Source organism: Pipistrellus kuhlii, unplaced genomic scaffold (genome assembly GCF_014108245.1).
Source record: "Pipistrellus kuhlii isolate mPipKuh1 unplaced genomic scaffold, mPipKuh1.p scaffold_m20_p_59, whole genome shotgun sequence".
Taxonomy (NCBI): Eukaryota; Metazoa; Chordata; class Mammalia; order Chiroptera; family Vespertilionidae; genus Pipistrellus; species Pipistrellus kuhlii.
This window is the reverse complement of record NW_023425561.1, coordinates 454617-506716: the sequence shown is the minus strand read 5'-3', so window position 1 is coordinate 506716 and position 52100 is coordinate 454617. Positions and strand designations below refer to the sequence as shown.

Sequence of the window (52100 nt, the reverse complement as noted above, 5' to 3'; positions counted from 1 at the left end):
CCTTCACTGAGCCTTAGGCTCCTCGCCTGAGAAATGGGTGTGGCTGGCCGTGGGCCTGCGGCCTTCCACAGCTCTGTGGAGGGCTTAGCGTTGGCCCTCGGGGCTTCCTGAAGGTGGGAGGAAGGGAGAGCTGGGCCCCTGGCCCCCTGCCAGCCCGGTCCCACACACTGCAGCAGCCCCAAGCTGAGGGGAAGGTTCCATTTGTGTGTGTGTGTGTGTGTGTGTGTGTGTGTTGTCTTTTTTAAATATATTGTTGTGGATTTCAGAGAGGAAGGGAGAAGGGGAGACAGAAACATCAATAATGACAGTCATCCATCAGTTGCCTCCTACATGCCCCCCCCCCCCCCCCCACTGGGGATCGAGGCCGCCCAAAACCCAGGCCTGTGCCCTTGACCGGACAGAATCCAACCTGGAACCCCTCCGCCAGCAGGCTGACACTCTGTCCACGGAGCCAATCTGGCTAGGGGTTCCATCTGAAGAATGTCAGCAGTTCTTTAAAAATATGAAAATGCTAGAATACTGGGGGCCTTTCTGGGGCGGGAGCCAGAGTCTCCCCGCCAGCTGCAGGCCTGTCCCCCACTTTATAAGGGCCCCCCCTGCCCTGGACTGGGTCCCCCCGGGGAGCAGGAGGAGCACAATACTTCAGTTCTTGCTCGGTCCTCCCCGAGGCCCCTCAGCCCCACCCCGGCCCGTTCCACAGGGTCCCCTCTGCTCTGGGCCTGGCAGACCCGCAGGACTCCCAGCTGTGACCGTGGGGGAGCTGTTCGGCCTGAGGGCAGGGTGACTCCGGGGCTGAGGGAAGATAAAACATGTATGGGAGGCTCTAGTGTGGGGCCCAGCCAGCGAGCTGAGTTTATTTACAAGCTTTGTGCCCGCGATTCAGCAGCGCCTTAGGACCACCGCCTACACCGACTGGGACGGACCCTGTAATCCCTGAGCCTGTTTACTCCGTGAGAGGTATTCTGCCTCGAAGGCAAATTCCTTCTGTCCAGGGCGGGGCCCACTCTCCGTGCAATGCACGGGCCATTTCCCTTTTCCTCGGCCAGGAGTCCCCTTCCGGCGGGGTTTCCCCGGGGAGGCCGGAGGCCGTGCTGGCTCCTGGTGCCAAGGGTGGCATTCCCCTGCCCCCTGCCTGGGCAGACGGGCCTGGACCGTTCCTGCGGTGGCTCAGATGCCTTTATCGGGGAGATATTGACACCCTGGCCTGGCTGACGTGGCTCAGCTGGTTGGGCGGCGTCCTGTGTACCAGGCTGCCGGCTTGATGCCCGATCAGGGCACATGCCTGGGTTATGGGTTCGATCCCCGGTGAGGAGTGTGCAGGAGTCTAGCCCAGTGGCTGTCAAACTGCAGCTCGCGAGCCACATGCGGCTCTTTGGCCCCTTGAGTGTGGCTCTTCCACAAAATACCACGGCCTGGGCGAGTCTATGTTTAAGAAGTGGCGTTAGAAGAAGCTTCAGTTTAAAAAATGTGGCTCTCAAAAGAAATTCCAATCATTGTCCTGCTGGCATCTGGCTCTGTGGACTAATGAGTTTGCCGACCACTGGTCTAGCCCATGGATGTTTTGCTATCACATCGATGTTCTCTCTCTCCCTAAAAATAAATTTAAAAAATCTTAATAAAAGCGATACTTAAAAACAACAGGCACGTCCTCCACCCAGCGCGGACGCTGAGCCTGCAGCGCCACCCAGGGGCGCCCAGAGTAACTGCACCACCGGCGGCAGACCATGCTCCCTGCTGCCCCTGGTGGTAGCCATGGGGAGTGCGCCCTCATCAGCAAATGGGTGGTTGCCTAGGAGCTGGCTCACAGGCCCTGGGGAAGCGCCTCCCCCGTTATGGTCTGGGATCCTCCAGGGCGGTCACCGGTCATCTCCTCCTCCGCTCACAGTTCCCCAAGCGGGCACCCCTGGGGCAGGGCCCGCCCTTCTGTGAGCGGAGCGCTCCCTTCTCTGAGGCAGCTGCGGAGCAAGAATTTGGGAGCATCGCCGAAACGGTTTGGCTCAGGGGATAGTCAGCCTGCGGACTGAAGGGTCCCGGGTTGGATTCCAGTCAAGAGCATGTACCTTGGTTGCGGGCACATCCCCAGTGGGGGGTGTGCAGGAGGCAGCTGATCGATGATTCTCTCTCATCGATGTTTCTAACTCTATCCCTCTCTTCCTCTCTGTAAAAAAATCAATAAAAATATATTAAAAAAAAAAAAAAGAATTTGGGAGCATGGGTGGGGTTTGTGAAAGAGGGGCGTCTAAGGAACCCGGGGTCCCTGCTTAGTGGGGCGCACAGAGCCTTGGGCCCCAAAGAAACGCAACACGACGGAGGGAAGCGGTGACTCAGAGCCCCCTGTGGGCTGCCCGGCCGGGGTGGCCGAGGGGTCACAGAACAGGGCCGGTCCCTGCGGGTGGTGTCCCGAGGGGCTGGGAGGGGTGGCAACCTCTGTGGGGACAGGTCCTGGCTTCCTTGGTCTTCTCACACCCCTCCCCGCACATGTCCCCGTGGGCCCGTCACTAACCCTCCAGGACATTTGCTCCCAAATGCCTTCAAAAGGGCCACATTCACACCCTGCCAGCGTGGCTCCGTGGCTGAGCGTCAACACATGAACCCGAAGGTCAGGGTTCAATGCTTGGTCAGGGCACATGCCAGGGTGTCGGGCTGGATCCCAGATTCCAGTAGGGGGCGTGCAGGAAGCAGCCGATGGATGTTTCTAGCTCCCTCTCCCTCCATCTGAAATCAACTTAAAAAATTAACGAATTAAAAATAATTTAAGGAAAGAATCATTCATGCTGACGAAGGACAAGTATGCTGGGGGCCCCTTGTTCTGCGTAGTTGCGGCCAGAACAAGGCCCCTTCCCCCAAAACATCCACCTCAACAAGAAGAGACCAAGTCCAGCCACAAGTGCACCGAGCTCCTGACCGGCCACCGCCCCTCCAGCCTCAATGTCCTCATAGATGGCTGTAGGGCCCCCCGGGACCCACAGCTTCTCACTTCCTGTCCGGAGGGGCGGGCCTGGGGGGTGGTGGTGGTGGTGGGTGTGCACCTGGGACAGCTGAGGGGTCTGGAGTGGCTCAAGGCTCTCACTGGAGTGTGGCCGGTCACTCCCGAGGGCAGCCCTCAGTCCTGCCCCTTCTGAAAGGCCTCCTCCGAGTGACCGCTGACACCACTGGCCGCCTCGGCCCCTCCTCTGTGCCTGGCACCCTGCCCATGCCTCCCCACCCCCCAAGTGACGCCCTATTATGAAGGCAGCCCCCTCAGTTCCCTGTGGGTGAGCGCTGGTCTCCTCCAGGCTCCAGGCCGTCTGGCCCGCCCCCGGGCCTCCTGGGAGAGCTGACATTTGGCGGGGTGAGGGGGGCGGGTGTGAGCTGGGAAACAGCCCTTCCCTGTGGGAAGTGAAGGTCAGCCAAACGCCGGAGGCCTCCGGAGGGTGAAGCTTCGGGTGTTGGGCTCCCTCAGGGCATTGCATGTTAAGGTGGCACAGCTGTGATGGGGGCTGGAGGGGGGTCAGAAACCCATAAGCCTCGGGGAAGTACGGGGGCAGCAGGTATGGGCATCCCAGCTCCTTAACCCAAAGGTGAGACTTCAGGGCGAGGCTGGGGGAGAAGTCACAGGTCCCCTGGGCCCTCACACTGCATCCACCAGGCCTGTACCCCTGACCCATGGCTGAGACAGCCCGGAGCCTGGAGCCCGGAGCCCGGAGCCCGGAGCCCGGAGCCCCCCACTGAGCCGGGGCGGTCTGTGCCCCCAGCTCAGGCTGCTCCTGCTCCTCCGTCCGACCTGAGCCTGCGCCACTGGGGGCCCACACATACCCTCCCCGGTCACCTGGCTGACCCCCCGGCTGTACTGAGGTCACAGGCCACATAGCGGGGGACGAGGGTCCACTGTGGAGATTGGGGGGGGGCAGGAAAGGCCAGGGGGCGCCCTAGGTGGACTACCCTGACCCTATGGCCCTTCCCTGACTCGCCCCCTGAGCCAGCCCAGAGGCAGGCGGCCATGGAGCAGGGTGGGGGACAGTGGGGGTCAGCAGGGGCCCAGCTGTACGTGTGCCCAGCGCAGTCCCTTGGGCTCTTCCCAGGCTTGGGCTGGCGTCCACCTGTGCGACTGCCCCCTGAACCCCAACCTGCCTGGGCTGGGGAACCAGGCAAGGCTGGGACCTCAGGGCCACCGACAGCAGCGTCTCCGGGGACTTATTTCCTCAGCCCGGAGATGCTCTCTGCCCCAGGGATGTGTGTGGACCAGGAAGCGGGCCAGGCGGAGGCGGCAGAAGCCAGCCCAAGAGGCTGTGGGCGCCCAGCGGGTCCGGGCGAGGGGGCAGGAATGACACCAGCCCCTCCTCTGCCTCCGAACCCCTTCGGGGCCCCGTGCTCCTGGTGGGAGCTGGTTTGCCAGGGGCCCAGGAGGACGGTGGCCCTTTTCTCTGGATCCTTTGCCCGAAGCTCACGTCAGGGAGGCAGTGGGTCGGGTTGGGGGCTGCAGGGAAGGGGACAGAAGGGCTGCCAGTGGCCTGGCTCCGGCTGCCGCCCTCCCCGACCCCCACCCCCAGCGGGCATGGACTGAGAGCAACAGGGAAGTGAGAATAAAATTACCTCTTTATTTCCAAAAAGTGTAGGGCGGGGGGGCAACAGGATAAAAACAAAGACCCGTTCCCCATGGGCCATCGGCTGCGGAGGGACAGCAGCTCTCTGGCCTGTTCTCGGCGGCAGGGCGCGGGCTGGGGCTGGCCACTCCCCCGCCGAGCTGTCCCTGCCCCGTCCCTGCCCCGCAGCTAAGAATCGGTTAGTGGGTTAGGTTTCCAGATGCGGTGGCTCTGGGTCCTCCCAGGATCGGGCTCCCCTCAGCTCCCCTCCCACCCCTCACTCCTGTCCCTCAGCTCCTGGCCTCCAGCCCCGAACTCCTCCCACTCCACCTCCACACGGCCCTCCTCAGGCCCTCACAACCCCTAGCTCCTCTGCACCACCTCCTACCACCTCCTGGCTCCCTCCTCCTCTGCCCACTGCCCCCCAACCCCCCCCCCCAACACACACACACACAGTGGTGGCCCCGAGTGCCTGGGAGTGAGCCCGGCTCAGCCCACTGGCCGAGGGCAGGTGGCCAGGGGCAGATTGTCACCACACCAGCCCCAGGGCCACCCCGGCTGTCTGACCGAATGCATCCCGCAGCAAAGGTGGAACCAGCAGAAGGTGTGAGCTAGGAAGACAGAGTCCTTGGAGAGGATTCAAAGGCTCCAGAATCTAAGGCGGCCCAACTAGGACAAACTTCGGGGGGGGGGGGCGGGGGGAGCTGAGCCTACAGGCCCCTGACCTCTGCGGCTGCCCCTCGGCCCAGGGCACAGGCTGAGGAGGCTGGGAGTGGGGGAGAGGGGGACAGATGGCAGTGCTCCAGCCTGGTCAGAGCCAGCCCCTCCCCACAAAAAGGCAGGCTGTGGGCCCGAGGGAGCCCAGCCACAGGGTGGGGGAGCCATCTCCCTGGACAGAAAGCAGCAGAGGAGGGAGGGAGGAGGGAGGGAGGGAGGGAGGGAGGGAGGGAGGGAGGGAGAGAGGGAGGGAGGGAGGGAGAGAGGGAGGGAAGGAGGGAGAGAGAGAGGGAGGAAGGAGGAGGGAGGAGAGAGGGAGGAAGGAGGGAGAGAGGGAGGGTCGGGCTGCAGGGCCCGAGCTGGTGGCCTCTGGGGCGGAGGGAGGAGGCAGGCTGGGGCCACCTCTCCCTGCTCCCCGGGCTGACGGAGGGCGGCCCCCGAGGGGGTTTTGAGGGTGCAGTGAGGGGATCGGGGAGAGGAAGCCAGCAAGAGCAGACACAGGGGCTGTGATGGCTGTGACGGCCTCAGGGACCCCCTCAGAACAAACCCCACCCCCTGCGGCCGCCCCACCTGCTCCCCGCCCATGGCGCTGTCATTTGTGGAGGTAGGCGTCCAGCCACAGGTCCCCAGACTTCTTCAGGGACCTGGGGAGAAAGGGGGGCAGTCAGGGGCCAGGAGACAGGCAGGCGGAGGGAGAGGGGAGAGGACGGGGAGCCCCGGGAGAGGACGGGAATCCTGGGAGGGAACGGGGAATCCTGGGGGAGGACGGGGAGCCCTGGGGGAGGAAGGGGAGCCCTGGGGGAGGATGGGGAGCCCTGGGGGAGGGGACGGGGAGCCCTGGGGGAGGATGGGGAGCCCTGGGGGAGGATGGGGAGCCCTGGGGGAGGACGGGGAGCCCTGGGGGAGGAAGGGGAGCCCTGGGGGAGGAAGGGGAGCCCTGGGGGAGGATGGGGAGCCCTGGGGGAGGGGACGGGGAGCCCTGGGGGAGGATGGGGATCCCTGGGGGAGGGGACGGGGAGCCCTGGGGGAGGAAGGGGAGACCTGGGGGAGGATGGGGAGCCCTGGGGGAGGATGGGAGCCTCGGGGGAGGATGGGGAGCCCCAGAAGCGGACAGAGTCTCCTGGGAAAGGATGGAGAGCCCTCGGGGAGGATGGAGCAGCCTCGCTGGGGAGCAGGTGCTTCCTCTCTGCTCTCAGCCAGGGGTGCAGTGCAGGGCACCCGGGGCCCCGAGGAAGACAAAGGGAAGGCCCCGCCAGCCGCTGGGCCCCCTCCTGTGTGGGTGCACAGTCCCTCCCCACCCCCCTGGGGTCCTCCCCGGTCCCCTCACCAGACGATGTCCTGCAGGGCCCTCAGCAGCGGCTTCTCCTGGTACTGGATGCCGTGCTTGGCGCACAGGGACCGCACCAGCGGCGCCACCTTGTGGAAGTTGTGCCGCGGCATGGTGGGGAAGAGGCTGGGGGAGGGGAGGGGGGAGGCTGCAGGCCCAGGAGGCCCGTCTGCAGCTCTCCCCGTGTGCCCTCCCTGGCAGCTGGCATGTGGAGGGGCTGTTTGTGGACGGCTGTGTTTGGGACTGGGGGCGGGGCGTGGATGTGATGCTGGGGACGGGACACCGTGCTTTTCTAAAAGCCGGGGCGGCTCCGTGGTGAGCACTGACCTATGAACCAGGGGTCACGGTTCCCTTCCCAGTCAGGGCACCTGCCCGGGGTGGGCTCCGTCCCCAGTAAGGGGCGTGCGGGAGGCAGCCGGTCAATGTTTCTTCCTCATCTGGATGTCTCTCTCTCTCCTTCCCTTCCTCTCTGAAATCAATAAAAACCTATTTTTAAAAAATTGAAATCTATAAAAATTCATTTTAAAAGTAAAAGAATAAAAAGGAAACGAGAGAACTGGAAAGGTGAGAGGAAGAGGAGGTGGCGGAGACGGGGATGAGGGCAGCAGGGATGGGGTCTGGGGGGAAGCCCGGTGGCATCTGTTCTGGGGAAGCTGGGCCTCAGTTTCCCTGTCAGTGAAGGGGGACAGATGCCCCGCCCGCCCGAGAGGCGCACGGAGCAGGAGGCGCAGGCGGAAGCTGTGACTGCGACGCTCCAGCCACACGGGCGGCCGCCCCATGACAGGGGGGCACAGGGCGCCCCTCCCGGCCTCAGGGGCTGGCGGGGGAACACGCTCGAGGGCTGGGAGGTGGGGCATCTCCCCAAGTGGAGGAGAGAGGGAGCCCCCAAACACTGCCCTCTACCCTCTCACTGCATGTCCCCCCGTCCCCCCGTGTCCCCCCGCCGCACTCACTGGTGCTCGATCTGGAAGTTGAGGTGCCCGCTGAACCAGTCGTTGAAGAAGGACTGCTCCACGTTGCAGGTGGCCGCCAGCTGGGGGCGGGGCAGGAGGGAGGGGCGGCCAGGGGTGAGGATCCAGCGGCCTCGTCTCTGTCCCACAAGGCCCAGCCTCGCCCAGGTCCCAGGCCGCGCCCCTCCGTGTCATACTGATCGGCCGAGCCCTCACCCCGCCAGTCCCCGCCGGCCCCTCCCAAGGGCCCGCCACCTCTCCCACGCCACCCCGGCCCAGCAGCGAGGGACAGTCAGACCCGGAGCGGGCACGGCTCTGGGTCCGAGGGGCAGCCCCTGCCGGGGGCGAAGGGCCTGTGACCCACCTGGCTGCTTAACCAGTCCCGGTACGGCTCCCGGTCAATCTCCATGACGATGTGGTTCATCTGTGTGACCCACACGAACCAGTGGCTCTCCAGGAACCTGGGGGGCGAGGGGAGGGTCGCTCAGCCTGGAGCCTGCCTGCTCTCCCCGCCCCAGGGGCCCGGGCGGGCACGGGGGTAAGGACGCGAGGCCCAGGGTCCCTCTCGTCACCGGCGCGGCCCAGGGAGGGAGGGCACCTGATGAAGTTGAGGAAGAGGATGGTGCCCAGGACGCCGTAGAAGGGGATGTAGGTGAGGAAGAAGCGGGCGTAGTAGCTGAAGGCCCAGGCCAGGTCCTGCGAGAGAAGCGCGATGAGACGCGGGGCCCTGCCTCTGGCACCGCGTTCCCACCTGGCGTGCACCCCGCTGCCGCCGGCACTGCAGCCCCACCCCTCCTCCTCCAGGAGCGCAACCCACCGCCCGCACCGCGGCCCCACCCGGCCCCACCCGGTGTGCACCCCTCCTCCTCCGGGCGCGCACCCCACCGCCAGCACCGCGGCCCCACCGGCGTGCACCCCTCCTCCGGGCGCGCACCCCACCGCCGGCACCGCGGCCCCACCCCTCCTCCTCCTCCGGGCGCGCACCCCGCCGCCGGCACCGCGGCCCCACCCCTCCTCCTCCTCCGGGCGCGCACCCCGCCGCCCGCACCGCGGCCCCACCCCTCCTCCTCCTCCGGGCGCGCACCCCGCCGCCCGCACCGCGGCCCCACCGGGCGTGCACTCCGCTGCCGGCAGAGTCGTCCGGGGAGCGCCCAAGGGCAGCTCGGCTCGGGGGCAGCAGGCAAGGCCGCCTCCTGTCCAGGAGGGAGCTGCACGCTCGCTCTCAGGGACAGAAACGGGAATGGGGACCGGGGACGAGTGAGGGGCCCCACAGGGCGGGGCCAGAGGCCAGCAGCCCTCCCGTGGGCCGGGGAGTCTGACGGTGCACCCCCATCGGCAGGCTACGAACAGCCCGGGTCCTGTCTGGACTCATGAGCACCAGGGACCCCCTCCCCCACGCTCACCCAGCACAGAGGGGGTGTGGGAAGGGCGGGAGGCGGGGGAAGAGGGGAGAGGGCACAGAGGACAGAGTCACACCCACCCCGCCTCGCAGGCGCGCGCTCGGCCTCCCGTGCGTCCACAGCGGAGCCTCGCGGGTGGCACAGGGTCCCTCCTAACCAAGCACCCCGTCTCTGCCTGCCCCCCCCCCCGCCCCGGGGAGCCCAGCTCCTCAGCCGCCTCAGGGCCTCTGAGGACTGTGTCCTCTCCAGGAATGTGGGTGCGGAGCCGGGTCCCCCATCTCTCTCCTCCCCGGAGGAGCCAGCTCCAGCTTCCTGAGGCCGTGGGCGCTCCCTCAGCTGTGTCCCCCCTCCCGCCTGCAGGACGGGGAGGACCTCCCCGGGGCTCCTCAGGGCGTGGAGCTGCACCTGAGCTCAGCCCGCCCCGTGGCCGCCCAGAGGTCTCCCTCCCGCACACCCGGTCACACCGCACGCTCAGAGCCACCGCGCCTCGCTCCCTGCCGGCCCACGGGCCAGGTCCAGCCTCCCGGGAGGACCCACCAGCCCTTCCCACACCTGGCCCGACCCTGCCTGGCCCGCAGCCCGGCCGCTGGCCCCCGTGCGCCTGCCAGGACGGGCCGTGTCCAGGCCGCGTCCACCGGCGGCGGCTGCTCCCCTATCTGCTCAGCAGCTCGCCCTGCAAGGCAGCTGTCCGCTCACTCCACAGCCTCCGGCCAGTGCCCTCTCCAAGTCAGAGGCTCAGTGGGCTGCCGGGGGCAAAGGTCATTCGGAGCCCGGGCCTCCAAGGACAGGCTCAGAGAGGAACCTTGAACACCCCATGGGAGGGGCTGGTGGTCCCGGGGGATCGAGACCCGGGTCCCGGGGCTTCCCTGGCGCTTAGAAGCCTCATCAGGAGGGGGCCTGAGCGTGGGCCCCGAGAGCCTCAGGCACCGAGTCTGGGAGCAGTAGGAGGCCCAGCCCTCTGGCCCGGCTGCACCCCATTTCCCGCTGCACCCCATTTCCCGGCAGAGCGAGGGCAGGCCCTGCAAAGGCGCGGGCCGATCGGGTTCCCGGCCCTGAGCCCGCTCAGGTGCACCGTCGGATCAGCTTTCCGGCCGCCCCTATCTAGTTGCTTTGTTCCTTAGGGAACAACCAGCTAAAAGGTGAAGTATTCCCAGCACCTGCACGAAGCAGGTTAAAACACCCGGCAGCACGGCCGGCCCACGCCACGGCTCACGTTGCTCTCGGCACACGGCCACGGGCCCGGGAGCCGGGGGCAGACCGAGGTCACGGAGCTCAGACCGGGGTCAAGTTCCCATCACTTCACGGTCCGGAAATTCCATCCCTCAGCCCCTCCCTTCCAGCCTCCTGGCGAACGGGGTTAAACGACACAACGTAGGTGCCAGGGCCAGACTACGGCGGCCGCCCTGACGAAACGCTCGCTTCGGGGATGGGGACCGAATGGGACGGGGACCGGATGGGACGGGGACGGGCTGTGGTGCGGAGCGGGGAGGGGAGCGGGGCAGGTCCCGCCAGCTCAGGCCTGGCTGACGCGTGCAGAGTCCCGCCGCCTCCCCAGCCACCACCCGTCTCCGGAGTCCAGCCCGTCCAGTCGGCTCTCTTAGGAGAACCGACAGCCACGGGCAGGCCAGTGCGGCTCAATGGTTGGACCCAGAGGTCACGGTTCAACTCCCGGTCAAGGGTACGGGCCCGGGCTGCAGGCTCGATCCCCGGTAGGGGGCGTGCAGGAGGCAGCAGACCCATGATTCTCTCTCACCACTGAGGTTTCTCTCACTCCCTCTCCCTTCCTCTATGACAACAATAAAAATATATCACACAAAAACCCAAAACACAGGAATCAACAGTCGCGGGCCGACCCATCCTTTCCCCGAGGACGCAGGAGGAAGTGCTCGGCGGCCATCGAATGCGATAGGGACACAGGCCCTGCTGCTTCCGAGGCTGGTGGCGGGCGTGGGGGGCCCTGGACGTGGCGTTGGGAGGCCTGGGTTCTGGAGCCCCCCACCCCGTGGTGTCACTGCAGGGAAGTCCCAAACTCTCAGCCTCACCCTCTTCATTCATGAAGCCGAGTTAGGAGACCAGCGGCACCGGCACCAATGACCCCGGAGAGAGGGCCCTGTCCCTGTCCCGACCCACTGGACCCCGCTGTGCCCAGGCTGCCCGCTCCGTCCGGGTCAGGCCGCCGTGGGCACAGTGCCCTCTCAGGTCCACACAGAGCCAGGCTGGTGAGAGGCCCGGTGCCCACGGGAGGTGCCCTTCTGAGGGGCACTGGGCACAGATGCAGACCACGCACAGGGCAGGCGAAGTGAGGAGGCGCGTGGAGAAGGGGCCCGCCCAGCCCCTTCCTCGCCGCCTCAGGGCCGCCCCGGCCACAGCCCCGGCGTGGACCACGGTTCTGCTGCTGACGGACCTGCCACGCAGCCCGTGACGCTTTCACACGCAGCCCGTGACGCTTTCACACGCAGCCCGTGACGCTTTCACACGCAGCCCGGCTCCCCGCACGCTGGCGCCTCTGCGAGAGCCAGCGCCCGCCCTGCCTGGCCGGCGTGTGACCCGCCTGGGCCTCAGGGACACACACACGAGGACACGGGAGGCCCCGCTGGCGCAGAGCCCGGGTGGCAGGCCGCCTGCGGTCGGGCTTCCTTGCTTTCCGGAACTTTCTGAGGGCTCCCGGGGCTCCCCCGTGCAGGGCCTGCTGGCAGCCCAGAGCCGGTCCTGTCCCGAGGAGTAAGGCAGCGCCCGAGGGGAAACACCTGGCCCCACAGAGGCAGGAGGGCACGGCAGGCCCCACCACCACCCAGACCCCCTCCGCGCCCCGGCCCACAACGTCCTGCGACTCACCACCCAGTCTTTGCGGACGATCATGGTCATGATGATCTGGTACTGGAAGTACATGGGGATGAGCAGCGGCGGCCCGACTGCGGGGGAGAGGCGCAGAGGTGCTCAGAGCGTCGTCTGTCCTGTCCCCGTCCCATCCGGTCCCCGTCCCATTCGGTCCCCATCCCGTCCTGTCCCCATCCCATTCGGTCCCCATCCCATTCGGTCCCCATCCCGTCCTGTCCCTGTCCCATCCGGTCCCCGTCCCATCCGGTCCCCGTCCCGTCCTGTCCCCGTCCCATTCGGTCCCCATCCCATCCTGTCCCCGTCCCATTCGGTCCCCGTCCCATCCGGTCCCCATCTCGTCCTGTCCCTGTCCCATCCGGTCCCCATCCCATTCGGTCCCCATCCCGTCCTGTCCCCGTCCCATCCGGTCCCCATCCCGTCCTGTCCCTGTCCCATCCGGTCCCCATCCCGTCCTGTCCCTGTCCCATCCGGTCCCCATCCCGTCCTGTCCCTGTCCCATCCGGTCCCCATCCCGTCCTGTCCCCGTCCCATCCGGTCCCCATCCCGTCCTGTTCCCGTCCCATCCGGTCCCCATCCCGTCCTGTCCCCGTCCCATTCGGTCCCCATCCCGTCCTGTCCCCGTCCCATTCGGTCCCCGTCCCGTCCTGTCCCCGTCCCATTCGGTCCCCATCCCATTCGGTCCCCATCCCGTTCTGTCCCCGTCCCATTCGGTCCCCATCCTGTTCTGTCCCCGTCCCGTTCTGTCCTGTCCCGTCCCCATCCTGGCTGGAAGAGCAGGAGGGACTGCGGCCAGCACACAGGCTGCAGCTCACGCTGAGACGGCCGGGAGCAGACAACACCTCCACACCCGACCCGGGATCAGGAGCCAGGCCCCTGCTGGCCTTGGGCCCGTCTGTCTGAGGGCCCAGGAGGGCCCTGCAGGGGAGGCTGCTGTGGGCTCTTTCCTAACAGGGTCAGTGTCACTTCCCGAGTCTGCAAAGGATGTCGGTGGGAGAACAGCGTGGGGGGTGAGGGGGGAGGCTGCGGCGCCCGCACTCACTCAGGAAGAAGTACTCGTGCTGGTGGTTGTAGGGCAGGTATTTCAGCTTCTTCTTGCCATACTGAGGAGAGAGGCAGAGGAGAGACCGTGAGTGCCGGCACCTGCACCCTGGGCCCTGCCTCCCTGCCCTTCCCCACCCGCTCTGCAGCCACCACTGTCCCTCCGGCTCAGGGCCTCTGTCCCTCGCCTGCCAATCTGCCCCTCCGGCTGCCGGGCTGACCCCAGGCTGACCGGCCAGCACGCCCTCAGCCGGCTCAGTGCTTCCCCTGCGCTCAGCTCCCGCTCCTGTTCCATGCCAGCCCGGGAGCCAGGAGCCAGGAACCGGCCCTTCCGAAGCCAAGGCTCAGGGTCAGGCCTCTGCCCACGGCCACAGCGGGTGGGCCAAGGGGATCTGCACTGACAGCGCTCAGGAGCTGTTGCTGGTGAATGCGCACCCCGACAGCGCACACAGGCCCAGCCCCAGAGGGAGTCCCGGCCTCCACCCCCGCTGGGCGTGAGGATGCTGCCGGGCCTCCTGGGAGCTGCCCGAGGCCAGTGAGCAGCTGGGTCTGTGGGGGAGCCGGGCCAGGGCGAGACCGTGCCGGGTCACTCAGCCCCAGCCCCATTTGGTATCCATATCACCGGTGGTTAAAGAACAAACCAATTGCCCAAACCAGTTTGGCTCAATGGATAGAGCGTCGGCTTGGGGACTGAAAGGTCCCAGGTTCGATTCCAGGTCAAAGGCATGTACCTTGGTTGCGGGCACATCCCCAGTAGGGGGTGTGCAAGAGGCAGCTGATCGATGTTTCTCACTCATCGATGTTTCTCTCTCTCTCTCCCTTCCTCTCTGAAGTCAATAAAAATATATTAAAAAAAGTAGAAGCCAATGATCCCTGGTCAGTGTGGCTCAGTTGGTTGAGGGTTGTCCCAGGCTCCACAGGGTTGCTAATTCAGCCCTAGGCAGTTTGGCTCTGTGGGTAGAGTGGCCTGTGGACCAGCGGGTCCCAGGTTTGATTCTGGTCAAGGGCATGTACCTTGGTTGCAGGCTCCTCCCCGGCCCCGGCCCTGATTGGGGTCGTGCAGGAGGCAACCAGTTGATGTGTTTCTCTCACATCGATGTCTCTCTCTGTCTCTCCCTCTCTCTTCCACGATCCCTAAAAATCAACGAGAAAATATCCTCAGGTGAGGATTTAAAAAAATAAATAAAAAAATCACTGGTTCAATTCCCCGTCAGGACACAGGCCTGGCTGCAGGCTGGACCCCTGGGAGGGGTGGTGCAGGAGGCAGCCCATCGATGTCTCGCTCTCTCGCCCATGCGCCAGGTGCTGGCGCCGGGACACTGCTCCTGGCAGCCCTCCCTGGGCCCGAGGGCCAGAGCCGCCTCTGCAATGCATCCATTCCCACTCCTTCGGGGAATCAGAGCCGGGGAGGAGGCGCCGGGTGCTGTCCAGGCTAATGCCCCTGGTTCCCGGGTGAGGACAGAGGACAGTGATTCTCAAAACCACAGGAGTCTGTGGGCTCCTGCTCGGAGGGCCCCGACGGGAACTGAGCCCGGCTGTCCCAGGCCCCGCCTCCCGGCGCCAGGGCCGTGTCCCAGCACCCGGGGTGCGTCCACCCTCGGCTCCGTGCGGCCTCCTGGGCTCCCGCAGGCCCCCTCACGCCCAGAGGCGTGTCCCTTTGCTCCAAGACTGTCATTACGGCCAGGGCTGAGGCTGGCCTTGCAGGGGCCCAGCCAGGGAGCTCTCAGAGGTGGGTGGAGGGGCCTGCACTTGGGGGAGAAGGGAACCCCGAGTGGCCCTTCAAGGAAGGGGAAAATGCAGCTGCCCAGGGGCCTGGGAGGCATCGGACCCACAGAACAGGCTCAGTCCCCAGCGGGGGGCGTGCAGGAGGCAGCTGATCAGGGATTCTCTCATCGTCATCGATCTCTCTCTCTCCCCCCCACCTCCCTTCCTCTCTGAAATCAATAAAAATACATTACACACACACACACACACACACACACACACACACACACACACGCTGGGGTGATCCAGCAAACACATTTCCCTTAATGTCCACTAGGTGGTGGCCGCGGGCAAGGCGCCAGGGGACCCAGAGCCCGGGTGTAGAGCAGACGCATGGGTTTGGTTGGTGGCTTTTCCTAGCTGTGACCTGGAGCGTGTTACTCTATCTCAGCCTTCGTTGTTCCATCTGTAAAATGACTCCAGACTCAGGGTTCAGCAAGGATGAAGTGATGACCTTCATGCCTCGCTCAGCTCAGGGCTGGGCTCTGGACTTGCTTGGTGGGCGCGCCACCCTCCCCACTGGGCCCCCCCAGCCCTCTCCTCCCGGACAGCCTCACCCCACAGGGAGAGGGCTTGGGGCAGTGTGGCCGTCGGAGGGGAGACACGGGGGACTGAGGGTGCTTTCACCCAGGGAGGTATGGGTGGCCCCCGTGTCCAGGAAGGACGTGGTGGCACACAGGGCTCTCTCCCGCGCATTCCCAGGCGTTGGCTGACTGGGACGCGGGCCAGGGCACGGGGAGGGGGGCACTGCCGGCGGGTGGCCTGGCTTCCCGGAGTTGGAGTTCCGCCGCCCTTTGCCCGCCACGGGCCCTCCCGCTCTCCGCGGACCACGAGGCCAGGCTTGGATGCCAGGGGCGCGGACCGGGGACTTCCAGCGTTGGAACAGAATGTCTGAGGAGGACAAGGCCCTCCTTGTCTGCCCCAGAGTGGGGGAGGGGAGCGGTCGCAAAGTCCAGCACCCGCCTCTGGGAACCTGCGGACTCCCACACAGAGAAGGAGCAACAACCTCTCCCCCCGCCCCCCACGGGCATGCACAGAGCAGCAAGACCCCAAAACCCAGCTCCGGCCTGCAGGAGGCCCGGTCACTCCCAGGGAGGCCTGGCCGCACAGGGGCTGCCTGGCCCAGGAAGCAGGGGTCAGTGGGGGGCGGGAGCGCCCAGGCAGGTGGAGGAGGATCTGAGCACGTGGCCCAGAACGAGGATGAGCAGCGTCAGGCTGCCCTGAGATCGTGCTGCTTCACTCTGTTCCGGACGCTCAGGAGCTCAAAAACCGACGCAAACACAGAAAGGACGGGGCTGTGTTTTCACTATTTTCTTTCTTTAAAAATGAAAATAAATGTTTTTATTGATCTCAGAAAGGAAGGGAGATGGAGATAGAAACATCAATGATGAGGGAGGATCATGGATCGGCTGCCTCCTGCACGCCCCCCACTGGGGATCAAGCCTGCAACCTGGGCATGTCCCCTTGACTGGAATCGAACCTGGGACCCTTCAGTCTGTAGGCTGACGCTCTATCCACTGAGAAAACCAGCAAGGGCTAAAAGTACAGATTCTGCCCTAACCGGTTTGGCTCAGTGGATACGGCTTTGGCCTGCGGACTCAAGGGTCCCGGGTTTGATTCCGGTCAAGGGCATGTACCTTGGTTGCAACCACATATGCAACAGGGGCTGTGCAGGAGGTAGCTGATCGATGTTTCTAACTCTCTCTCCCTCTCCCTTCCTCTTGGTAAAAAAAATCAATAAAATATATTAAAAAATAAGTAAAGTACAGATTCTTCCTAGAAGAGGGAAGGCGGCCCACTCCAGTGAGTTACTGGGTGCCCAGTCACCCAGAGGGGCCCGAGGGAGATCAGCCAGGCCCAGCCGGGCGCCGGGGCCCCCGTGATGCAGGGACGGGCCGAGCAGGACGCCCACTGCGGGAGCTGGGGAAAGGTGTGAAGGCAGGCCATCAACTCAGTCCAATACAGTGGGCAAAAGCGAAGCGTCCAGAAGCGAAGCTACAGCCCCTGGAAGCAGTTTGTCTGAAGAGCAGTGTATGCATCAAAGGAATGAAAGGACAGGGGGTGGGGGGTGGAGGATGGGGGATGGGGGACGACTTGCTACATAAACCAAGAAAGTTCCCGGAAGTCATAAAGACCAGAGGCAGGAAGGCACCCGCAGCTGGTTTACGGCGGAGATAAGGGCGGCCGGGGAGGGGTGGGCCTGGCACAGGACAGCCTATCAGGCCCGGAGTCCTGTCCAGCACAGCTCAGCCAGGAACCCAGACACAGCCGCCCTGCCCCCACAGTGAGAGGATAGCACGGAGCACGTGGCTGCTCAAATGCGCCCGGCACCTGGGTCCCAGACCCCAAACCTCCCCCGCCCTGCCCCCAGCGCCCTGCAGAGGTGTCTGCAAGGTCTCCCGCCAGCACTGCCGGGCACAGGGGTCTCCCTGCAGGCCCAGCGCTCAGGTCCAACAGGCGGCCCTCAGCAAGGGCGGCCCCTGCCCGCTGGCCCGGAGGCCCAGGCACCAGGCTGCGATCTAACCCTCCTCAGCCAGCGGGCGCTCCTGGAAGAAACGCCGGAGCGAGGACTTTGGCCCAGGGACCCCCCCCTCGAAGCACCGGGTTTGGGCTCATTTCCTCCAGTGACCAGGCCCCAGACCCCTCCCGGTGGCAGTGAGGATGCCCGCCGCGGGGCACAGCACGGAGGTCCAGGCCCTGCTGCGGAGGCCCACCGCCCCGGACCTCGCGGAGCCCCTGCTCGCGCCCGTCCCCGGAGTGCCCGGCTGCCCCAGAGCAGCAAGGATGGCCGTCTTGTTTGCCGTCAGCAGTGGGCTCCCCACGTCAAAGTGGGTGTCCAGTTCCTTTCTGGGGGGAAACGGAACCATCACACAGGCCGTCACAGAGGGGTTTTCTTAAAAAATGCATTAAAGGAGCACGTTGCTTAAATAAATTGGGGGTTTGCTAAAAGGAAATTATAACAGTGGGAAAAATCACAGAAGAGGGACGGAGCAGAGCCCGGGACAGCTCCCGGCAGGGCCGCTGGGCTGGGACTCCCGGAGGCCGGCTGGGCGAGGCGGGAGCTGCAGACAGAGCCTCTGGCTCGGTGTTTGCCTCTGAAAAGACGTCGTGCGCACTCACAGAGGACATACAAGCAGGCATGTTCGCTCACACACAGAACATACAAGCAGGTGTGCTCGCTCACAGAGGATATACAAGCAGGCGTGTTAACTCACACACAGAGGACATACAAGCAGGCGTGCTCGCTCATACACAGAACATACAAGCAGGCGTGCTCGCTCAGAGGACAGACAAACAGGCGTGCACTCACACACAGAGGACATACAAGCAGGCGTGCTCGCTCATACACAGAGGATATACAAGCAGGCGTGTTAACTCACACACAGAGGACATACAAGCAGGCGTGCTCGCTCATACACAGAACATACAAGCAGGCGTGCTCGCTCAGAGGACAAACAGGCATGCACTCACACACAGAGGACATACAAGCAGGCGTGCTCGCTCATACACAGAGGACATACAAGCAGGCGTGCTCGCTCAGAGGACAGACAAGCAGGCGTGCACTCACACACAGAGGACATACAAGCAGGCGTGCACACTCACACACAGAGGACATACAGCATGCAGTCACGAGCCACCAAGACGCATGGCGTTTGGGGAAGGGGCGGTGGAGACAATAGGAGATGCAAACTACACTGATCTTCAAATGAGGCCGTGAGGCAGGGCGGACGGAAAGGGCGAGCTGTCAGGTCTGGGCTTCTACTCCACTTCCCGTGTGGCCCTGAACCGCCCCTCCCTCGGGGGGGCGCAGGTGGACGGCCCCGCCCAGGCCCTCCAGCCTCCAGGCCTGGGACTCCACCCAGCTTTCCTGGAGCAGCCCCGGACCGAGCTCCAGCCCTGGATGTGTCTTCCTGCCCCCTGTTCACATGCCCCATCCACATGGTGCCTCCACACAATCTCTCTCTCTCTCTCTCTCTCTCTCTCTCTCTCTCTCTCTCGCGCGCGCGCGCGCGCGCGCGCACATACACACACACACACACACACACACTGCCTCTGGCTCCTCCCCCACCCCGTCCGCACCGCCGCCCGTTCACCAGCACCCTCCCTCCCCACGGCCGCCTCCTACCTCCACGGGCTGCCGCTCGCCCAGCACGAACACGTGCAGCATGTTCACGTCCGGGTCCTTGTGGAAGATGTTGGGCTTGGCGTGGTGCTGGAAGTGGCGATGGTTCCACCAGTTGGCGGAGGCACCCTGCGGGGGAGGCGGGGTGAGGGGTGGTCTGCTGAGGGGCTAGTGATAGGCGGGTGAGTAAAATGTGGCTGATTGTACACAGAATGCGCTCGGCCAGGCTTTCAAGGAACGAGTGACATGGAAACGTGTCATGCCAGTCCCACAGGACCACACGGGTGACCCCATGTCTACGAAAATAGAGACAGGAAGAGTGGCTGCCCAGGGCTGCCACGGGACGAGAGATGGGAGGTGCTGGCTCGGAGGCAGGGGTTTCTTTTGGGGGGATGAAGAGCCTCCAGGATTGGCTGTGATTATGGTTAAGTCAACGGCTCGTACACTTATATTTACATGTATTTTAATTGATCTCAGAAAGGGAGAGGGAGGGAGAGAGAGAAACATCAACGATGAGAGAGAATCATGGGTCGGCTGCCTCCTGCACGCCCTGGGGATGGAGCCCTCAACCTGGGCATATGCACTGACCAGAAATCGAACCCTGACCTTCTGGTTCAGAGGTTGATGCTCAACCACCGAGACGCACGCCTGGGCCCTTGGCTTGTACATTTTAAATGGCGAACGGGACTGTAGGTGAACTGTATCACCAGGAAGCATTTTAAACAAACAAGGGCCGAAGCAGTGGGATACGCTATGCCTGCGGGAGGTGGCCCGGGCCCAGGTGCTGCAGGGTGGACTGGCTCACACTAACACACACAGGCAGGAGCTCCCGGCTCTAATGCTTAAGCGTCCAGCAGATGAGAAGCATCCCACACACACTTCCTTCCCGGCCACGGACGCGTCTCCCCGCTCAAGCCCCTGACTCACTCCCGAGGGCGGCCCCGTGACGCACAGGCTGAGCTGTCACGTCAGACTCAGGGTGAGCTCAGTGCCCAGCACAGCATGGACCCAGGGTCCAGCCACCTGCAAAGGCCTGGTGCTACAACACACGTGTCGCCAGGGAGAGGCTGTGGACTCCGTGGGTGGGACCAGCCAGGACCAGTGGGCTGGGCGGGACCTCAGGCTGCTACACGAAGGCACCTCAGAGCCCCCAGATCCGAGCAGAGTCAGCGAGTGAGCGCTCAGAGCAGCGGTTCCCAACCTTCCTAACGCCGAGGCCCTTTAACACAGCTCCTCATGGTGTGGTGATCCCCAACCATAACGTTATTTTCGTTGCTTCTTCCTAACTGTGATTTTGCTACTGCTACGAATCATAATGTAAATATGTGTTTTCCGAAGGTCTTAGGTGATCCTGCTAGCGGTTCTCAGCCTGTGGGCTGCTGTAGAGCCTGAGACCATTGGAAAACACAGATATTGTATGGCTGGGGGCCACCACAACACGAGGGACTGTGTTAAAGGGTCGCTGCATTCGGAAGGTTGAGAACCGCTGGCTCCGAGGACACATTCGTCTTTCCAGACAAAAGGAACCAAATTCTTAGTGAGAACGAAAAGGAGAACCTCTGGGGCAGCAAAGGAGTGGCAGGATCCGAAGGTCTTGTTCCACCCGACGCCCGTGCGTCCGGGACGGCCAGTCTCCCCCCCGGTGCCCAGTCACAGCCCCAGTGCCCGGGGACAGCCTGTGCCGCCGCGGGCCGGGCGGCCAGCTCCAGGACCTCTGGCGACTTCCCGGCTGGGCACCCGGGCGAGCTGCACGGCCACGCCACGGCCACGGGCAGGACCTGGCTTCCTCCACCTGCGAGCGGGCCGCCTCCCGCCACCCAGGATCCCATCTCCTGAGACAGGCTCCGTGGAGGCCGCCCGCCCCGGCCTCGTCTTCCCCACCCAGGGGACCCCCAGGCAAGGGGCAGCAGCAGCTCCCTCCGGCCCAGCTGAGCGCCTGGGGGCCGCATGGTGGGGACTGCGTGGTCGGCGTGAAACGCTGCTTTCCACGCCAGGGGGGCTTATGCACCAAAAAGCACGAAACCAAACAGAGCGCCCTCCTGTGCACACCTCCCCTCGCCCCGGAACCCTGGGAAACCACCTTCTCAGGCGGCTGCGGGTTCAGGGCCAGGCGATTCCATGGCCCTTCACCCCAGCCAGACCCGGGCCTGAGCCCGGGGCCGCCGCGTGTGGGTCACAGCGGGAAGACTGAGCCCCGACACAGGGCTCTTCCCAGGGCAGGGTGCGGGGTGGGGGGGTGGAGGGTGGGGGTTCAGAGTGGGGAGCGTGCGGGGGCTGGGGAGGGTGTGGGGTGGGGAGGGCTCATGGGTGGGGAGGTGGGAGTCTTCAGGACACAGCCTTTCCTAAGGAGCAGCTGGCGGGGAGGTGGTGTGTCAGGGAGAGAGCTGGCAGGGACGTATTTCTGAAGCCACGGAGATAAGCTATCAAATCAGCACAGGCCCTGGCACCTCCCGCTGGGGTTTCACACACACGGGCCGCTGCTGGCCGGCTGGTCTGGGGGGGCCCTGAGCCGCCCGGTCTGGGGGGCCCTGAGCCGCCCGGTCTGGGGGGGGCCCTGAGCCGCCCGGTCGGGGGGGGCCCTGAGCTGCCCGGTCTGGGGGGGCCCTGAGCCGCCCGGTCGGGGGGGGCCCTGAGCCGCCCGGTCTGGGGGGGGCCCTGAGCCGCCCGGTCTGGGGGGGGCCCTGAGCCGCCCGGTCTGGGGGGGGCCCTGAGCCGCCCGGTCTGGGGGGGGCCCTGAGCTGCCCGGTCTGGGGGGCCCTGAGCCGCCCGGTCTGGGGGGTCCTGCGTGACGCCCGTGCCTGCAGACCCCAGACCCCCTTCCCGACCCCAAGCGCAGTGAGATGCCTCAAAACCCAGGACTCCTTCTAACAAAAGGTCTAAAAGGCGGTAAATGACCCGAAGGCGCCGCAGGGAGGGGAGGACATATTTCACAAAAGAAGAAGACAAGAAGAACGAGGAAGAGGAAGAAGGAAGAACTCCACGTGGTAAACGGCTCACATAGTTCCGAGGCAGGCGGCTCAGCGGCTCAGATAAGGAGCCGTCCAGCCGCTGAGTCACAGAGCAAGAGGTGAGGGTCAGTGTTCTGAAGCAGCGGGGCTGGTGGCTCTAGGAAGATAGGGAGCCGGGCTGGGTGGGTGGCGGAGCGGGGAGCGGGGAGCCTCACAGCTGGACTCAGAGCGGCTGCTCCCCCACTGCGCACAGTGGGGCTGCACCGGGCCACGGCCTTACCTTCAAGTGGCCGATGATGAACTTGTGGACGATGTGGTTCCACATGGACTTCTTGTAGACGGACAGGTGGCCGTAGTCGTGCTGCAGCCAGCCGGCCTGGGCCTGCGGGGAGAGGCACAGGTGCTGTCCCAGCGGGCGTGCGGGCGGTGCAGGTGCGGGCTCCCGGGCTGGGGCCGGGCCTGCAGCGCGGCCGGGGCGGGGTCCCGCTCACCTGCGAGGTAGCCAGCACAAAGGCGGTGATGACGGTGGGGATCCAGCCGTTGCCGAAGTAGAAGACGGTGAACCAGGCGAGGCTCTCCATGGCAATGATGTGGGCCAGCAGCAGGAGGAAGAAGAGGTGGTTGCTCTTGAACAGGTTCATGTCCTCGGCCGCCTTCCTCAGCGCCCGGAAGTCCTCGGTGATCTGGGACTGCGGAGCGAGGGCACGGACCGATCAGCACTCCCGCCGGCATTGCCACACCCTCGCCCTGTGCCTGCCCGGCCACCGCCTGCCAGGGGGCTGTGCGTTCATCCCCAGCCGGTCAAAGGCAGAGGGGCGTCACTCCACAGCCTGCCCCATGCACACCCCGCTCAGCGCAGCATGCACCATGGACAGAAGGCAGAGGCAGAGGCAGAGCAGACACGTTGGTGGATGAATGGCTGAATGAGCAGAGCCCATCTGTCCAACAGAATGATCTTTTTTTTAAAAAAAATGTGTATTTTATTTATTTTTTTAGAGAGGAAGGAAAAGGGAGAGAGATAGAAACATCAACGATGAAAGAGAATCATTGATTGGCTGCCTCCTGCAACCCCCTATTGGGGAATCAGGCACACAACCCAGGCATGTGTTTGATTCCTTGGCCGGAATCAAACCTGGGACCCTTCAGTCCGCAGGCCGACACTCTATCCACTGAGCCAGACCAGCTCCGGCCAACAGAATGTCCTTTCGCCTTAAAAAGAAGGCCCAGCGGGGGGCTCAGTGGTGGAGCGCTGACCTGTGAACCAGGAGGTCACCGTTCAATTCCTGTCAGGGCATGTGCATGCCCAGGGAGGGCCTGCAGGAGGCAGCCAATCGATGGTCCTCTCTCATCATTGGCGTTCCTCTCTCTCCCTCTTCCTTCCTGTCTGAAATCAGTAAAAATCTTTTTTTTAAAGGAAGGAATCTTCACACGTAAGACGCTGGGCTCAGTGCCATCAAGCCCGTCACAAACAGACAGGCCCCCGGTGGGCTCCGCTCCCTGAGGTGCCAGCCGGAAGGGAGAGCAGTGCCGACCACGCTGGGGGGCGGGAGGGGGCGGTGCTGGGTGAACACAGTCCAGTGGGCTCCGAACCCCTGGCCTACGCCCCGGGAATGGCGACACGGGCATGCCATCCTCTGTCCCCGCCCCCACAAGCTTGCAGCCTCTGCTCCCGGACACTGCGCCCTGGTCCTGGGCACCCTGCTGGGCCTTGAGGTGGAGGTGGGGAGACACATGACCAAGTCCCTGCCCCCCAGGGCTGAGCAGGGAGGCAGGAGACGACGGTGGGGCGAGGGGTGATGGAGGCAGGGCCCGGATGGCTCCGAGGAAGTGCGGGCATCGCTGGGAGGCAGGGCAGGAGGGGAGGCGGGACCGCAGGTGCAGAGCCACCCACAGGACTCGCCCAGGGTCCTGGGACAGGCGGGCGGGCGGGGGGGGGGGCCGCAGATCTGGGCGCCTGCGAGGTTAAGGAAAACTCGGAAGAGTATCCTTGGAGACTACTTACACAGTGCGGAAGGGGGAAGGGCAGGGGCTAGGGAAGCAGGTCAGGAAGGGGCCTGTGGGACTGCCGGGCGGGAGCCAGCTCAGCTGGGGAGGAGCCTCGAGGAGAGGAGGGGCAGATGTGGAGGTCAGTGGGCGGAGGGGCTGACCAGGAGGACACACGGACAGGAGGGGACCACCCTCTGCCCAGCCTGGGCCCCCTGCCCGGAGGTAGAGGCTGGGAATGAATTCCTCCCCACATGGGGGGCAGCCAGGCCGGCAGCCAGGCTGGGCGAGGAGGGGCCGAGTCCTCCATGGCCCCAGGGCTGGGCGGTGGCGCCCCCTGAGTGACACAAGGCTTCCCTGCCCCACACCAGCACCCGCCACCTGGGGTGGGGTCCTCGCCCCCCCAAACCCCCTCCTCCCGCGGTCAGTCGGACTCACGCTCTTGCCGCGGTCCTGGCTGGGCTCCTCGGGCGCCAGCTCGCCGACCAGCAGGGGCTTCATGAACTTGCGCACGAAGCTGAGGTCTGGGTGGAAGGCGCGGAAGGCATCCTGGGGAGCAGCGGGGGAGCGGTGAGCGGGGACCCCAACCTCAGCCTGCGCCCCTACTGGGGAGGGCAGGGCTCACCAGCAAACCTGTGTGCCTCCCACGAACCAGCCCCAAATGCTCCCTCAGGCCCCATGCAGGGCCCATCCCTCAGTGCCGGGCTCCCACCCGGGTGCCACCTGGGCCTCTGCCTTGGCGGGGGTCCGCTGAGCTCGCCAAGGATGCCCCCCTGGGCAGGGCCCCCCGCGGACAGGCAGGGAGCAGTCCCCAGGCTGGGCAGGGCCAGGCAAGGACGTGGCCTCGGGCTCCTCTGCACGGGGCCATCGGTGAGACGGGGACCACACAGCGAGAAAAGGCGCCGGCAGACGATGGGGAACCAGAAACCAACGCAGGCTCGGTCCGAGCGCGGCCGCCCAGAGCTCCCTCCCCGTTCGAAGCAGCAGCGCGTGCCCGTGAGAAGGGTGTTACGGACGCGGAGGCTTTAGGGCGAGCGTTACTGCCATCACGCCCCGTACTCCTCTCCCACTGCTATGGAGCTTTTACTACTAAGAAGAGCTTATGCATTCTAGTGTTCCTTCCCCGTAGAAGGTAGTAACGTGCACAATTTTGGCAAATTTAGTGACTGAGCTTCGACCACGGAACCAGGAGGTCGTGGCCCAGGGCACAGCCCCGGGGTTGCAGGCTCGATCCCCAGTGCGGAGCGTGCAGGAGGCAGTTGATCCATGATTCACTGATGTTTCTCTCCTTCTCCCTTCCTCCCCGACATCAATTGACGTTTCTCTCCCTCCCTCTCCCTTCCTCTCTGACATCAATAGAAATACATTTTTTAAGAAACCAGCCAAAACCGGTGTGGCTCAGTGGACAGAGCGTCGGCCTGTGGACTATAAGGTCCCGGGTTCGATTCTGGTCAAGGGCAGGTACCTTGGTTGTGGCCACATCCCCTGTAGGGGGTGTGCAAGAGGCAGCTGATCGATGCTTCTCTCTCATCGATGTTTCTAACTCTCTATCCCTCTCTCTTCCTCTCTGTAAAAAATCAATAAAATATATTAAAAGAAGAAGAAGAAAAGAAAAGAAACCACAGGCTCTGTTCTGAGAGGCTCCCCGACCTCCCACAGGGCTCGGTCCCGAGGCCGGAAGCGCGTTCACTGCGCCGATCCCACGGGTCGGAGCTCAGCCCAGCCTGCCCTCCACGTGCTCAGAACACACAGGAGCCCACCGGTGGGCAAAACCACCACCGCCACCACCACGCCTGTTGACAATAAAGGGCCCAGTACCTCATGCAACTTCCGCAATCACCTTGGCAGCATCGGGAAGGAAGAAGCCGGTCAAACATGGTACGGCGGGGCCCTCTGCGCTCACTTCTTACCACCTCCCGCCAGGATACAGCGGCCAGGAGGGCCACGCCTGCCTCCTGCGCGGCTGCAGCCCCGGGCCTCCCACAGAGCCTCACAGGAGGCTCACCCAGGACCCCACATTGTGCTCCCCGGCTCCCCGCGCCCCGCAGACTCCCCACTCTGCAATCGTGCTGACTCCCGCGGGTGCTCCCAGAACGCTGCCCTCCCTTCCTCACGGCGTCTGTGGAGCCACCGACCTTTCCGCAACTCTGGGACAGGCCATTCCAGAGATTAGGATTAGGAGAGCCGGGAGACACGGGGCCCACCCCGGCCCCCTCCGCGGGGCCTAGAGGTCTCCCGGACTGAGGAAGGGCCTCTCTGTGCCTCCCCTCGAAGCGTCGCCCGTGGGGGGCAAGACAGGGACAAGCGAAGTGGGTTTGGGAACAAGAAGGGGAGAGAAGCCACAGATCTCCCAGGGAGAGCCGGGCCCAGGGGGAGCAGGGCAGCGACAGGCTGACGGGGCAGCACCCCCTTCTCCCCCCGCAAGGAGGGCATGTTGGGGGTCAGGAGGTCAGGCTGCAGGAGGCCAGACCCAGAGCACCGACTCCCAAATGGAAGACGGGTGTCACACGTCCAGCCGGCGGCTTCTGCTTCTGTCATGGCCGCCATGCTGTCTCCGCTGTGCCCCCGCCCCCTTTGCAGAGCACGCTGGTCTGTAACCAGCTCCGCACACAGGGCACCGAGCCGGCACGGGGAGCGTGGGACTCAGTGCGGGAGGAGCCAGCTCCTGGCAGACAGCGCTGGGCAGCGGCCCTGGGACACGTGGTGAGGGGGAAGCCGAGGGGGGACCCGGGGTTCCCAGCTGGAGGCAGGGAGGCTGACAACCTTCCCAAGCAGAGATGTGCAGGCAGGGCATGTCCCCTCCGAGGCGAGGAGCAGCAGAGGCTGGGGGCAGTGCTGTGCCCCAAGAGCTCGTGGCTGCAGTCCCCATCCAGCAGCCTGGGCTGACGGGACCTAAGAGACCGGAACGCTGGGCTGGGCCAGGGGTCACCCCTCTTCCCTTTCTCCCCCCGCCCCCCCCCCCCCCGACCTAGCTGTGTGAGCCGAGCTGCCCTCCAGGCAGCCCGGAGAACTTCTATTTTGGTAAGTGTGTCTCCTCCAGTAAAAGTGGGGACACCTGTGTACCCCTTCTTCACACCCCTCCTCCCTGTGTGCCGGGAACACGGGAAGTCAGATCCCTCACACCCGCAGGGCAGTCAGAAGTCTGAGCAGTGACCTCACAGGTCACAGAGCGGAGGGCGGTGTCCGCCTCGGAATGCCCACCGAGCTGTCCTCTCCTGGTGTCCCGCCCCGGGGCAAGGAGGGGCGGGCGCCCACTTTCCATCCGCGGCCCTTTCGGGACAGGACAGGTGGGAGCAGGTTGGAGTCCGGACCCCTTTCTCCCTCTCCGGGCTCTCAGAGGGGGCAGGGGTGGAGGCGGGGGAGGAAGCTGGGACGAGAGGCAGGAATATCCCCAGTCCAGGCCCCACTGGGAGGAAGGAGGGAAAGTGGATTCCTCCCTTAGTCAGCCTTTGCCCGGGCCCAGCTCTGAGCCTCGGAGACAGAGTGGATGTGTGACAAACTGTAGCTGGAGATTAACAGTCCCCCGTGGAGCCCAAACCGGTTTGGCTCAGTTGATAGCGCATCGGCCTGCGGACCGAAAGGTCTTGGGTTTGATTCCATCCAGTCCAAGGGCATGCACCTTGGTTTCGGGCACATCCCTGGTAGGGGGCATGCAGGAGGCAGCTGGTTGATGTTTTCTCCCATCAATACTTCTAGCTCTCTATCCCTCTCCGCAGAAGTGGGACTACGCCATGCGTCGACCTGTAAACCAAAAGGCCATATAGTTCGAAGTTGGATTCCCAGTCAGGGCACAGGCCGGGGTTGTGGGCTCCATCCCCAGTGTGGGGTGTGCAGAAGGCAGCAAGCAGATCCATGATTCTCTCTCATCATTGGTGTTTCTCTCCCCCTCTCTCCCTCTCCCTTCCTTTCTGAAATCAAATATATAGATTTTCGAAGAGCAGAGAGTGCCAGAGGACCAGAGCAAGAGAGCCGAGGTGAAATAGGGAGGGGAGGGGAGGGAGAACTCAGTGATGGCAGGTCCCAGGGGGCCGGGGCACCAAACCCAAAACCTGGGCGTACTGGGAGGACACTCCACCCAACTGAGCGAGCCGGCAGAGTCCCAGCCCGGGGCTGGGGCACGTTTTTAAGTCAGAGGTGTGTCCAGGGCTGATCCCCAGCCCCGGGGGAAGGCGGTAGGCAGGAATGAGGTGTGTCCAGGGCGTCCTAAGGCCGCAGGGGGCCCAGCGGGCCTCGGCCCGGCCCTCCTCTGGGTCACCTTTCTGGGAAAGAGGTGCTGGGTCCTGAGGTCCCTTCGGACGCAGGGAAACGCCCCCACTGAGAACCTGGGTATCCCCAGAGGTTCCCGTGGCCTCCAGCCTCCTGAGGACCCGAGTCCCACTGGCCTCCTCACAGAGCACCAAGAGCTCCAGGAGTGCGGCCTCTGCTGCCTGGTTCCTCCCCAAACCCCCATGGCCCCTAACACTGCGCTCCCCAAACCCGGTCAGTCCGTGCCCCTGGCGGCAAAGCACCTGCTCAACAGCCCGAAAACAAAACCCTCGGATTCCGAGTCCCCCTCCCAAACTCCCCATACTCCCCGTGTTGGGGGCGGGGGAGAATGAATGACTTTCTGGGCGGTCACTTCACATTATCCAACTGTCCCCCCAGCTCGTCCATTTCACGTTTCTCGCCTGCGAGTCCGATCGCAGACGAAGGGCGCTCCTGGGGGAGGGCTCTGCCAGCGGAGAGCGCGGGGCACCCCGGTGGCTGGACTCAGCGGGCCGTTGAGTTGAACGCCCCCGAGTAACCCCGAGGCCGAGGACCTGTTGCCAAGCCCGCCCGGAGCGGCTGCATGCCCGGGCTCCTGGCCTCTCCACCCGGCTCTGCACCCCCCTATCCCCCTCCTTCTCCCCAAGCCCCCCGAGAAGGGGGTCCGGGGGGAGAGGGGGTCCCCGGAGGCTGAGCGTGGGCACGGGGCTCCGAGGTCTCCGGCGGCCCTGGCGGCCGCTCCGCCCGGCCGGATCTGGTCCCCCCTGGCCGGCCGGAGAGTGAGGCCGGCCCGGGCCCGCCACCTGGCTCCTCCCGGCGTTCCGCGGCGCCGGGCGGCCATCTTCCACGCCGGGGGGCGCCAGAGCTCCGGGGCCGAGCGCCCTCTTCGGGGCGCCCCGGGGCCGTGAGCCCGGCGGGAGGAGCGGCCGCGTGGGCGCCGCGCGCCGGGAGCCTCCTCCTGCGCGGTCCTCCCGCCCCGGCACCCCCAATCCGGCCCCAATCCGGCCCCCCGCAGGGGCCCTCTGCCCCCGGGACAGCGCCCGGGGCAGGAGGAGAGCCGCAGACACTTTCTCCCCCGCTCCCCGGGCGCCCCGACTCCGCGCCCAACTCCAGCAGCAGCGCCGGCTGGCCCCCGGGAGCACGGCTCCCGCCTCCCCCGCCGCCGGGCCGGGCGGAGGGCGGCCTTACCGTGGCGTCCTCGCCCGCGTAGTGCCGGAGGACGCGGTGGCCGCCCGGGTGCCGGCGGGACCACCGGGTGACGTCGTAGACCCGGCGGTCGATGACGAGCCACTGGTCGGAGCGCAGGTTGTGCTGCTGGATCTCCTCCCAGCGGAAGGTGGGCAGCGGCGCCTCGCGCTCGGGGGCCCCGTCGCCCTGGTTGCCCCCCTTCCCCATGCCGCCCGCGGACCCCAGCACCCCGCGCCCCGCGGCCTCCCGGCGCCCGCTGCCCGAGAGTGCGGCCCGGCCCGCCACGCCTCCGGCTTTTGTCTTCTCCTCCCCCTCCTCCCCCTCCTCCTCCTCCTCCCCCCGCGCCCCTCCTCCCACTTCCTCGACGCGGCTGGGAGCGCGCAGCCCAAGGTCCCTCGGAACCGCCCGGCTCCCCGGGGCCCCCGCCCGCAGCCGGCGCCCGCCTTTCGCCGCTCGTGGAAACTCCCTCCGGGCGCTCAGGGCCCCGCCGCCGCCCCCGCCCGCCCCCGGGGTCCCCCCCGCCCCGGGCCCCGCATCCTCCCGCCGCGGTTTCCACGGCGATCAGCAGAGCGCCTGCACCAATCGGCGCGCGCCGCCCCGCCTGCCATTGGCCCGGGAGGATCTTTCGAAGCCGGCGGCTGAGCGGCGGTCCGGCTCCCCCGCCCGCCCGCCCGCTGGCCGCCCCGCGGCGGGCGGGCTACGTGTGCCCCCCCCCCCCCCCCCCGCCCTCGCCGGCGCCGGCGGAGCTGCCGGAGGGGCGGGCGGAGCTGCCGGAGGGGCGGGCGGGCGGGCGGGTGCGAGGCCGGGCTGGGGGGCGGGGAGGGGCGCGCTCACTCGGCCGGTGCTCGCTGGGTTCGCACCTGATGGGGCACAAAGACGGCTCAGCCCGGGCGGGGCGGGGCGGGGCGGGGCGGGGCGGGCGGGGGGGCGCCCGGGCTGGTGGCGCGGAGCTAGGGGACCCCCCTCCCCGCGCCTCCCCGCAGCCTCCCCCCCCCCCCCCCGCAAGGGCTCTTGCAGGACCCTGAACCCGGTCACCCGCGGTCCGGGCCGGGCCGTAGGCAGGGACGGGGCACCGCCGCTCATTCTCCCGGTGCCGAGGCCACGGGGCAGCAGGACGGGCCGTGAGCAGGACAGGGCCCTTGCTCTGGGCTCTGGAAGCCACAGCCTCGCTGGGAGACGGACGCGTTAGGGGACTCCCTGGGTAGGGCTGGGCCCGGCGCTGGGAGATAAAGCTGGGGGCGCTGAAGGGGGAGCGCCAGGCCCCCCTTAGCGCGGTGCCCCCAGGAAAGGAGCCCTGGGCGCAGAAGGCTGGCTGAGGACGAGCGGGCAGTCGGGGTGAACGGAGGGAGGGGGGTGAGTGTGTGTGTAAGGCCTTGGGAATCCGGCGGTAATGAGGAGCCCTCAGAATTCAATGGGATGGTTTCCAGGACCTTGCGGGGGAGGGGGGGGGAGGGGGGGCACTCTCCTGGGGCGGGTCTCACTCCAGCCCTTAGAGGGGACCAGGCCCCTCTTGTTCTGAGGAAAGATGACTTGACCAGATACAGGAGGGCCAGCTGGGCTGGGTCCAGACATCACTCACACTGTCCCCCCCCCCCCCCCAACAGGCTCAGGGGAAAGGAACCATTGCACCAACTTGGCTGAAGTGCGACCTGATGCAGGGAAACTCCCGCTGGCCCCTGGGGGCGGACAGGGCAGTGGGGGCGGGGGGGGGGGGGGCCCGGGTGTCACTCGGACCCTGCTGTTCCCGCAGGGGCTGGCTCCTCTATAGCCCTGTCGCGCCATGCTGGTATCTGTCCCCAAGGCCTCCCTTCAGCCCCAAACTCAAGGCAGGAGGAGGACAGGCCTCGCTCTCACGACGAGAAGATGAAGCAAGTGTGAGGGACACTGACTTCTACGCCTCTAATGAAACAGTAACCAGGATTTTGATTTTTTTCGGGAGGAGGATGAGCACAAAACATAGATAACTTGAACGAAGAAATAAAGTCGAAGGCCATGGAGCTCAGAGGAAAACATTCGATCTGGAAGGGAGACACGGGACCCAGCCTGCATGGCTCAGGGGTGAGCATCGACCTGTGAACCAGGAGGTCACAGTTCGATTCCCGGTCAGGCCACAGGCCCGGGTTGCCGGTTGGATCCCCAGCGTGGGGTGTGCAGGAGGCAGCCAATCTATGATTCTCTCTCATCGTTGATGTTTCTATCTCTCCCTCTTCCTTCCTCTCTGAAATCAATAAAAAATAAAAATAAAAAATAATTTTTTTTTTTAAATGAAAGGGAGGCCAGGACCGGTTTGGCTCAATGGATAGAGCGTCGGCTTGGGGACTGAAGGGTCCCGGGTTCGATTCCGGTCAAGGGCATGTACCTTGGTTGCGGGCATATCCCCAGTAGGGGGTGTGCAAGAGGCAGCTGATCAATGACTCTCTCATCGATGTTTCTAACTCTATCTCTCTCCCTTCCTCTCTGTATAAAATCAATAAAAAATATATAAAATAAAATAAAATAAAATAAATGAAAGGGAGATTCTAGGGGAGAGGACCCATGTGACAGGTCACCTTACTGGTGCTTGGCCAGAAAATTCCAGACAGGTTGTTTAAGATGTTTTTGGGAGAGGTTGGAAGTGCAATCAGTTCAGGTTAGTAAATTGAGGTTTGTTATGATGGCCTTTTGGTTTGTGAAGATGGCCTTTTAGAACCACCTTGGTGTTATTATATATATATATTATATATATATATATTATATATATATTGATTTTTTACAGAGAGGAAGGGAGAGGGATAGAGGGTCAGAAACATTGGTGAGAGAGAAACATCAATCAGCTGCCTCTTGCACACCCCCTACTGGGGATGTGCCTGCAACATGCCCTTGACAGGAATCAAACCTGGGACCCTTCAGTCTGAAGGCTGACGCACTATCCACTGAGCCAAACTGGCCAGGGCCATCTTGGTGTTATTGGCGGGGTCCCTTTAGTACCCCCACCGGATGCTGGTGGGAGTGGTGCTCTGGAGAGGTGCCACAGGAATAAGGGTTTTCTGAGGCCCCCACAGAAGGAGGAGGCATGATGGGAAGCTTTGTCGCTGATGTCTCTTTTCAAGGTCTCCTCGCCCTCCGCTGGCCACGGGGAAGGCCCGTTTTGTCTTCAGCGGAGTCAGAATTAAAGCTACTGCCCAGGGTTTCTGCTCCAGGTTGAAACGCAGTCCAGTCCAGCGTCTGGCTAGCTTGTTTGTGCTCCCAGCTGCAGTCATTGTGAAATGGGAATTTTTAGGGGGAAACAGGCATGTGTAGAAAAAGTTTAGAAATGAAGGGGCCCCAGGCAAAACACACAGGGCTACAGAGATGAGAGAAGTTACATTTCCCGTAAGATACGGGAACTGGAAGTGGCAATATATTTACAAAATAAAGCAGGAGGAGGAAGAAAGCTCAGAGGGAATAGGGAAAATTAAAAAAAAAAAAAAGAAAGTGGAGGGGGCTCGCGGCTGAGAAGAGGGTGCGGGAGAAGGCACCAGGCCCTAGAAGGCAGCCAGGGTGTTTGGGATGGACAAGAAGTATGAACGAGCCAGGGTGAGGGGTTCCCAGCAGGTCCTAGCACAGTACTACCCAGAGAAGGCCCTGAAAAACAATGGCTGAAGACATGAATGAATGAATGAATGAATGAATGAAAAGACAGGGAGGAATGGCTCGGATGGGGGTTCTGAGAGAGCTGGAGCGGGGTACAGATTGGGAAAAGCCTTTCATGCTTTGGTAGGGATGAGGACTGGAGCCTGGAGGAGGAGGAATGCATAAAGCAGGAATGTGCTATGACGAGGTCCATGGCGTGGGCAGATCTCGGGAGGCAGGCAGGGGGAGGGGCAGGGGACGTAGGGCAGAGACCGTGGAGACACCAGGATCAGTTCAGGGGCCTCTGCAGCACTCCTGTGGGCGAGAGAGGAAGAGGGGCCTGGACTACGAGAGAACTGCAGGCTGGAGCCCACAGCAGACCCTGCGGCCTCTTCCTGTTCTATTATTTATCACTCTCACTGCTTAGATGGACCGATAGCACTGTTCCGGAGAGGAAAGCCCAGTCTCCAGCTGGCTCCAGTCACTTAGGAAAAGGGGTGATCTCAGAGAGGGGTGAGGTTCGCCTGGCTTCCTCCTGTTCCACAGAATCCCTCCCGGGGCCTCCAGCGGGACCAAGGACCGCAGCCTCCCGGGGACCTGGCCAGGAATTCATTGACATTGTTGCACTTTATCAGAATCCAAAGAGGCCAGCCTGCCTGGCTCGGAGCCCAGGCCCTCAGGCAGCGGGGAAAGGCTGGGCAGAGGGACGGGAGTGGCAAGAAATATTCAAAGTGATGAATAGCCACCTACAACCTACAACCAAGATTACTGTACCCAGTAAAGTTATCATTCAGAATTGAAGGTCAGATAAAGAGCTTCACAGATAGGAAAGCTAAAGGAGTTCATCACCACCAAATCAGTATTACATGAAATGCTGAAAGGTATTCTTGAAGAAGAAGAAGAAGAAGAAGAAGAAGAAGAAGAAGAAGAAGAAGAAAAAGGTCAAGATAAAAATGATGATCAACAAATACATATGTATCAACAAGTGAATCTAAAAATCAAGTGAATTAAAAATCTGAGGAACAGAATAAACTGGTGAATACAATAGAATCAGGGGCATAGAAAGGGAGTGGATTGATAATTATTAGGGGGAAAGGGGTGTGGGGGTGCAGGAAAAGACTGGACTAAAATCCTATACCTATGGATGAGGACAATGGGGGGGGGGGGTAAGGGCAGAGGGTGGGGTGGGAACCGGGTGGAAGGGAGCTGTGGGGGGGGAAAGGAGAAACAATTGTAATAATCTTAGCAATAAAGGTTTATTTAATTTTAAAAAAAAAAGAAAAGAAAGAAAGGCTGGTTGTCTGACTTATAAAAGGTCAGTGCTCCTTCATCCATGACCTGCTCATTGGCAACGAACAAGACAAACACAGAGGCGGGACCTGGTCCAGCACAGGACATGCACACGCGTGGGAGCCTGATGCTCATGGTGTGTAAGAGCTCCGAAGAGCGCCGAAACCAGTTTGGCTCAGTGAATGGAGTGTCGGCCTGCGGACTGAAGGGTCCCAGGTTGGATTCCGGTCAAGGGCATGTACCTTGGTTGCGGGCACATCCCCAGTGGGGGCATGCAGGAGGCAGCTGGTCGATGTTTCTCTCTCATCGATGTTTCTAACTGTCTATCCCTCTCCCTTCCTCTCTGTAAAAAATCAATAAAAAATATTTTTTTAAAAGGAGCTCCGAAGAGTGTTCTAGCCCGGACCGAAGGCTCCTCCTGCCCTCGCCCTTGGCCGGCCTGGGCCCTCTCCCCTCACCTTGGGGACCCCGGGGTTAGGAGGCTGCCGCGCACCTGGGCAGGGACTTGCGGGGCCCGGCCAGGCTAGCCTGCGGCCGCCCGGCCTTTGGCTCCCCACGCGGCTGGCCCGCAGCGCGAGGGCGCAAACCCGGGATGACAGAGGCGGGACCTCGCTGAGCAGGGACGTGGGCTTGCCGTGCTGGTGTGCAGTTGGAAATCAAACTCAGCCAAGTTATGTAACCGGCACAGGCGGACTTTGGCTTTCGGTTCCAACGCGGACGGAGAAGCTCTTTCCAAACTGGCATCCCTCAGCTGACCCTGCTGATGCTCGGCGTTCCCGTGGGCAAAAAGGGGGACTCCCCCGTCCTCCCTCCCCCGCCCACGGCTCACCTCCAGGGCTGTCAGCTCTGACATCCTGGGGAGGAGAGCGCTTTGTTAGACATGCAGCCTCGGCCGCTCACACGCAGCTGTGAGGCCGGAGGCAGCGTGGCATCGAAGCCGGGCCTTCAGGAGGCGGCAGAGCCCAGCAGGAAGCGGCCGCCTCACTCCAGCGGCTGCCTCCCCCGCACAGGGGCAGGACCTTGGAGTCCAGTCTGTGCATGACTGGCTCGGAGAGGCTGCCGGGAAAGGAGCTGAGGTGGCCACGCGGAGCTGACCATGCAGGAGCGGGGCCCTGGGCCCCGGGCAGGAGCCCGGCCGGCACGCACAGCCCCAGGCGTCGCCTCGATGGCAGGGGACAGGCAGGTGGGGACCAGGAGCACAGGAGAGCCAGCTGGTGCTCTGTCTCCCCTTTAACCCGGGGACACTGAGGCCCAGAGGCTGGCTTGTCTGAAGAGCGCCCAGCATTCAGGGACCTGAGAGACCCTGGTTCTGAGCGGGTGGTCTGGGCACCTGGTCCTGTCCTGTCGTGGACGTGAAGCATCGCCGGCATGCGGCTGCCACCACCCCCCTCGGCGTGCCAAGGCTGCTCAGACCAAGGCCCTGTTCCTGCTCCCATGACCCTGTTCTCTGGGTCCCGCCCCGGGGGAGGCCACCTGCTCTGGCACTGCCACGCGGTGACCTCAGCCATCTCCAGCTGCAGGCCAAGCGGTGCAGGGGGCAACCAGAGGACTGGGTGCACCAAGCACCAAACACGGCGGCGAGGCCAAGGTCATTGTCCTCGCTTTGCACCCCTGGGCTCGGCCCTGTCTTATAAAGAGAGGCTTTTGAGCAGACAATCTGATTCCCTCCTAACCTGAGAGTCTCCTTGCCCGGGAGCAACAGGTTGCTTTCTGTTAATTCGCCGCCTCCCCTGCTTCCAGGTGGCAGGCCGGCCGGTGCCGGCTGTGGGAGGGATCGCCCGGCTTCAGATGCCTCGGGGAGCCTTGTCTGGACTGGCATCAGCAGTTTGGCAACCGCTAAAGGCCTCATGCCCACAGGAGGCTGCCACGCTGGCCTCACCTCTCCTCACCTCCAGCCCTCGGCCCTGACACGGGGCGTGACTCAGGCAGAGGCTGTGGTGAGCCCCCTGAGCTCACCCCACACCTCTCCCGCCCTCAGAGAGCGCCACGGGCTCTCCAGCTGAGCTCTGCCTCTAATCGCCTCTGAAGTGCAGTTCCTGCCCCTCCACCCCCAGGCGCTCAAAGGGTCCTTCATCTCCGCCCTCCTGCCAGGTCCTGGCGTGGGAGATCCTGCGCGATGCATCCCACCCCCCCCACCCCCCGACTCTCCTGCTCAGCCCTCCCCTCGGCCGTTCCATAGCAGACACGCCTAAGTGCTCCGTGTCCCCAGCATGGCCCTGACGCCGCGGTCCCCTGGCTTGTGGTTAGTTTGAGAATATGTTCATTAGAGCTGGGGCAGCCGAAACCGGTTTGGCTCAGTGGATAGAGTGTCGGCCTGCGGACTGAAGGGTCCCAGGTTCGATTCCGGTCAAGGGCTTGTTCCTTGGTTGCAGGCAATCAATGTTTCTAACCCTCTATCCCTCTCCCTTCCTCTCTGTAAAAAATAAATAAATAAATAAATAAATAAATAAATAAATAAATAAATAAATAATATATATATATATTGTATATCTTTTTAAAAAGCTGGGGCAGGGACACAAAGATGGGCTTAGCACAGGAGAAGCAACAGGAGAGCCTGGGCGAGGCCGCATCAGCTCCCGGAGAGAGAAGTCACGGTGACAGAGTAAGCCCAGCGCGGCTGCTGTCAGCTCCCTTGGTGACAGGAGTGAGCCAGGGAGGATCTGCTATCAGCTCACTGGGACACAGGGGCAGGGGTGAGGTGGGGGGGATCTGCTGTCAGCTCACTGGGACACAGGGGCAGGGGTGAGCCGAGGAGGATCTGCTGTCAGCTCCCTGGGACACAGGGGCAGGGGTGAGCCCGCCCAGGACAAGCTGCCTCTGCCCGTTGCTCCCCTGGTTGCAAGCCTCATGGGGACCCTTAGAGTTCAGGAGATGCTGCCTGTGGGGGAAGGAGAGGGGGAAGGGAAAAGCAAGGGTGCTCCCGTGAAGGAGAGAGGGTGCCTCAGTCCTCCTGGCTTTGATCTGACACCTCTCCTTGCCAGAGGCCCTGCCCTCCTCATCTGCCTGCAACGCCTACTTCAGCCTTAAGATTCAGTTTCCAAGTCGCCTCCTCTGTACTCCCAAAGCACTTCCTATGTGTAGCCTCAAAACCACTCCTCCCGCCCTCCCTCGCCAGCCCGCGGGCTCTCAGAGAGCAGTCCTCAGGGTGGGCCGGGCCGAGCTCCTGACACGTGTGGAAACCCCAGCGAGAGCGGAGGAGAGGATGGCGCTGAGCAGGGGCACTCACACCAGGCGGTGGGCTGTGCTGCCTGATGGCCCCATTGCTGGGTTGAGCAGCCGGGTCCTCTCCAGAAGGAAGTCATGCCCTGGGGCTGGGACACCCCCTCTTTCTCCTCCCCCACACCCCCCTGGAGCCAGGCTTCCACGACCTTGAGGCCGTGTCAGCCTGGGCTGGAGACCTTTGAGCTCCGTCCACGTCTACCTGTTAGCTCGGCCAAACAGCCACCACGTGTTATTTTTCTTTCCTTAGCCCTGAGGTCACAGACCTTCCACGCTGTGTGTGTGTGAGGTGGGGGCATGCGCCCTCCACAAATATCGGTGATAAGGGACAAGCTTAAAAAAAAAAAAAAAAAAAAAAAGTCCAGCCAATCACAGATCGATACTTTTGTAAAAATACACTGAAAATGAGACAGAAAACTGAAGCAGAAAAGGCCACACAAACACAGCGTCCGAGGCCGGAGTTGTCATTCTTAGAGGCAACAGGCACAGACGTTCCCCATGGAATTGCTATAAACACTCTGGACACATACGTCCTCCCAGTTCCCGCCCTTACCAGGCGGGCAGCCAGTCCGTCTGTGGCCAGGTGTGCTGTGGGGACCGCACTCTGAGGTGGGACAGCCAGCGGAGGCCAGGGCGGCGAGGGGCCCAGCTCCCGGAGGTGCAGGCACAGCTGGGGAGGCTGTGAAGAGCAGAGGCCTTGGCCGCTCCCTCTGACCTGCGTCAGTTCCGAACCTCTCGGGTGTGGGGACTCCCAGCTGTGAAATGCCTGTTCGGAGAGCAGACATTGACTGAGCGAGTTGAGGGACTATTGTCAATGCCCCATTGTCTGGTGAGACCAGCTGAGCCCGAGCTGGGATTCAGCTGTGGCTGCTGATCTGTAGTTGCCAAGAGGGATCCCCCAGAACCATATCTCGGGGGTCCTGGGGCAGACAAGCAGCCTAGAGACAGCAGTGTCTGCTCCCCGGCCTCCAGGCCGGCCTCAAGGTCAGTGTCAAGGCCGGCCTCAGCTGAAGGATCGCTGTCATGAGGTCTCTGAGCATAAGGGCGTGCACGCTGCCTCTGCCCAGAGACCAGAATACACAGAGGGTAAGGCATGTGCCTTCTTTCTGTGGGACACTGTGGAGAGCGGCGACAGCATTTGGACAGGTTCAAGCCTCAGTCTAAGGAGAGGCTCTTGTGGCAAAACCACATGCAAGTCCAGCACAATTATAGCCAAAGGCTGTGGCTGTACACTTGACCTTATGGTTCAAACCTGTGGTCCCAGGAGGCTGAGCGATGTGGGCTCGATAGAGTGCAGGTGTATGTAATTGAGTAGATTCGAAACCCGAGAGAACGTTGTAAACATCTTGACTACGCCCTTACTTTGCCTCGTGGAATCTGGCTGTAAAATAAAGACTCGGCTTGCAGGCCATGGCACTGTCTCTCTAATCAGAGAGGAGTGTCCCACCTAGCCCCAGCTTTATTTTCTTGGAGAGATGGGCGACCAAAGCAACATGGGAAACATGGGACTTGCCAGCATTCTTCAGGTCATTGTGTCTTCTCCTGAATTTTTTACTTGAGTCTTCAATTGCTCGACTGACTGAAAGATATTCCTGCTTATGTTCAGTATCAGGACATTGATAGAAGTAGAAAAAATAAGCATAAAATGTGGGAGTTAATTACCCAAACTTTTTTTTAAAAAAAATAAGTCTTTATTGTTCAGATTATTACAATTGTTCTTCTTTTTTCTCCCCATAGCTCCCCTCCACCCAGTACCCACCCTGTTGTCCTCGTCCATAGATGTTCGATTTTTGTCCAGTCTCTTCCCACACACACCCCCCCCCCGAGAATTGTCAGTCCACTCCCTTTATATGCCCCTGATTCTATTCACCAGTTTATTCTGTTCATCAGATTTTTTTTTATTCACTTGATTTTTAGATTCACTTGTTGATAGATAGATATATTTGTTGTTCATAATTTTTATCTTTACTTTTTTTTTTCTTTTTACTCTTTTTAAAGAATGCCTTTTAGCATTTCATATAATACTGGTTTGGTGGTGATGAACTCCTTTAGCTTGTTCTTGTCTGTGAAGCTCTTTATCTGCCCTTCAATTCTAAATGATAGCTTTGCTGGGTAGAGTAATCTTGGTTGTAGGTTCTGGCTACTCATCACTTTGAATATTTCTTGCCACTCTTTCTGGCCTGCATAGCTTCTGTTGAGAAACCAGCATGGAGACCCCATGCCCAGGTTGCATCCCTAGTAACCACCCCCCCAAACTCCTGAGAAGCCTGCGCACCAGGGCATCACAGGAGCCTCCAGCCCCTCCCTTGTCTGCTGTCCTCCAGCACTGGCCTGTCCACCTGCCCCCCTGGCTCACTGTCACCTCCAAGCTGTCTTAAGAAGCTGCCAGCTAAAACAACAACAAAAGAAAAACAAAAACAAACACAGAAAAACACCCACTGCCTTTCCCTTTCTCTTCCAACAGCTCCCAGAGCAGAGCTGCAGGCCTGAGACTGTTCCTATGGTCAGCAGATGTGGGAGTTGCCTCCCCGCATACCCGCCCCTAGTGAGCCTGTCTGGATCAGCAGCACCTCCAAGCCTCCTGACCCCCCTCCCCCTTTCCCTCTGTGCTTAGCGTCGTCCAAACACCTCTGCTGGGGACTTCTTTCTGGTTTTGAAGTCAAGTACTTTCCTGTGCCCTGGCCTTGGCCCTCGCTGCTGGCTTTGCCTAAAATGTGTCTTCTCCCCCACCCCCACCCCCCCTTGCCCAGGCCTGGCTCTGAAGCCACCCTCAGGGTCCTCCCTCACCACCCTCCACCCCTCATTCTCTGCCAACGCTTTGCTTCCTTCCTAGCAGTTGTCACACGCTGTTTCCTGGTTGATTGTCTTCCTCCCCGATAGACTAGAAACTTCCTGCGGGCAGGGACCGGGCCCACTTGCCCACTACTCTGCCCCGAGCCGCGTGCCCAGCCATGGTCAGCAGGGGCAGTGCCAGGCGAGGGAGGGGGCCCATGCAGCCAGGGGGTATGGTGCTGGGAGAAGTGCTAGCGTGACTGCGTGCACACGGGCCGGGCCCTGGGGGCTGGCTCCACGGCCTCCACGCCACAGGCAAGGCCCAGCCCGCTGTTCAGGGTCCGAGGGGGAAGGTAGATGACGAGAGGCTCTGAGGTCAGGTAGGTGCTGGCCCATGTTCTCCAGGGAACAGGCTCTGAGCGAACGCAGGGGCATCACGAGCTTCCTTCACCCACACAACGGATTAGCAATCACCCCGGGAGGAGACAGGGCCACCGAACGAGGAACGCAGGAGGCCAAAGTGGAGAGGGATCGTGCATGTGTCGGGTCATCTGGACACCAGAGGGCTGAGCCCCCAAATGGCACCCAAGCCCGGGGACGGGGAGTCAGCGATTTGGACTCCCGGCGGGCTTCCCCGGGGCGGAGACTTCTCTGTGCAGGTCCGGGGTCTGGGGAAGTCCGGAGGGGACAGGTCATGGTCGGAGCAAGTGGGATGTGGTCTCAGCAAGGGGAATGTCCATCATGACGTGGCCGAAAGGTCAGTTCCCAGGGGCGGGGGTATCGATTCAATTATGGGACAGGCCTACCATTCCTTGCTGTTTTAGGGAAGAGGGACGAAGGCCATGCCTTCTGTGGTTACTTCCTGCTGAGCAGGGCCATGGAGATTATAGGGGGACGGACTTAGTCATCGGCGGGAACACCGTGTGGGTCCTCACGGCTGGAGCGGGGCTGCGCAGCAGCCGGACTTCCTGTGAGCCCGGCTGGGAGGGCCAGACCGCGGGCCTGGGAGTGACCCGGGAGGTGAACGTAGCCCTTCGCTCAGCACCGCAGCCCCGGGCCACAGGTCACTTGTCCGGTTTTGCCGCTTTCCTGGGCCTACGTGTGACGTAGGGAGGAAGAGATCGGGATCTGGGTTTCCTGATTAGCGACATGAAAGGGGAAGAGAGGTTGCCCTGGGTGCGAGGTTCTTGTTTCCCAGTTTTGCCCGTTGGTAGGCATCCAGAGCTTTCAAATGAATGAAATGAATGCGCGAGCTGTGGTTAGCCCCCTACGCCAGGCCCAGCGCCTGCTGAGGCACCGAGGGAGGTGAGGAGAGGGATAGTCTGGATGGCCCTTTTGGGTCGGATCTGAGGGTGATGGGGACAGGTAAAGACTGATTCTGGGACAAAAATTGTACACCTAGGGATGAAGACAGTGGGGGAAGGGGGGAAGGGCAGAGGGTAGGGTGGGAACTGGGTGGAGGGGAGCTATGGGGGGGGGGAGAAACTATTGTAATAATCTGAACAATAAAGATGTATTCAATAAATTGGAGAACATTATGCTGAGTGAAACAAGCCAGTCAATGAAAGAAAAACACCACATGATCTCACTCATTTATGGATAAGGAACATTATAAACTGATGAACAAAAAGATAGATACAGAGACAGTAAAAGAAACAGACTGTCAAATTACAGCGGGGAGGGGAAGGACTTGTATGCCTGCAGATAAGCACAACCAATGGATGAAAAACTCTGGGGAGGGAGGGCATGAATGGGAGTGGCAGTGGGGTGGGGATTGGTAAGGTATGTACACATATAATACCTTAATGAAAAAAGTGAGAGAAAAAAAAGATTTATTAAATAGATAAATAAAAGACTAATTATGGGGACTACACTTACAGTGGGTGAGAGGCGAGAGGACAGGTCCCTCCCCAGTTGGTGGGAGGCAGATGTGTGGATTCTTCCCACAGAGGAAGGAGAATCCCTCGTCATGGAGAAGAGCTGGAAGGCAGAGAGCGAAGAGGTGGACTAAAGGGTCCGAAGCCCCTTTCCTAGTTCTGGGCTCCAAGCCCAGAGGCTGGTCGCCATGGCGCTCTGTAAGAGGTGGCAGATGGGGGTGGGCAGGCGTATAGAGCAGCTGTTATCCGGGGAAAGGGAGAGGGGAGGAAGGAGCATTGCAGCCTTGGCCTGGAGGGCGGCTGCACGCTGATGGGAGACAAGGCGCCTGCCTGCTGGGCCCTCGGGTCCTGGGAGCCGCACAGCCTCCCGTGGGAAGAGCACTCTGACCGCTCTCTGGGGGACCAGGCAGGACGCCCGCTGGAGTGGGGTTCAGCGGAAGGGACGGTGTCTGGGGGGTCCGGGCGGAAGTGCAAGGAGCCCTGCCGCTGGGATGGGCCTCGGGACACCGGCGTCTCTCCTTAGGGCGCGTCCAGCACCGCGCTGGGCCTCTGCGGCCTCCTGGGAGCTCTGAACACCGTCCTCGCCGCTCTGAACACCGTCCTCGCCTTGCTCTTTATTTATTTTTTAAAAATGTATTTTTATTGATTTCAGCGAGGAAGGGAGAGGGAGGGAGAGAGGAACATCAGCGATGAGAGGCAGCCTTGTCGCTGGATCTAGCCAAGCCGGCCCCCACACATCCCCCTAAGAAACCAGCCTGTCCTCCCTGACCCTCTCCAGCCGGCAAACCATGACCTCAGCCAGTCGCCGCAGCACTGCTGGCCCCGAGGCTCACCGAGGGCTCTCCCTGGCCCCACAGCAATTCCTTGTTTTTAGAGAAACAGGCCCCAGCACGCCCGGCTCCTGAGACCGCCCCTCTGGGCAGGACATGCTTAGCTGGTTATGTCTGACCACTGGGCCTGCGCAAGATGATTTTTTGTGTGTGTGTGTGGGGGGGAGGGGGTAATCCTCACCTGACAACATTTTTCCATTGATTTTCAGAGGGAGTGGAAGGGAGAGGGAGAGACAGAGAGCAACTTGGATGTGAGAGAGACACATTGTTGGGTTGCCTCCTGCATGTACCCAGACCAGGCCCGGAGAACCTGCAACCAATGTGCCCTTGACTGGAATCAAACCAGGGACCCTTCAGTCTGGGGGCCAACGCTCTATCCATTGAGCAGCACAGGCTAGGGCGGGAAATGGTGATCTTTATTGACAAAGGCCCACCTGAGTGTCCTGAGAACATGGGCGAGGAGGGAGTTCCTGTGCGTCGGGGAAGGGTGGGGAGCCCAGTGACCAGCCGTATCTGTGCCTCTTACATGGGGGGCCAAGGGCCTCGGGGGTAAGTGTGGCCCATCTCAGGGCGAGCCTCCAGGGGGAGCGTCTGGGAGGCAGAGGACCCCGAAGGGGTAATGCTGCTCGCTAACCCTAAAGGGGTATCCCCCTGCCCTTCTGGGGGCCAGGGAACCCACAGAACTACAGCTGCGGCCCGGAATCAGGAAACCCCCAGACTCGGCTCCCAGCACCCCTGCAGACGGCCTGCCTCCTGTGCGTGCTCATTCCCGAGGACCCGAGAGCCAGGCACAGGGTTAAGGGTGGGAAGCAGAGGCCGGCGCCCGGAAATACACGTTCCCAAGGCCCCCCTGCCGCTGAGGCCAGGGAGGGGCGTGAGGACCAAGACCAGGCGCCCCGAGCTCTCCACTGTGGCCTGGAGAGCAGGACCTGCCCTCTGAGCCCGGCCCGAGGTCAGCAGCCCCACCGCCTACAGCCCGGCTCTTAGGAAACACCTCCCTCCGGGGTTTCTACACCGAGTGCCAGACAGGCTTTGTGCCCAACGTGAGGCTCAGAGAGATGGCACCACTAGTTCAGGGTCAAACAGAGAAGCAGCAGAGCTGGTGCAGACCTGAACGCCCGGCCCGTCCTTTGCTCACAGGGTCAGAGCCCCCGAGAAGAGGACCCCCCCCCCCCCAGCCCGGTGCTCAGAAACCGCGTGCGAGAAACGGCTTCCCTCAGGAGGGGCGCGGAGGGGCTGGGGTGTCCGCCCTCCTCCGATTGGAAATAAAGAAATGCAGGCCCTGGTTGGTGCGGCTCAGTGGCTAAGAGCATCCGCCCGCCCACTGACGGGTCCCAGGTTCGATTCCCAGGCAAGGGCACATGCCTCGGCGCATGTTTGATCCCAGCCCCAGGCATGTGGGTGCAGGAGGCAACCCATTGATACCCCTCTCTCACATCGGTATCTGTCTGTCTGTCTTTCTCTCTTTCTCCTCCTCCTCCTTTCTTCCCACTCTCTCTAAAAATCAATGGAGCCCTAATTGGTTTGACTCACTGGATAGAGCGTTGGCCTGCGAACGGAAGGGTTCTGGGTTCGATTCCGGTCAAGGGCATGTACCTTGGTTGCGGGCACATCCCCAGTAGGGGGGATGTTTCTAACTCTCTATCTCTCTCCCTTCCTCTCTGAAAAAAAAAAAAAAATACATTTTTAATAATAATAATAAATAAAAGTCAATGGAAAATACCCTCGGGTGAGGATTAACAAACAAACAAACAAACAAACGAACGAAAGATATAAAGAAAACAAAGCTTGTCCTGAAGAGACTGGGCCCTGCGCTCCCCCCTGTCCCCCTCCCCCATCGATCATCCCCCCGGCCACCTCTGTCAGGTCAGTGACACTCTCCCAACGGCAGCGAGGAATTAATTCTCTTTCCTAAGCACAGTCTTTAGACGTTTCTGACACATCAGCCCGCGGCATCGGGCTCCACACCTCGGTGCTCCAGCGTCCTGGGTGCGGCCACAGGAAAAAGAAGGCAAAAGAGGCGGCCCCCAGGGCGCCCGCAGGCGGCACGAGGAGAGAGGCTGCGGCCCAGAATCTTCCATTCAGCGTCCAGCACAGACCACTGTACATCGGGATCAGATGTACCAGCCGGCTGGCTTTGATGAGAGGCAGCCCTGACGCTGGATCTAGCCAAGCCTCCCCCGCCCCCCATCCTCCCTAAGAAACCAGCCTGTCCTCCCTGAGCCTCTCCAGCCGGCAAACCATGTCCTCTGCCGGTGGCCGCACTGCGGGCCCCGAGGCTCCCCGAGGGCTCTCCCTGCCCCGCAGCACATGCCGTGGACTTTAACGTAGAGAAATAGAGGGGTCACGTGGGGACCGGTTTATTGCTTCAACGGCAGTGGGTGGCCTCCTGGATTCAAAATGGACAAAGGCCAAGCAAGGAGAGGAAGCCTCATTGGGACAAGGGAGTCTGGAGGCCATTCCCACAACCACCTTTCCTTCTTAAAAAATATATGTTTTTATTGATCTCAGAGAGGAAGGGGGACGGAGAGAGAGAGAGAAACATCAATGATGAGAGAGACTCATGGATCGGCTGCCTCCGCCTGGGCCCCGACCAGGGCCAGGGATCAAGCCTGCATCCTCAGGTCATGCTCTTGACCGGAACTAACCCCAGGACCCCTAAGCAGATGCTCTAGCCACTGAGCCAGACTGGCTAGGGCCCAGCTCATTGTTTTTGATCGTTAACTTCTGTTGATTATAAGATTATTCCAGGTCAGTCCTAGGATTCGCAGGGTTCAAAAGCATTTTGTAGAAAAGAGCCGACGAGTAATGCTGCACCTGCAGTTCAGCAACATATTCTCCCTTTCCAGCCTAGGAGAGCCAGCCGGCTTGCACAGCTGACCCCGAGAAAGGCCAGCATCTCCAGCAGAGGGCAAGCGGTGGTTGGAAGGCGATGGCTCTTCTTCCCACTTCCTTGTTTTTAAAAAAATATATTTTATTGACATCAGAGAGGAAGGGAGAGGAGAAAGAAACATCAATGATGAGCGAGAACCATGGACCAGCTGCCTCCTGCACGTCCCACACTGAGGATCGAGTACCCCGACCGGAAATCAAACTGTGACCTCCTGGTTCATAGGTCAGTGCTTAACCACTGAACCATGCCTGCAGGCCCCACTTCCTTGTCTGAAAGTAAAATGGATTTCGTGTGCAACTTACGAATAAATATTTTACTCTAATTGCTCTTTACTATCTAGACATTTTCTTACCACTGACATTTGCAAAAGGAAGACCACGGGAAGGTCTGATCTCCAAGGAATGAAAGTTTCCATCACCCTCGGAACACCTGTGACCCCGAGAGCCGCTTTGGGTTTGGCGCCGACTTCCTGAGTATCTGAATGAGCTGGAGCGACCCTCACTGAATGAGTAAGAGTGGACCCGGGGTAGCTGTTTGACACCCCAGTGTCCTCTTTGATTCCCCTGAGAGCTCTCCGTTCGGAAGCGGGGACCTGGATTATCCCCAGGGGGCACGGCCGGAGAGACACTCACTGCTCTGCAATAACCAGGTGAGAGGAAGAACGTGCAAAGGGGGCAGGAAACATGTGCCTCTGGAAAGGCGGTGTCTGCCTGAGCGCCCGGACCACACAGCCGGGGCGGGGCAGGCGTCACGCGTCCCGTGGGACCACAGAGGCAAAGGGCCCGCCTCCAGAGTCGGCGACTGCACTTCAGCCCAGGGCAGGCTCAGGGGGAACCCCTCAGACGCCATTTCCCGTTGTTCTGCCTCACACACACTTAAGCTCATTGCTAACGCTCTGAGACACGCAAACATACAGGCCCTAGCCAGTGTGGCTCAGTAGATAGATCACTGACCTGTGGACTGAAGGGTCCTGGGGTTGGATTCCCGTCAAGGGCACGTACCTGGGTTGTAGGCTCCTCCCCGGCCCCGGGGCCCAGGTCAAGGCTTGTGCAGGAGGCAACCCATTGATGTGTTTCTCTCACATCGATGTTGCTCTCTGTCTTTCCCTCTCTTCACTCTGTTTAAAAATCAGTGGGAAAATATCCTTGGGTGAAGATTAACAAGACAAAACAAACAAACAAAAATTCTTGCCCATCTGACGAAAAAGAAGGGAATAATTTTGATTTCCTCATTGTGGTGGCTGCTGTCATTGTTTCATTTGACAATCTAAGGAAAAGCACAGCGTCCCTGACTAAGTAATCAAGTCGCACGTTTTAAAAAGCCTGCGGCACACCCTGCAAACCTCGGAGCCACGCAGTATCATTCGGGTTTGAAAACTCATCAGCCACCGCATCGCGTTCCCGGAATCCCGCGCCTTCCCGCTGGACAGGGACCGCCAGAGCCGCGTGCGGGACAGCCAGGCCTCTGAGCTGCGAGGGAGCCCACACCCCGCTTCCATCCTAAATGTGAACTGCTGAGACCTTGCTCCGGCCTGGGCCTCGGCATGACCAGAACACGCGTGAGAAGAACACGCATGAGAAGAAACCGCCTGAGTCCAGGGGAGAACCGCCGGGAAGCAATGAACCCCCTGGCGCGCACAGAGGCTGGGAACGGTCCCAGCGGCCAGGGAGGCCTCCCAGCGCGGCAGCCCCGGGCAGCGGCTGTGCAGTAGCCGGCACGCCCAGACCCGGCTTAAGGGCAAGTCTCAAACGGATCAGACCGAGTCCAGGAAGCTACCTGCAGGTCAGAACGAAGGCCAAGACTTACATGACTACGGTACAACCCTTCACCCTCAGGGTGACCTGGCGACCCCTCAGGAGTCACGCTGCGCGCAAAGAAACAGTGAGGGTGGCCGCGTCCTGGAAAGAAACCAGTGGACAGACACAGACCCGGTCCCGGGAGAGAGAACGGGACTGGCAGAGAAGGATCTGAACGAGCTGTCATGCATGTGCTCCATATGTTCAAGATGCAAGGGGGAAACAGAGCGAGGGAGAGGAGGGATGACAGGCGTCAGGCTTACAGAACAGGTTTTAAATATTTACAGGAGCCATAAACATGATACTGACCTTTGTCTTGTGAGGATTAACAAGACAAAAAAAAAAAAAAATTTCTGGCCCATCTGACAAAAAAGAAGGGTATAATTTTGATTTCATCATTGTGGTGGCTGCTGTCATTGTTTCATTTGACAATCTAAGGAAAAGCACAGCGTCCCTGACTAAGTAATCAAATCGCACGTTTTAAAAAGCCTGAGGCACACCCTGCAAACCTTGGAGCCACACAGTATCATTCGGGTTTGAAAACTGTTTGGCTTTTTTAAGCCGAAACTGGTTTGGCTCAGTGGATTGAGCGTCGGTCTGCAGACTGAAGGGTCCCAGGTTCGATTCCAGTCAAGGGCATGTTGGTTGCGGGCACATCCCCGGTAGGGGGTGTGCAGGAGGCAGCTGTTCGATGTTTCTCTCTCATAGGTGTTTCTAGCTCTCTATCTCTCTCCCTTCCTCTCTGTGAAAAATCAATAAAATATATTTTTTTAAAAAGAAATAGGAACAAGTAAACATCCCCTACACCCCCACACTCCTCCACACACACTCATATTCACAAACGTATGCTGTGGGGGGCTGTGAGAAAGTCCACAAAATCTCCTCCTCGCCACGGGGATGCCCCTTTGCAATGTGACTTCACAGATCTTGCCACCAAGAAGGGAAGTTGTAAAAAAAAAAAATCATACTATGTCAGTACAGTTTGGGTAATATTATTATACTTAAAATCCTTTTTTTCTTGAAATATTAATGTTTGTTGCACATAATCCTATACATGGTAATAAAAGCCCAGCAACCAAACAGCACAACGACCAGGACAGGTCAACCAGTCGCTATGATGCGCACTGACCACCAGGGGGCAGACGCTCAATGCAGGAGCTGCCCCCTGGTGGTCAGTGTGCTCCCCCTGTGGGAGACCGGGATGAGCAGCGCTCCCACAGCAGGCTGGTCGCCGCAGGCCATGCCCCCCCCACCAGTGCATGAATTCGTGCACCAGGCCTCTAGTATTATTATATTTTAGACCATTTTTCTTGAATAATTGGTACTTACTGCATGTAACATTATTATATATAAAATCATTTTTCTTGAGATTTAAAAAAAAAAAGGAGGAAGTGGTCTGTTTCTCCAGACCCCTTGGACCCGGACAGGGCCATTTGCTTTGATTACTTTTGCTTTGGCCAAAGGTTCACAGCAAATGTGACGAAGGCAGAGACTGGAAAGGGGCTTGCGCGTTGGAACGGACCCTCCCTCCTCCTGGCAGGGCTCAGCCTCAGCACAGGAGCGAGGCTGGGCTGGTGGCTGCACCACGGAGGTGAGGCTGCCACCAGCGGGCACAGGGTCACCTTCCCCACAGGTGAGGGCTCCCGCGTCCACAGAGCCTGCCTGCTGCGAGTCTGTGGCTGAGGCCGCTGTGGACCATCCAGCCCCCGGAACAAGCTCGGGCCGCCTTGTCCAGCCGGCCCCGGAATCTTGAGCACATACACATGCTAGTTGTTTGGGCCTAGCCAGTCTGGCTCAGTGGATAGAGCATCGGCCTGTGGGCCAAAGGGTCCTGGGATCGATTCTGGTCAAGGGCATGCATCTTGGTTTCAGGCTCCTCTCTGGCCCTGGTTGGGGGCACATGCAGGAGGCAACCCGAGGCAACCCATCGATGTGTTTCTCTCACATCCAGGTTTCTCTGTCTCTCCCTTTCACTTCCACTCTCTCTAAAAGATCAATGGAAAAATACCCTCGGGTAAGGATTAACAAAACAAAAAAAGCTAGCTGTTGTAAGCCTCTAGGTTTGGGAGTGATTGTCAGGCAGCACCGGCCAATACAAACACGCAGAGCATCGCGGGAGAAGGCGTCTGGCTGGCTTCCCTGGCTGCCGGGCGGGCGGGAGGCCTGGCTCAGGACAGGAGGGAGAACTCGACCCTCTTCCTTTTTGGGCCTTCTGCGTTTTGAACCAGACGAGCGTCCGTACCGTGTTCTAAAAGAGGAAACGCGATGGAAACGTGCTCACATTAGAAAGTGCGGCTGGTGGGGCAGAGTTTCCGTTCACAGGTGGTGCTTTTTGTTCTCACCTCAGGAGTGACCGAGCTGGAAATGAACATACAGGGCTGGCGGTGTCTCTCCCCCTCCCTCCCCAGACAGATCTGAGCTGCGTCCTCTCCCCCCTCAGACAGAGCTGAGCCCTGTGTCCTCTCCCCCCTCAGACAGACCTGAGTCCTGTGTCCTCTCCCCCCTCAGACAGATCTGAGCTGTGTCCTCTCCCCCCTCAGACAGTGCTGAGCTGTGTCCTCTCCCCTCAGACAGAGCTGAGCCCTGTGTCCTCTCCCCCCTCAGACAGAGCTGAGCCCTGTGTCCTCTCCCCCCCCAGACAGAGCTGAGCCCTGTGTCCTCTCCCCCCTGACAGACCTGAGCTGTGTCCTCTCCCCCCTCAGACAGACCTGAGCTGTGTCCTCTCCCCCCTCAGACAGAGCTGAGCCCTGTGTCCTCTCCCCTCAGACAGAGCTGAGCTGTGTCCTCTCCCCCCTCGGACAGAGCTGAGCCCTGTGTCCTCTCCCCTCAGACAGTGCTGAGCTGTGTCCTCTCCCCCCTCAGACAGACCTGAGCCCTGTGTCCTCTCCCCCCTCAGACAGCCCTGAGCTGTGTCCTCTCCCCCCTCAGACAGAGCTGAGCCCTGTGTCCTCTCCCCCCTCAGACAGAGCTGAGCCCTGTGTCCTCTCCCCCCCCAGACAGAGCTGAGCCCTGTGTCCTCTCCCCCCTGACAGACCTGAGCTGTGTCCTCTCCCCCCTCAGACAGACCTGAGCTGTGTCCTCTCCCCCCTCAGACAGAGCTGAGCCCTGTGTCCCCTCCCCTCAGACAGAGCTGAGCTGTGTCCTCTCCCCCCTCGGACAGAGCTGAGCCCTGTGTCCTCTCCCCTCAGACAGTGCTGAGCTGTGCCCTCTCCCCCCTCAGACAGACCTGAGCTGTGTCCTCTCCCCCCTCAGACAGAGCTGAGCCCTGTGTCCTCTCCCCTCAGACAGAGCTGAGCTGTGTCCTCTCCCCCCTCGGACAGAGCTGAGCCCTGTGTCCTCTCCCCTCAGACAGTGCTGAGCTGTGTCCTCTCCCCCCTCAGACAGACCTGAGCCCTGTGTCCTCTCCCCCCTCAGACAGACCTGAGCTGTGTCCTCTCCCCCCTCAGACAGAGCTGAGCCCTGTGTCCTCTCCCCCCTCAGACAGAGCTGAGCCCTGTGTCCTCTCCCCCCCCAGACAGAGCTGAGCCCTGTGTCCTCTCCCCCCAGACAGACCTGAGCTGTGTCCTCTCCCCCCTCAGACAGACCTGAGCTGTGTCCTCTCCCCCCTCAGACAGAGCTGAGCTGTGTCCTCTCCCCCCTCAGACAGACCTGAGCCCTGTGTCCTCTCCCCCCTCAGACAGAGCTGAGCTGTGTCCTCTCCCCCCTCAGACAGACCTGAGCTGTGTCCTCTCCCCCCTCAGACAGAGCTGAGCTGTGTCCTCTCCCCCCTCAGACAGACCTGAGCCCTGTGTCCTCTCCCCCCTCAGACAGAGCTGAGCTGTGTCCTCTCCCCCCTCAGACAGAGCTGAGCTGCGTCCTCTCCCCCCTCAGACAGAGCTGAGCTGTGTCCTCTCCCCCCTCAGACAGAGCTGAGCTGTGTCCTCTCCCCCCTCAGACAGAGCTGAGCTGTGTCCTCTCCCCCCTCAGACAGAGCTGAGCCCTGTGTCCTCTCCCCCCTCAGACAGAGCTGAGCCCTGTGTCCTCTCCCCTCAGACAGATCTGAGCTGCGTCCTCTCCCCCCTCAGACAGAGCTGAGCCCTGTGTTCTCTCCCCCCTGACAGAGCTGAGCCCTGTGTCCTCTCCCCCTTCAGACAGAGCTGAGCCCTGTGTCCTCTCCCCCCTCAGACAGACCTGAGCCCTGTGTCCTCTCCCCCCTGACAGACCTGAGCTGTGTCCTCTCCCCCCTCAGACAGAGCTGAGCTGTGTCCTCTCCCCCCTCAGACAGACCTGAGCTGTGTCCTCTCCCCCCTCAGACAGAGCTGAGCTGTGTCCTCTCCCCCCTCAGACAGACCTGAGCTGTGTCCTCTCCCCCCTCAGACAGAGCTGAGCTGTGTCCTCTCCCCCCTCAGACAGAGCTGAGCTGTGTCCTCTCCCCTCAGACAGAGCTGAGCCCTGTGTCCCCCGCCCAGGAACAGCCCGCCGTGTGTCCAGTGTCTGAGACAACAGCTCGGCCCCTTGTTCCCTCTGCTGTGGCCTCAGAGGTGCGTCGGGCCCTCCTGAAGCCCTGACGCCACAGGAACTGTCTTGTCCACATATGGCCGGGCCGGACTCCGAGGCTTTCTCTCCATGGAATGCGGGCTGGCTCCTTCCAGGGTAGAGAATGACAGCACCTGGGCTCAGGGGATTCTGGTTTGAGTGTGATTAACACCTGCTGCTGGCCCAGGGCAAAGGAGGGGCTTGTTGCCTCCTCATGGAATTCAGGAACAGCTG

The 52100-nt window shown here is 61.6% G+C and overlaps 1 protein-coding gene across 1 annotated transcript; it reads right to left on the bottom strand.

The window, feature by feature from the left end:
* Window positions 1-5591: 5591 nt before the first annotated feature.
* On the bottom strand, window positions 5592-29354 carry FADS2 (fatty acid desaturase 2). The gene is made up of 13 exons (XM_045574071.1): window positions 29084-29354; window positions 24089-24199; window positions 22159-22356; window positions 21948-22049; window positions 18723-18848; window positions 12834-12894; window positions 11792-11868; window positions 8155-8252; window positions 7921-8017; window positions 7560-7639; window positions 6607-6732; window positions 5850-5923; window positions 5592-5814 (listed from the first exon to the last, which is right to left on the bottom strand). Exons 1-12 carry the CDS (start codon window positions 29288-29290, stop codon window positions 5872-5874), a joined length of 1335 nt encoding a protein of 444 aa, XP_045430027.1. The 5' UTR covers window positions 29291-29354; the 3' UTR covers window positions 5592-5814; window positions 5850-5871.
* Between the last annotated feature and the right edge of the window lie 22746 nt (window positions 29355-52100).

What these genes read in the sequence shown, in the direction of transcription:
- FADS2 (XM_045574071.1), bottom strand. Translation starts at nt 29,290, where the DNA reads ATGGGGAAGGGGGGCAACCAGGGCGACGGGGCCCCCGAGCGCGAGGCG. An exon ending in TCATCATCGGCCACTTGAAG is followed by an intron (nt 18,849 to 21,947) that starts GTAAGGCCGTGG and finishes CCTCCCCCGCAG; the next exon opens with GGTGCCTCCGCCAACTGGTG. An exon ending in CTCTTCCTCAACTTCATCAG is followed by an intron (nt 8,018 to 8,154) that starts GTGCCCTCCCTC and finishes CTCGCCCCCCAG; the next exon opens with GTTCCTGGAGAGCCACTGGT.